Source organism: Dama dama, chromosome 23 (genome assembly GCF_033118175.1).
Source record: "Dama dama isolate Ldn47 chromosome 23, ASM3311817v1, whole genome shotgun sequence".
Classification (NCBI taxonomy): Eukaryota; Metazoa; Chordata; class Mammalia; order Artiodactyla; family Cervidae; genus Dama; species Dama dama.
Genome location: NC_083703.1, coordinates 49658673 through 49730761, shown reverse-complemented (window position 1 = coordinate 49730761; position 72089 = coordinate 49658673).

Here is a 72089-nt window from a genome sequence, read left to right as displayed (position 1 = left end):
TCTGTGTAATTACCCATGTGCATGGCAGTATACTCTCTTGGGAAGTTCTCAGAGTCTAAGTTCCCTTGGGCAGGATTCCTCTTCTCTACCATTTGCTGCAAAGATCATCTCAAAGAGAAACATCTTCACATAAAGAATTCTATAAAAGAAAATAATAAGTTTAACCACTGTCTTTGAGCCAAGCCCTGAGTCCATTCCTTTCCAATTTGCACATGAGCTTTCCCCATGCTCTTGGTTAATTTCAAGGTTAATCAAGACTGAGGTTAATTTCAGTCTTTCCACAGTGGTTTATGTGTTTGAAGGGGGGAAAAAAATTGAAAATCTCACTAGTGCAGGAGGAGGATCAGATAAGCAGAGGAGAGAGTTTCCACAGTTTATCTCTGTTATTGATAAAAACACAAGAAAGCTTGACTATCAACAGAAACTGATAGCAGTACCATGTTACACAGCTTCTTGTTGACAAATGAGAATGATGATAAGAAGGACAGACCTGCCAAAGATGCCAAAAGCTTATATTGGAAGAAAGAAATTCCCTGGGGTGTGCTTGCAGGTATGAAAAACACTACATTCTTCTTGACCCTGGGTTTCCATAAGACTTCCTGTTATGACAATTATCTCAGTAATACTGAGCTTTCCCTAGACATTGATGTGAATTATTTAATGTAATTGATTCCATAGGGTTTTAATCATCTATAAGTTACTCTATGAGTTTTGAAATTTTTACAATCACAATTTTATCCAATTGAACTTCTCACCTCTCCTATTTATATGTTCTTCATAAATCTTTTTCAAGGATTATATTGGAGATAAACAATGCCAATAAGTAAAACAAAATAAGATCTAGGTTTCAATTCTCTGAAAAAATGTCAATTCTCAGATCTAAAAGAAAAGTCATTTGAGAACCTGGCATCATCATAGCTTTTCTATTGTACTTCCTAGAATAGTAAACTTTAATAAAGTTTACTTTCAAAACAAGCCATAAAACCCTGGCATTCACTCTGCTATTGGAATTTTACATTGCTACCTAGAGAAATTTTACACCTAAATTCTTCACTAATAAATAATAGATTTTAGAATACATCTCTTTTTATGACATAATTGCGATGTTTTGAAATCAAGGATTTAGAACATTGAGATTGAGAAAGACTATATAAATAACCATTCCTTACACTTTGTTGTTGTTGTTGTTCAGTTGCTCAGTCATGTGTGACTATCAAGCGACCTCATGGACTGCAGTACTCGCGCTTCCCTGTCCTTCACCACTCCTGGAGCTTGTTTAAAGCCATGTCCATGGAGATGGTGATGCCATTCAACCACCACCTCATCTTGTGTTGTCCCCTTCTCCTCCTGCCTTCAATCTCTGCCAGAATCATGGTCTTTTCCAATGAGTTGGCTCTTCACATCAGATGGAAATAGTGTTGAACTTCAGATTCAGCAACATGCCTTCTAATGAATATTCAGGGTTGATTTTTTTTAGGATTGACTGGTTCAATCTCCTTGCTGTCCAAAGGACTTTCAAGAGTCTTCTCCAGCACAAAGGTCAAAGCATCAATTCTTCAGCAATCAGCATTCTTATGGTCCAAATCTCACATGCATTCATGACTACTGGAAAAACCATAGCTTTGACTATACAAACATTTGTTGGAAAAGTAATGCCTCTGCTTTTTAATATGCTGTCTAGGATTGTCATAGCTTTTCTTTCAAGGAGTAAACATATTTTAATTTCATGGCTGCAGTCACCATCTGCAGTAATTTTGGAGCCCAAAAAAATAAAGATTGTCACTGTTGCCATTGTTTCCTCATCTTTTTGCAATGAAGTGATAGGACCAGATGCCATGATCTTAGTTTTTTTAATGTTGAGTTTTAAGTCACCTTTTTCACTCTCCTCTTTCACCATCATCAAGAAGCTCTTTAGTTCCTCTTTGCATTCTGCCTAAACAGTGATGTCATCTGCATATCTGAGGTTTTTGATATTTCTCCCAGCAATCTTGATTCCAGCTTGTGCTTCATTCATCCCAGTATTTCTCATGATGTGCTCTCATATAAGTTAAATAAGTTGGGTGACAACATACAGCCTTGACATACTCCTTTTCAATTTTGAACCAGGCCATTGTTCTGTGTCCAGTTCTAACTGTTGGTTCTTGACCAGCATGCACATTTCTCAGGAGGTAGGTAAGGTGGTCTGGTATTCCCATCTCTTTAGGAATTTTCTACAGTTTATAAGAAAGCTTTCCTCAGAGATCAATGCAAAGAAATAGAGGAAATAATAGAATGGGAAAGGCTAGAGATCTCTTCAAGAAAATTAGAGATACCAAGGGAACATTTCATGCAAAGATGGGCTCAATAAAGGACAGAAATGGTAGGAACCTAACAGAAGCAGAAGATATTAAGAAGAGGTGGCAAGAATACACAGAAGAACTGTACTAAAAAGATCTTCACAACTCAGATAATCATGATGGTGTGATCACTCACCTAGAGCCATACATCCTGGAGTGAGAAGTCAAGTGGGCCTTGGGAATCATCACTACGAACAAAGCTAGTGGAGGTGATAGAATTCCAGTTGAGCTACTTCCAATCCTAAAAGCTGATGCTGTGAAAGTGCTGCACTGAATATGCCAGCAAATTTGGAAAACTCAGCAATGGCCACAGGACTGAAAAAGGTCAGTTTTCATTCCAATCCCTAAGAAAGGCAATGCCAAAGAATGTTCAAACTACTGCACAATTGCACTCATATCACATGCTAGTAAGGTAATGTACAAAATTCTCCAAGCCAGGCTTCAACAATACATGAACCGTGATCTTCCAGATGTTTAAGCTGGATTGAGAAAAGGCAGAGGAACCAGAGATCAAATTGCCAACATCCACTGGATCTTCAAAAAAGCAAAAGAGTTCCAGAAAAGCATCTATTTCTGCTTTATTGACTATGGCAAAGCCTTTGACAGTGTGGATTACAACAAACTGTGAAAAATTCTGAAGGAGATGGGAATACCAGACCACCTGACCTGCCTCTTGAGAAATCTGTATGCAGGCCAGGAAGCAACAGTTAGAACTGGACATGGAACAGCAGACTGGTTTGAAATCAGGAAAGGCACATGTCAAAGCTGTATATTGTCACCCTGCTTATTTTACTTATATGCAGAGTACATCATAAGAAATGCTTGGTTGGATGAAGCACAAGCTGTTATCAAGATTGCTGGGAGAAATATCAATAACCTCAGATATGCAGATAACACCACCCTTATGGCAGAAAGCAAAGAACTAAAGAGCCTCTTGATGAAAGTGAAAGAGGAGAGTAAAATAGTGGGCTTAAAGCTCACATTCAGAAAACTAAGGTCATGGCATCTGGTCCCATCACTTCATGGCAAACAGTTGGGGAAACAGTGGAAACAGTGACAGACTTTATTTTGGGAAACTCCAAAGTCACTGCAGATGGTGATTGCAGCCATGAAATTAAAAGACGCTTACTCCTTGGAAGGAAAGCTATGAACAACCTAGACAGCATATTAGAAAGCAGAGACATTACCTGGCCAACAAAGGTCCATCTAGTCAAGGCTATGGTTTTTCTAGTAGTCATTTGTGGATGTAAGACTTGAACTGTAAAGAAGGCTGAGTTCCAAAGAATTGATGCTTTTGAACTGTGGTGTTGGAGAAGACTGTGAGAGTCTTCCATCCTAAAGGAAATCAACCCTGAACATTCATTGGAAGGACTGATGCTGAAGCTGAAACTCCAATATTTTGGCCACCTGATGTGAAGAGCTGACTCATTTGAAAAGATCCTGTTGCTGGGAAAGATTGAAGGCAGGAGGAGAAGGGGACGACAGAGGATGAGATGGTTGGATGGTATCACTGACTCAATGGACATGAGTTTGAATAAACTCTGGGAGTTGGTGATTGATAGGGAGGCCTGGCGTGCTGCGGTCCATGGGGTCACAAAGAATCTGACATGACGAGTGACTGAACTGATCACAGTCAAAGGCTTTAGCATAGTCAATGAAGCATATCTTTCCCTTTCTCTCTTGCTTTTTTTTGATCCAACAGATGTTGACAATTTGAGCTCCAGTTCCTCTGCCTTTTCTACATCCAGGTTGTATATCTGGGATTTCTTGGATCACGTACTGTTGAAGCCTAGCTTGGAATATTTTGAGCATTACTCTGGTAGCATGTGAAATGACTGCTATTGTGTGGTAGTTTGAACGTTCTTTGGCTTGCTCTTCTTTGGGATTGTAATGAAAATTGACTTTTTCCAGTTCTGTAGCCACTGCTGAGTTTCCCAAATTTGCTGGCATATTGGGTGCAACACTTTTACAGCATCATGTTTTAGAATTTGAAATACCTCAGCTGGAGTTCCATCACCTCCATTGGCTTTGTTTGTAGTATTAGTGATGCTTCCCAAGGCCCACTTGACTTTGCACTCCAAGATGTCTAGCTATAGGTGAGTGATTACACCATTGTGTTTATCTGGGTCAATTGAGATTTTATATATATATATATATGTGTGTGTGTGTGTGTGTGTGTGGTCCTTTTGTGTATTCTTGACACCTCTTCTTAATATCTTCTGCTTCTGTTAGGTCCATACCATTTCTGTCCTTTATTGTGCCCATCTTTGCATGAAATGTTCCCTAGTTAACTCTAATTCTCTTGAAGAGATGTCTAGTCTTTCTATTCTCTTGTTTTCCTTTATTTCTTTGCATTGTTCACTTAGGAAGTCTTTCTTATCTCTCCTCGATATTCTTTGGAAGTCTGCATTCAGATGGGTATATCTTTCCTTTTCTCTCTCACCTTTCACTTCCTTCTTTTCTCAGCTATTTGTAAGGCGTTCTCAGACAACCATTTTACCTTTTTGTATTTCCTTAAACTTGCGTTCTTAATTTGAGGAGAGGGTTCGTTGATTCAAGCTTTCTCCTGCATGCCTTTCTAATATGTTTCGGTGCCCCATGTGGCACAGATACACTTTGTGTTCATTTGTTTTTATGGAACTGCTTTGCACCAAGGGCTTGTCTACTGACTGAGAATGCAGAACAAGACACGTGAGACACTTGCTCTCATAAAGTTTATATTTTCGTGGAGAGACATTAATAAGAAATAAATGTACAAGCAGCATAATTTCAGACAGATGCAATCAAAAAAAGTAAATATAGATAAAAAGTAATTTGTAGTCAAGGAAGAGGGGCAACTTTAAGAGTGGTAGTTAGAAAGGATCTGTATCAGTCAGAATAGCAGTCCCTAAAATGTCAATGGCTAAAATCAATAAACATTTAGGATTTCCCACTTAGAGTTTCTCATGGGTCTGGGAGAGTCTCCTGTTTCCTGACTGCAGAACAAAACATTTTTACAGTTTCACACTGGAAAGTAACTGATTCTGCCTGGAAGTAACATGTATTCCTTTCATTTCCACCATATTCACCAAAGAATGTCATCTAAGATTCTCTAACTTTTAGGAGGCAGCAAGTTATGATTAATCCCATGTAATCAGAGAAGGAAAACTGGAAAGGTTGACAAGAAGGTGCTGCATTTATTCTGAAACCAGAGGATGAGGAGGAGTCATTACTGAAGACTCTGAGGGAAAAGCATTTTAGCCAGAGGGAACAGTAAAGGTAAAAGCCACCAGTGGGGATGAGCATAGAGTGTTGAAGAGTGAAGACTAGAAGCCTGAAAGAGACCAGGAGCAGAGTCTGAGAAAGGCATGGCACGCAAGTACCTGGTAGCCCTATGAAAGGGTTTTTAACTTGTATTTGAGGTACATTGTTGTTGTTCAATTGCTTGGTCATAACTGACTCTTTGAGACCCCATGGACTGCAGCACACCAAGCTTGCCTGTCCTTCACCAACTCCTGGAGCTTACTTAAACTCATGTCCATTGAGTCAGTGATGCCATCCAACCATCTCATCCTCTGTCATCCCCTTCTCCTCCTAACCTCAATCTTTCCCAGGATCAGGGTCTTTTCTTCACATCAGGCGGAAAAAAGTGTTGGAGCTTCAGATTCAGCAACGTTCCTTCTAATGAATATTCAAGGTTGATTTTCTTTAGAATTGACTGGTTTAATCTCCTTGCTGTCCAAAGGACTCTTAAGAGCCTTCTCCATCACCACGGTTCAAAAGCATCTATTCTTTGGCACTCAGCCTTCTTTATGGTCTGACTCTCACATACATACATGATTACTGGAAAAACCATGGCTTTGATTATACAAATCTTTGTTGGCAAAGTAATGTCTCTGCTTTTTAATACAGTGTCGTTTTGTCATAGCTTTTCTTCCAAGGAGCAAGTGTCTTTTAATTTCATGGCTGCAGTCACCATCTGCAGTGATTTTGGAGCCCAAGAAAATAAAGTCTGTCACTATTTCCCTTGTTTCCCCATCTATTTGCCATGAAGTCAATAGGTACATTGGGAAGTACAGTATTTCAAGGAGCAGACAGACAGATCTGAATTACACGGTCTGATGATACACCCCTTCCTGTACAATGCCCTTCTAAAAGTCAAGTCAAGTCCAGCTTAGCAGGCTCCTTCTTTTAGAAACTTCCTCCTGCCCTTGGTTTCCCTGGTGGCTCAGATGGTAAAGAATCCACCTGCAATGCAGGAGACTTGGGTTTGATCCGTGTCTTGAGAAGATCCCCTGGAGAAGACAATGGCTACCTACTCCAGTATTCTTGCCTGGAGAAGTCCATGGACAGAGGAGCCTGACAGGCTACTCGCAGTCCATAGGTCACAGAGAGTGGACCATGACTGAGCGACTATCACTTGCCCTCTTAGCTATACATGTGCAATCCATTCTCTGTCTTCCTGGCGTAAGACTCCATTTAACCAATGATGAATTTGCTTCTCTTTTTCTTCATTCAGGCAGTTCAGTCTCTCAGTCATCTCTGACTCTTTGTGACCCCATGGACTGCAGCACACCAGGCCTCCCAGTCCATCACCAACTCCCAGAGTTTACTCAAACTCATGTTTGTTGAGTCAGTGACCCATCCAACCACCTCATCCTCTGTCATCCTCTTCTCCTCCTGCCTTCAATTTTTCCCAGCATCACAGTCTTTTCAAATGAGTCAGTTCTTCACATCGGGTGGCCAGAGTATTGGAGCTTCAGCTTCAACATCAGTCCTTACAATGAACACCCAGGACTGATCTCCTTTAGGATAGACTGGTTAGATCTCCTTGCAGTCCAAGGGACTCTCAAGAGTCTTCTCCAACACCACAGTTCAAAAGCATCAATTCTTCAGTGCTCAGCTTTCTTTATGGTTCAACTCTCATATCCATACATGACTACTGGAAAAACCATAGCCTTGACTAGACGGACCTTTGTTGGCAAAGTAATATCTCTGCTTTTTAAAATGCTGTCTAAGTTGGTCATAACTTCCCTTCCAAGGAGTAAGCATCTTTTAATTTCACAGCTGCAGTCACCATCTGCAGTGATTTTAGAGCCCCCCAAAATAAAATCTGTTTCCACTGTTTCTCCATCTATTTGCCGTGAAGTGATGGGACCAGATGCCATGATCTTAGTTTTCTGAATGTTGAGCTTTAAGCCAACTTTTTCACTCTCCTCCTTCACCTTCATCAAGAGGCTCTTTAGTTCTTCTTCACTTTCTGCCATAAGGGTGGTGTTATCTGCATATCTAAGGTTATTGATATTTCTCCCGGCAATCTTGATTCCAACTTGTGCTTCATCCAGCCCAGCATTTCTCATGATATACTCTGCATTTAAGTTAAATAAACAGGCTTCAATAATATGTGAACCGTGAACTTCCAGGTGTTCAAACTGGTTTTAGAAAAGGCAGAGGAACCAGAGATCAAATTGCCAATATCTGCTGGATCATCGAAAAAGCAAGAGAGTTCCAGAAAAATATCTATTTCTGCTTTATTGACTATGCCAAAGCCTTTGACTGTGTGGATCACAATATACTGTGGAAAATTCTGAAAGAGATGGAAATACCAGACTATCTGACCTGCCTCTTGAGAAACCTGTATGCAGGTCAGGAAGCAACAGTAAGAACTGGACATGGAACAACAGACTGGTTCCAAATAGGAAAAGAAGTAGTCAAGGCTGTGTTTTGTCACTCTGCTTATTTTCTTCATTAGACAGTAAAATCCTTGAAGGCAGATATTATATTTTTTTGTTTCTTCTATCTCCAGGGCCACTTGTGATACTCATAACACAGGACATTCTTCCAAGAGTGAAATCTGAACTTGACTCCAATGCTCAAGGTCTTGAAGGACCATGGAGCAAGAGGGGAGTTTCATGACCTGTTAGTAACTGGCTTCTAGATGGTTAAGGACAGCAGCTGCTGCTCAGAGTCATCCATAAAATCCCAAATGAGAAAGGATTCTAAGTGAAGGGGTTGCAGGGAGAGGAGTTCTCACTTGTCCTACTTGTCTGCCAAATCTGAGGGGCTTTTGGGATCTTCTGAGGTTTCTGAGGACCACCAGAGCTCTGAGACACAATTTTAAAGCTACCAATTTGACCTATCACCTATATTTCTTCAAATGGAAAAAAAAAAAAAAACCAAGAGAAAGCTAGGTCAAATGAGTTCCTGAAGTCACAAAAATAATAGCATAGTGCGGTTATGTCACTCTGGTTATGAAACTCAAAATAGTCAAGGGCTGAACCTCCTTGCTCTCTGTAAGCAGATCTGGGGAGTAAAGGAAGGCTTACCTTCTCAGAAGTAACATCTAGATGTGGGATACAGGATATTCTCTGGGCAAGGCCCAAACTCTGGAACTCCTTGTTTCATGTTCTGACAGGTCACCTGCTTGCTGCCACCTAGGGTCCCCTACTCTGTTCTCTCCAGATTTTGCTGGAGGGAGGTGCCTTACTCCATTTTCTGGGCCGTTTCCAACCCTGTGTGTTTGCTCAGATCTTCACCCAGCACTGAAGCCACCCTCCCACCCTAAAAATAGAAGAGGAGAAGAAGACTTACAAAAATATATCAAGATTTCCTCCCCCTTCAGAGCTCAGGAAAAGTGGGCACATGCCCCAGACTTAATTGTCTCCACACTCTCCATGTGTCTGGAATCATCCCTCCCATGCAATTATTTTTAAGTTGGGCTCACCTAGTTTGAAAAGTGCCTTATGAACAGAATAATATTCATGTATTACCTGTATTCTAGATGTTATCATGGACATCATCTATTTTATCACCTATAAACTGTTATATAGTAGAACAGAGACATGACAAATTCTGAGGCAGTTTTTCCTCTTCATTTTCTTGAGTGGAAGGAGACTTTATTACTGATTCCAGCTGTATGACAGTCAACTCTCAGTCCACTGTCACCTCAACTCAAAGAAAAGGCAAAAAAATCCTATTTTCCATCCAAAAATTTTAACTATAAAGCTTTGCATTCAGATATTCAAAGTGGAGTTTGATACTGAAAGTGTCTGCTTCCTCAGGAACTTTTTTCTGTTCAACCATGATCATTCAAGCAACCCAGATACCAACTGTTATCACTCACACTAAACCGAGGACATTGCCACTCTGGAATTTCTTTTTCAAGTGGTTAGAAAAGTCCCCAAGTCTAAACACTGTAAGGGTCAAAATTAATTTCAAGAGATTACCAGGTTCAGCCTCTGTTTTACACAAGTCAGTTAAGTCAGTTATAGAATCGCCAGGACAGAGAGCTCATCTGTTTCTGTATTTGTTTTTTATTTGGACTTTATAACTGTGTTCCCTTGGCCACAGGTTATATAAAGATCTTTTCATGCAGTATGACATTAACTTCCCACAATGAAGCTGTAGGTCAGGATAGCTGTCTCCCGCCTGGTACAAGGCAGACCACTGACCCTAAGGGAACTTCACAAGATCTTATGCTCTTCACCATCATACAGAGCTGCCGCCCTCAACTGTCTTCCTTAACCAAACTTCATTGTGCCAAATCCAACCTTCTGCTTCAAAGCAGGACTGGAGCAATGGTTCATTTATCAGGGCAGTAGTGTTTTCTAGAATTGCTGCCAACTCATCTTCATTGTTTAACCTAGATTTCCTAAATATAGTGAAATAAAGGCTCAAGTCTTAACCCAACATAGACCCAGGTAGATGTCCTTCTCTGGTCCTTGTCAGATTTAAGAATTTGGTCACATTATTTAATATTACTGAGCCTCATTTAGCAAAGTACCTGAAACTAGGAGACAAAAGATTGATGGTCATTATTATTATGAATTCAGATATTTTCTTTTAATTGTAGGCTCTGTGAGGTTCACAATATTTGCATGTTGTGTGAGGTAAAATTTCAAAATTCAACTAAGTTGTTACTGAATGTCTTCATTAGTTGATATCTGTATGTATTACATATGACCAAAATAATATCTTGATCAGAAGGTGGTGCCTGTATGATGTTCTGTTCATATCAGAAGTAATTTCAACATCATTCATATTAGAAAACAAATTAGAAGATTGAATCTTTCAGGAATACACAGCACTCAGTGCTAAAAAGTTCAATCACCATTTCTTACATTAACTTGTTTAAAATATATTACATTGCTTATTTATCACTATATTTATAGCCTTATAGTTTTAAAGTCACATTATTTGATAATAAGTAGCCCTTATTTCCTGGTAGCTCAGTTGGTAAAGAATCTGCCTGCAATGCAGGAGACCCCCATTCAATTCCTGGGTAAGGAAGATCCACTGGAGAAGGGATAGGCTACCCACTACAGTGTTCTTGGGCTTCCCTTGTGGCTCAGCTGGTAAAGAATCTGTCAGCAATGCAGGAGACCTGGGTTCAATCCCTGGGTTGGGAAGATTCCCTGGAGAAGAGAAAGGCTACCCACTCCAGTATTCTGGCCTGGAGAATTCCATGGACTCTATAGTCCATGGGGTTACAAAGGGCCAGACACGACTGAACAACTTTCACTGGCCTTTATTTCCTTTGGTTTAAATTCAGACAGTAGTAGATTAGATTATTGTTCACTAAATATTCACTCTCTTCTCTTCACCTCATGAAGGTGCCTTTCCCCACTTTGATGTTGGACTTGGTCAATTTACTTGTTTTAGCCAATGCAATGTTAGTGAATAAGACATAAGCATAGGCTCGGACTGTGCTTATGTGGTTGGGACTGCTATCTGACATTTCTGTCAGTCACCATGAAAATAGCAGTATGCCCTAAATAGCCACTTGTCAAAAGAATGTAAGAGATTCATGGAGTACACTTGCCTCAACCTAAAGCTTGGAACCAAGCTCAGTCAAACCCAACTTAGACTAACCCAATCCCAACTAACTCATAATAAAGAAAGAAATGACTATTGGATGCCTCTGAGTCTTTCAGTGTTTTGTTATGTAGCATTATTGTGGCAATAGCTGACTGATACACAGGCTCTACAAAAGACAATATACTATTCAGGACACTTTCTATTGCAAGTAACAGAAGCCTAACTCAAATTGTCCTGTGTAAAAATAAATCAGTTAATCACACCTGTCATTTTAGGCAAAGTTTGACTTAGATCCTCATCTAATGGGATTCAAATGGTATATCTGTCATTGTCTCTCAACTCTGCTTTCCTCTGTGTTGGCTTCATTCTCAGATAAGCTTCCTCCTTGTAGCAACAAAGATGGTCTCCAGAAGTGCTAGTTTGCCTTCTACCCATATATCTACACCAGAAGATGGCTAGCACCTCTGTTCTAAAATCTCTAACAAAAGACCTAGATCTAACTCTCCCAAATTCGATGACAGTTCATTATTGATATGATTAGTGGTCTAATGGGTCAGGTATGGGCTACATAACCATACCTGGAGCTGGTACAGGTGGAAAGAAAGTGAGTCAGCCCCACCTGAATCTCAGGGACCAAAAGGGAGGAAGGAATGGGTCCCCAGGGGAAAATTAACACAGTTCCCAAAGTGGTACAGAGAAGTAAAAGAAACAGAGCTATTTAGTACTTGAATTTTTCCCAACTTTATGTAAACCACCCGTACTTTAAAGTTTCATATGAGAAGTGTGCTAGGCCCCTGGAGACATGGGTCACACTGCCCCAGAATTGGTTTGAGCTCCATGCCTCAGCTTAGCTGCTCTAAACTGTACTCATTTCACTTGCCCCAGTATTTCCCTAGTGTCTTGGCCTGTTTGGGTTGTGGTTGTTTGGTCAGAACAGAAGGCTTTAGTTCTCTCCACGCTAACCAAAGGGAAATGATCAAACTTAAGACACTAGAAAAAGCTAGAATTTAACCTCTGCCAGTTTTGCATAAGTCAACCTAAATGTATAGCCAAATCTTGGATTGAAAAGCAGCAAATTATAAATCAGCGTCCCTGAGCTATTCTGGCCAAGCACAAGAAGTAAGACTCCCTCAAATACAGGCTTCCAACCCAAGCCTGGATATGCTCAGTCATGTCTGACTCTTTTGCAACCCCATGGACTGTAGCCCACCAGATTCCTCTGTCCATGGGATTCTCCCCAGCAAGAATACTGGAGTGGGTTGCCATTTCCTTCTCCACCAAGCCTGGATACTGGCCACTAATTTGGTAAACAGCTCTGCCTTCATGATTTCTTTAGAGTTACTCTACCAATAAGTTATCCTTCTGACCTATTTTAAAACAGTCACACCACTTTGAATCAAGACTCATAGCAAACTAGCCTAGTACTATTAATAATAACCATCATGAAATTAGTACTGGGTGAATCATCCTATGGGTCTGGATACCAGAAGCCAGGATGGCTGCAGGCCAGTGGAGGTCACAGCTTTGACAGCTTCAGCAGCTGGTTTCTTCCCACTGGTCAGAAGATGTACTGACGGTCTGTTAAACAACAGTTGATCATTTTCTTCCATAATTCTCTTTGTTTTCCTTGCAGTATCTTAGCCAGTATCTTAAAGTAATATGGTAAATCAAATCTCCCTATGATATTTCTCTCCCCACAATCAAACCACATGAATGGTTCAGTCCCAGAGTAGATTAGCTATGATTTTTGTTGATCAACTCTTTTTTAAAAAAATATTTATTTATTTTTGGCTCTGCTGGGTCTTTGTTGCTACATGTAGGTTTTCCCTCGTTGCTGTGAGCAGGGTCTGGTCTTTCTTGCAGTGTATGGGCTTCTCATCACAGTTTCCTCTCTTGCGGAACATGGGCTCTGTGCACACAGGTTTCAATAGCTGTAGCTCTAAAATGCACAAGCTTCAGTAACTGTGGCACACAGGCTTACTTATTCTGCAGCATGTGGGATCTTCCCAGACCAGGGATCGAACACATGTTCCCTGCTTTGGCAGGCAGAATCTCAACCACTAGATTCCTAGGAAAGCCTGGGCAGATGAACTCTTAATAAATAAGGGACAGATTAGTCTAGGCTCTATATAATAACATGGGCAAAGTATATTCATTGGTTTAAATAAGCACATAGGATTAGAGACAAGGCAGCCTTCATATTCAAGCTGTTCCATGTCCAGAGGTACCACTGTAGGAGGTGAGAGACCATTACGGGGATTTCTAAGCACTCACTGAGTTTTTTAAAAAGTCCTAAGACATAACTAAATTTAAGAAAGTTGATTTTTAATGAATGAGGTTTACATCATTGGTTATTGGAAGATGCAAAGAGTGCTTGCAGAAATACTCAAAATTTCTTCTGTTATACCCTTTACCAACCACTTTTTAACATCATACTCTAAGAATGGTTATTAAGAATACTGACCAAAGGCCAAGTCCGGGATAGTCTTATCTCACAGAAGAGCAAGATAAGATTCTAAATCATTCAGGATTGTCCCTGGTTCCTTGGTGATTAGACAAGAGGAGAATTTAGAGATCTCATACCCTTTGATGGAATTAAGTTCTTACCTAACAGAGGGCCAAAGGATTCCAGAAGGCAATTTCCCAATGCCCAAATTATTTTTATTTTGAACAGTACTAATAAAAATTATAAATTGCTGGCTTAAATAATACTTGCTGTTTACAAAGACTTTCACATAACATCTTATTTATCAGTTAAATGATTATCATATTTAAAAGGTTAACTAGGTAGTCTACATAGAAAAAAACAAAAAACCCAGGTACAGATAGGCATCTACATATACATTTACCTCAGTGCTCACATCCTCATTATGAGAGTAGGGGAGTCACTATCTTGACTTTGAAAAATAGCATGACTTCACAGGTATACTAGTTCATCCAGCTTGTGAAGTAGATATTAACTATCATTAAGATCCTGGTTTTTAACTTAGAAAAACTGAGACAAACCAGTAATTCAATAAGGCAACCAAGATTATTAAAAGGAGAGGAAGGAGGCCAGGATACTGGCAGCTCAGTGAAGAGAATGTCCCTTGGCAGTGGAACAGGACTGGCTGGTTGATTACAGATAAACACGGCAGATGGGTCAAGATAGCAGCTGCTCTTACGCGAGTCTCTTCCTGCTGACATACTCACCCTGTCTCAGCACCACCCCGGCAGGAGCCATCTACAATTAAGTTCTCATTACAGGATACCAGGCACAGTGCCAAACATCTCACACATCCTATGTCATCAAATTCTCACAATAATTCTATAAGCTGGGGCTATAATTGTATCTATTTTATAGATGGACAACTGAGCTCAGAAAATGAAGCGACCTGATCAAGATCACACAGCCAGGCAAGCTGAAGAGCAGGGATTTGAATCTCGTTCTGTGACTGCAAAGTTTATTCTTGTCTCTCAGCCCGCATAAACTTCCCTGCCCACTTTTGCTGCCATATTCATCCTTCCTTCGTCTCTCCCTTCTACCAATTTTCAGAATCAGAAGGTAATGTAGAAGCAAAAAAAAAAAAAAAAATAGCTTTTCCTGAGAAGGCCTCCTCTTCTTAATTTTATTGAGATGAAAATATTTTAACAAAAACCCTGGGGAAACTTTGTCTCATTAAACTCATGTTATGTCAGTCAGTAACTCCCTGAGTTAATTTAACACATACAATGGCTATCACTTGCCTCCCTTGCCTCTGCTGTTGTAGGTCTCACAAATAAACCTTCCTCATACCTGCAGGTAATACTAACCCTAGTAGCAAGCTGGCCTTTTGTCATTGTTGTGATATTAGTAAAAAGTCAGGCCAGACAATTTGCTAGTGAGGGAGAGTTATATGAAAGCTGTTATGCCTACAAATAAATGCTTCTGCAAAGTAACATTGAAGTGGATGGTATCTTCTGGAATGCATTGAAAACTGCTTAAAAATGGGGAGTGTGGGGATTAGCACCAGGAAAAATGTGTGCAAAAAAGGGAAGAAATGATTTTAAAAAAAAGTCCTTTGAGCTATAAGACTTTCAGTGGATTTTTTCACTAGTTTTTTTCTTTTTTATTATAGTTGATTTATAGAGTTGCATTAGTTTCAGGTGTACAACAAAGTGATTCAGTTATGTATGCTCTATATATCATATCATCATATCATATTATATATGTATATACACACACACATACATATATTCTTTTTTAGATTTTTTCTAGTATAGTTTATTACAAGATATCAAATATAGTTCTCTGTGCTATACAGTACATACTTACTATTTATCTATTTTGTATATGGTAATGTGTATCTGTTAATCCCTCAATGGGGTTTTTAATTGTGTGTTACTTTTTTTGTTATTTTCCCTACATCCGCTGCCAAGCATGCACTGTTTTCTTTTTCTCTACATTTTGGGAGGGTTGTTGGAGCCCTGAACACAGGCCCAACAGAGGCAAGCAGCTTCTCTGCAAGGCCCAAGACAAACTCCAAGCTCCCCTTTCCCCTACTTTCTATACCCCTCTCCAATTCCCAAATCTAGAACCACAAACCATTAAATGAGAAGACTCATTTAATCTCCAAACCAAGATTCTTAACCTCTATTGTGGCAGGGAGTCATTGGACAATTCACTGTTTGCTTCTCAGAACAATAATTTGAATGGAATAAATAAAGTACATAACGTTATTAAGGGAAATGATTATATTGAAATAGTTATAATACTATGTATAATTGTGTTAAAGTAATTATTCTTTTATTAAAATGTTAAATAAAAAGATCTAATATTTAGATCTAATATTTAATGGGTCTAATATTTAGATCTAACATTTAATGGGTCTAATATTTAGATCTAATATTTAATGGGTCTAATATTTATCACAATTTCATGTGAGCATAAAGAACTGTTTGAGATGTCTCCAACAACTAGCTGTAATGTGATGTGTGACAGATGGCTGATACTACCATGGGCTTTTGTCCATATTTATAATTGATGAAAAAGTTACATTTCAATTAAAGTGCAGGAAACACAAAGAAGTAATTTTTTTCCTATGTTCTCAGACACCCTAACTTCTACCTACGGATTCACTGATGGATCCCAAGGTAAGAATCCTTTTGTAAACAATTACACAACGGTTCTAAATCTCCCTTAAATGTTTTCACTGTATGCGTTCTACACCACCCCCCCCCCCCCCACCGCCCTGCACTTTGACCTACAAAGCAGCCCTTTCTAAGTGAAGAGCTTCTGCTGCACATATGGATTTCTAGCACCCGTCAGTAAGATAGTATTGAAAGGCACCTTGACTAGGACTGAATCTCTAGGAAACCTGAAATGATAGATTTTTGCTATTCTTCTCCAGTTATTAAACTTAGCATTTTGGAAATAGAAGTAAGCCTCCAAATGGCTTGGTGATGAAAAAAGTCCATCTATAGGTAGCTGGATTGAACAAAACCAAGGCTTTGCCTACAAGAAAGTTGTTGCAATTTAAACTTTGAAAATAAAGCAGATGAAGAGAAAATACTATTTTTTTTTCCAAAAGGGAAAAGAAACAGTTCTAGATAATAGCCAAGAAAAAAGAGAAAGGTATAAATAAAAGGAAAGAAAGGGAAAACAAGATTTTAATAAGACTCTCGAAAGTATGACAGCACATTAGAAATCGTCCTGTCACCACTGTCTTTGTTTCTTTAGCTTCAGTCAGCAAACAGTTCTGAGTGTCAGCTTTTAGCTTTCCAGCAAGACAGTTTGAGATCAGTCTCCCTAGCACCAAGAAGATGGTGCAGAAAATCAACCGTCACTCAAGTGAAAATTACACTCCTTATCGCCGAGGAGTCCATGAAATCCGGGCAACTTCAAGTAGAGGGCCAGCTCTCAAACACAGTGTTTTTGAAAAAGACTATCTTAAACATATATATATATAGCTATGCAAATTCCATGTTTCCTTTCATGCTATTTTCGGATTGTTTTTCAAATTAAACATTAGGCTCTGCAGCACACAGAGGATGTTAGATTAGAGACCTGGTGAGTTCCACAAGGTTTGGGTTTTCCGCATTTGCCTAGAAATAGCTTTTCTCTGGGTGGGCCAGGTGAAATGCAACAAAGTTATTGTTACCTCACTTCCCTTGGCTGTTTTGGGTGGAGAAGCCAGAAGAAAGAGGAAAAGAGAAGAAAAGTGAAGGAGCAGCCAGGCAGAGAGAAAAAGGGAGGAAGATGCCGTTTTGGACTCAATGAGGTCAGAGAGATCTACCACCAGATTTCTGTAGTTGTTGTTTAAATAACAAATAGAAACCGGGTTTTGAAAAAACTGGGCTTACAACAATTATGAGAGCAGAAATGTTCACCTCCTGCACTGAACTTCAGCACTGGTTTGCCCAAGATGTAAATAGACCCCACGCATTCAGGTCCCCACTGATTCCATCCTATCAACCAGCTGGGGCTTTTGGCTACACTGAATTCATTTACACAGCAGTGATGAGCGTTAGCTGGGCGTTAAAAGAGAAGCATTCTGCTCAAGTACTTAATCCTATACCAAAAATGAATGCACCATCACACTTTTTCAAGGGTTCCTTCTACAGTTCCACCATTAAATTATATAACCTGGCATAACTAGTCGGTTGTCTTTCATTTAGAATGAAAGTACCAGCAGATTTCTTTCCAGCCGGAGGAGAATGCTTCTAATTATGTGACCGGTTCAGTCACTGAAATACACCATACTATTAGTCAGGTGATTGAAGAGTGGTTTTGACAAGCTCAGAGCCTGTTGAGGACAGGAACCTAAGGCCTTAGGCCAACATCCGACTCTTTCCTGCCTACTTAGAGTTACTATCTGAATAATTCATGGTTTCCATATGGGGGAGGGATGATGTTTACATATTTCGCAGACATTATTTTTAGCAAATTTAACAATAGCTGGAAAAGAAGCAAGGGCTTTGCACTTCGTCAGAAAAGCAGGGCTTCCAAAAAGCCCTTGCCTCCGTTATAATTTATGTTATGACAAAGCTATAAATCAGTCATCGTCCCAGTTAATTTTTTTTCAACAGCTATTACATCTGCTGCCTTTGCTTCAAGACGTGAAGGAACAAACATAATTGTTATCAAGGAAAGAATTGTGTGGATAAGGGCTTTGCCATGCTACTTTCTCCAGAAAGATGATGGTGGCAGGGATTCGCCAGGGCTCACACCACCTCCTCCAGCAGCACCTGAGAAGGTTCCCATTGGCTCATAACCCTTGTAAGAGCCAGATGTCCTCCCCAAGCTCAGTTGCTAAGTCCTGTCAGACTCTTATGACCCCATGGACTGTGGCCTGCCAGGCTCAGAGGGACTTTTCAGGCAAGAATACTGGGGTGAATTGCCATGACCTCTTGCAGGTGTTCTTTCCGACCCAGGGATGGAACATGCATTTCCTGGGTCTCCTGCATTGGCAGGCACATTCTTTACCACTGAGCTTCCTAGGAAGCCCCATGAGCCAGATCTAGATGCTCAAAATCACATCTTCCCTAGACCCCTGAAAAAGGACATTTTCCTCAACCTCTGGCCATCCCTCACTTTCCTGGGTTGTTGCCGCTTTTGTAATATTTCACAAAGCTTCAAAGGCTGGAAACCCACTCCCAGGGCCAAAACTCACTTCTTTCACTGGGGGGGATCCCTTCTGTCTTCAAAGCACCTTCTTTCTGAATTAAATAGATGCCTTGTTTAGCCCTTTCTCTCTGTCTTAAGCACATTTTTTAATTCCTTTTACTCCATTAGCCATTTGGGTCTGCACAGCCTAGGGCCAGAGTGGCAACTGGCTCTATATATGGTCATCAGAGTGCTGAACCTTTTTATGTCCAAATGAAAAGAGTTGTTCTCTTAGCAAAGCTGAACAACTGATGACATCCCTTGGGCTGGAAGGAGAAGTCAAGCTACACAGGCATAGTTTGACCCCTGGGAGTGACTATAAGTTCCCAGTTCTCTTCACCTCCACTCCCACCGCCAAAAGGCCTTCATAGTAAACAGAGCCCTGGGTCTCCAGTGTGCCTGTTCCATCTAAGAACATGGCTCAGTCAGGGGCACTGGGCTCCCTTCTAGGAAATACCATCAGCTCCAACTCCTCCAGTCCCCTCCTGAGCAGCACTTTAGAGGGGATTTCATTTCTGGAAGTTCTTGTTTCTTCATCTGCCAGTCAGAAGGATGAGCTCCTGGGTCCACAAGGCCCCGTCCATTACTAACCCTAGTAACACACAATGAGATCTATAGGACAGACTGAACACACACTTTTTCTTTTTCTCTATATATTTTTGACCATATTTGAAATGATTTTTAGAAACCCACTTTCTTTATTTCTTACGTTGAAGGAGTCAAACAAATTTCTAAGGTGTCTACTTTAAAAAAAGGGGAAAATGTTAGCTGCAACAAGGTGAGATATAGATATAGGTATAAATCCACTTATTTAATGAGTTCTCAGGGCTAGGATCACTGGGCTAGGATTTAGGAGGCCTGAATTCAGAGTAAAGTCTTTCTTTCTCTCTCCACCCCTCCTTTACCCTTTCTCTCACTGGGACCTGCATGCATGCGTGTTCAGTCATGTCCGACTCTTTGCAACCCCATGGACTATAGCCCACCAGGCTCCTCTCTCCATGGGATTCTCCAGGCTAGAATACTGGAGTGGGTTGCTATTCCCTCCTCCAGGGGTTCTTCGTGACCCAGGGATCGAACTAGTATCTCCTGCATCTTCTGCACCACTGGCAGATTCTTTAAAACTGAGCCACCAGGAAGTGCCCTAGGGGTCACATAAAAACTGTATATTCATTGAAGATTTACCCATATTAGCTTAAAATTGAAAACAACCCAGATGTCTTTCAGTTGAATCTTTTTAGATGAACCATGATGTATTCATCACGAGGGAGTACTACTCATCAGTGACAAGGAGCAAAGTACTGACACGCAGCTTAATGAATGAATCTCCAGGGTATCATACTGAATGGAAAAAGACAATACCAAGAGTTTATATGCTGTACGATTTCACCTTTCTAATATTCTTGAAATGACAAAATGATAGAAATAGAGAACAGATTAGTGGTCATCAGAGGTCAAGGATGGAGGAGGGATGAAGTATGACAAGAATGTGGTGATGGAATCGTTCTGTATTTTGATTGTGTCAGTGTCAATATTCTTGCTATTGTACTTTAGTTTTTTGATATGTTACCATTGGGGGAAACTGAGTGAAAGTTACAAGTTAAGCAGTATACAGTATTTCCCTCTATCATTTCTGATGACTGCATCTGAAATTGCAATAATCTCAAATAAAAAGTTTAATTAAAAAATTATTACTATATTTTTTTATTGTGTTGTGCTTTCTGGTTCCATCTCAAACCCTAATGAAAATTTGGGGAAAGCCTAGGGAAAAATAGGCAATGGGTTGATAAAATGACAGCAAGTTTCTTGCCTGGCCTTTGAGTTCCCTTTGTGATGATAAATGTCTGCCTTCAGCAGCTTGAGGAAGCTCAGGATTAAGCAGAGATACTATCTCAACTTGTAAGAGGCAGGTGTCCTCTCCAGGGAGAAAGTGTCTCTTGGAGATAATGCAAAATGACCCCAAGCTGAATAGAAGTTTTAGTGTCCTGACCACTTGAAAGCTATTGGCAGGGCTGTGCTAATGAAGGTAAAGGGTTTTGCTTCTGTTGGTGGAAGCAGAAAATCTGGTTCTAACAGATTTTCTTCTGAGAAATCCAGTTGCTGACCACACAGGATCTTCATAGCAGCAAATGCAGATTTACTGAAGCTAATACTCTGCCCCTTTCTGGTGACAAAATTGCAGTAAGAGATATAAAGCCTACAAGGTCTGAGCAATAAAACTCACGTGAAGTCCATGGAGGGAATACTGGAGGTTCAATAGTTACCATTTATCCAATATTTATGGGGCACTTTCATACAGTATCTCATTTAATTCACACAAGAACCTGAGGAATGGGTATAATTATCCTTATGGTTTACAGATGTGAACGCTAAACTAGAGAGAGATTAAGTGACCTGCCCAAGGTCATAAGGGACAGGCTGAGATTTCATCAGAAGCAGAGCTGAATCCTCCATCCCCGTGTAGGATAGTGGGCGTGGAGTGCTCTGGAGTGGCTGCACTGTGGACGCCCTGAACACTCCCGCCTTCATCCTGGAATATTCCTGCGATTATGACCTTGCTGCCCATTTGAGTTAGCCTGTGGGAAGTTCTTTATTTAGCATTTATATGTAAAACTTTATACCTTTGTTTTAGATGTAATTTAGTCTTATTACATGTTTTCTTCTGCCTGCAGAAGGTATGTGTGACTGTTTATTATTGTTATAATTGCCATCTATAAATACTTGCTCCTCAGTTAAAAAAAAATCATTTTATTGAATTTCTCAATCATTACTTACCAGTGATAGCTAAGGTCCTATCCTTGACAAAGTGAAAGTTGCTCAGTCGTGTCCGACTCTTTGTGACCCCATGGACTACACATTCGTGGAATTCTCCAGGCCAGAATACTGGAATGGGTAGCCTTTCCTTTCTTCAGGGGATCTTCCCAACCCAGGGATCAAACCCAGGTATCCTGCATTGCAAAAGGATTCTGTACCAGCTGAGCCACAAGTGAAGCCCAAGAATACTATAGTGAGTAGCCTATCCCTTCTCCAATGGATCTTCCCAACCCAGGAATCGAACTGGGGTCTCCTGCATTGCAGGCAGATTCTTTACCAACCTAACTATCAGGGAAGCACCCTTGACAAAAGTACAGTGAATTACAATTTGCTTTAAGAAATGAGAAAAATAAGATGTGTTTCTAAAAATGAGTTAAATACTATTTAGTTTAATTAGTTAATTAAAGAGAACCATAGACTTCCATGGTCTTAGAAAATGACTGTTCAAAATACTTATTTATTACAGAGTGGTGTAAATATTTTATGATCTTGTCACAATTTTAATTATTAAATTAAATTAAATTAATATACTTCAATAATGTCTTGGATGCTTACTCCATGGTTAACTTTTCAGATTTTCTTGTGACTTGTTTCAAATATTCTGAAGAAAGCAGACATTTAAGTTTTTAAAATCTATTGACTGATTCTTTAAAAGCCTATGTTTCCTTTAAGTAATATATGTTTTAAATTGACCTTGTTCAAAAACTTACTGTAAACTTGTAAAATCACAAATTTTGCAGTATATACATAGCAATCTCTTTCTTCCAAAAAACAGATGTAACTCACTAGCCAGGCAATCTGATGTGAACTATCTCAAATTTAGATTAGTATAATCTAGTAGTCCTTCTTATCCAAAATTAACATGTCTTACTCATTAGGAAAAGTTATCAAATTAAGCCACGGTGGCCAAGCAATCTACGTCAACCGCTACCAAAAAGCATCCAGTTTACCCAGGGGAAAAAATGTTGGAACATTTTAAAACATCTGCAAGCAAGAAATAAGAAAGTATCAGATCAAAGAAAGGAAGCTAGTTACAAGGTCAGTTGAGCAATTAATCGACAAAGACCAAAAGTTTCATATAAGTCCAGAAAACCTTCATTTTCCCTTTGTGCATGAAAATTGTCAAATTCATGTTTGGAAACTATAACATAGAAAATAGAAAAGGTACCACTTTTGAATAATAGAGTTATAAGATTGGTGTCATGCTAGATAAAGACAACTGATTGCAACAATTTTTCTTGAAGGATGGATGACTCGTTGGAAATCAGTAACCATGGTCAGTTAATGGCTTTGTTGAGAGTCTCTGACAAGAACTTTTGAAAGAACGTTGTTCTACAGAATAGTAACAATTAGAGTCATGTTAGCAAGTTAACTGAAAATTTTAAAAAGCAAAAATGTACTCAAGAACTAAAAGTAGTAAATGAATAATTCAAAACACATTTAAAATATTACAGAACAGCTGGGAAGTTTGCAGCTGCAATAACACAAGTGTAAAGTTTACATCAAGAGTTTGTTTTGAAACTCCAAGATTCCAGTTTCTTATTGTTTTATTCACAGAGAAACTCACTGTTTTGAGAATTCAGATCACATACAAACGACAGGTTACCAAACTCATTTCCCCATCAATTTCCTGATCCAGATACTGAGTCATGTTTCAACTTATTAACCCCAGGCAACAAGAGTGTATATTTAACTTCCAGTTGTGTGACTAAGGAACTAAGCATATATTGACTGAGCATATATTTTGTGTATCTACTGCGTCAAATGGGCTTCCCCGTTGGCTCAGTGGTAAAGAATCTGCCTGCCAAGCAGGAGACTCAGGTTTGATCCCTAGGTTGGGAATATACCCTGAAGAAGGAAATGGTAAACCACTCCAGTATTCTTGCCTGGGAAATCCCATGGACAGAAGAGCCTGATGGGTTTACAGTCCATGGGGTTGCAAAAGAGTGGGCCAAGACTTAGCAACTAAACAATAGCAACTAAGTCAAGCACAAAGAATAGAATGATGAATAAGACCAACAGGTTCCTCTGCTTATAGAAATTACTTTTTTTTCCTTATTTTTTTTAATAGCAGTGATAACATTAAAGCCAATTAATTATAATTATGATAAATGCTCTAAAGAGGAGGTGCCTGGTGATACAAAAGTGTATAATGCAGTACAGATATGGCCAAGGGTATCAGAGAAAGTATCCTTAAAGAGTGACATTTGAACTAAGGCCTGAATAAAATCTCAGGGAGATAAATCAGGTATTGAGAAGGACAGTGTGACCAGGGGTGAAGTTGGGGAGCATTCCAGGCAGCATTAATTCTAGAGACATGTACTGACTCCATGACTAAAAGGAGCATGATGCATTTACAAAACGCAACAAATAAAAAGAATCAATGTAACGATGGATGTGTAGAAACCACTAGCAGAAGATCCAGAACTTGGATCATGATGGCAACAGTGGTGATAAAGGGAGGTGGATGAACTTGAAAGCTATTTCCCAAGTTAAAAGAATTAGACTTGGAGATGGCTGAGAGGCAAGAATTAATGCAAGGAGATGAAGGTGTCAAGGCTAGTTTGGGGATTTCTGGGTTGCCTAGCTAAATTGGTGTCTTTCAGTGATGAAGTCATATGTTCAGTTTTGAACATGCTCTATTTGAGAAAGCCCCAAAGAGAAGTGTGTACTGGAAATAAAACTTTAGGAGTCACTGGTGTACTGAAGCTATCAGCATGGTAAGATAACCTAGAAACAGAATATGGAGCTAAAAAAAGGAGAGTCTGACTCACTCCTGAGGACTTCCAATATTAAAATCTTAGCAATATTTATCTAAAGTGAGATAATAGAAGTGAAAGGAAAAGCAAGAGCTTAGCAGCATCACCAAAGTCAAAGGAAAACTTTGAATTAAGCCCAATTCCCAACACATCTCACAATTTCAGTAAATGTCTCTTTGTGGTTATCTAGACACATGGTTTAAACAGCACCTGTGACTATAAATAAATAGCATTTTTGTTCACTTTTGGTTTTTTGTTTTCCCCAGGAACTATAATTTGGATGAAATATTTGAAGGAAAAGATACTCTAAGTACAGTCCAATATGATAGTCACTAGCTCCCTATGGTTATTCCAATTAATTAACTTAGGTGAAGAATTCAACTTTTCAGTTTCAATAATCGCATTTCAATAACCACTCAGCAGCACATGTGCCTAGTGGGCATTTTGGACACTTGTAGACATAGAACATTTCCATCTTTGTAGAATAGCTCTCTCAGACAGCATTAGTTCTAAGAGACTCCAATGCCCATGAGAGAATGTGATTAAGTAAATCAAAATTGAAACAATGTCCCAGGTATTAAAATACTGCCACCATTCCAGGAAGTAAGGAGTGGGGTGAAAGCCTGACTACGGTCAGAGAAAAAACAGGATGCAGCATTTGTCTCCGTTATCTAGGAGAGGACTGGGGAAGGTGATAATGTATTTCAGCATGTGTTCAAAGAGGAAAGGGCAGAAAGTTAGACTGAGGGACTTTCAACTAGGAACCAATGAATGCAAGGTCTTAAGTTCAAGCTCTGACATGAAGGGGAGAATATTCCTTCAAGAAAGGCAACAACCCCTACTATAGGTGTCTTTTTGACACACTTGCCTAATTTCTAGGTAAGTTAGAAATTCGGCCAATGCTGTCTACTGAAGGACACATTTTTAACTGTAACCCTTATGCTATGAAAGCCAGAAAAGAGTACAAGTAATGGTGGTTAAAGGAGTTTTCTTCATTCTCAAAAACTCATGGAAGATCTGTTTGAATGAAGTTTTTCATTTAAACTCCAGGCGTTTTTCCCCACCCATCTTCCTATAGCCAATGTACTGTGTGCTGTGCTTAGTCACTCAGTTGTATCTGACTCTTTGTGACCCTGTAGACTGTAACCCACCAGGCTCCTCTGTTCATGCTGGATTCTCCAGGCAAGAATACTGGTGTGGGTTGCCATGCCCTCCTCCAGGGGATCTTCCCAACCCAGGAATCAAACTGGAGTCTCCTGCATTGCAAGCAGATTCTGTACTCTCTGGGCCACCAGGGAAGTCCACGAATACTGGAGTGGGTAGCCTATCCTTTCTCCAGGGGATCTTCCCAACCCAGGAATTGAACCCAGTCTCCTGCATTGCAGGTGGGTTCATTACCAGTAGAGCTACCAGGGAAGCCCCACAGCCAAGGTGATCTCATATTAAAGGGATGAGGTAAGTGAATACTTAGAAACATAGCTTCACATATTAAATTAGAATATTCAGGAAAAATAGTTTTAAAATCTGATATCATTGCTCACTGAATGCCATTTATGAGTGCACTAGATATGAAGAATCCATTTTGTTGAATATAGGTTGGCATGTTTTTAAGTAATTAAAAAACAGCCCCTATATTATGCCTAAATAATAGTAAGTGTAAAGGCCTCATCCCTGTTTTAGAAATAAAATCAGGAACAACAATGATTACTATGTGTCAGGCTCTTTGTGTTTTTAGCTCATTTACCCATCACAATAATCATATGAGTTGGGCATTGCAATTATCTTCATTTTACAGAAAGAAATACCAAAGTCAAGACATTTTAATAGACTCAATCTAATAGAAAAGCAGAGATCAAATTTCCATGCCTAAACTGATCAATAGAACATTCATTCAGGTATTTAACTGTGCAGTAAAACCAGAAATGGCTGTGGGAGAAAACTTCCCTGTGGACCAGATTGATTGTGAAATAGAATTTTTAAGAGTATTTTTCAAAAGATAAATTTGCTCATTATTGAGAAATCATTTATTGACTGTCTGGTGTGTACTGGGCAGATTCTGTCTTATTCAGTTTTTTATGTCCAGCATACCTGTGTGCAAAAGAAAAAGGTAGAGAAAGTTTAAAGAGTTTTCCAGATAATTATGTCACTAAGGATTCTCAAAATAGATGTACAACTTATCCTTATCCTCTCTCTCCTTTCCTCTCTCTCCCTCCTTTTCCTCTTCTTCTCTCTGTCCCTCTCTGTCCTTGCTTGTTTCTCTATCTCTCATTTCTACTTTTAGATACTTCTAGAAAGATACGTGGTCTTAATGAGATAATCAGTGCAACCATATGTCCTCATTTGTCCAAGACCATCTCAATTTATATCTACTACTCAGGTATAATTATAAACAGTGCTTCCCTTTACTCTCAGAAGTGTCTTGATTTGGATAATCAAGATTATGATCACCCTACAAACAATATTTGCTTTTGTCAAAACTGAAATAGGAACAGGAAAAAAAATCTTGAATTTGACTTTCTATTACTGGAAGGAAGTTTAGGCAGGAAACTGCTTTCCACTAAGTCAGAGCAGCCAGTGATAAGATATAGGTGGCAGAATCAGAATTATGAGAGGGAGAAGGCCAGCCTGAAAGACAGCCACTTCCACAAAAGTGCTGTTCAAAACATGGTAGTTCAGGTTTCCTCAACTTTCCCTGCAAAATCCCCTCCAAATTCTTGATGACTCCAAGTAAGCCATCACCACCAATCCAATCCTTTCTGTAAACTCTTCTTCTGCATTTCCAACCACCTATTAGGCATCTATGTCCATTGCCCATCATCATGTCCACACTGGGTTAATGATGCCCTTCCCCTCAATTTGTTCTTCCTCCTGCCAAACTCATTCTCAGAGAATTGTAGACCGTTCTACTAGTTACACAAGGCAGAAAGAAAAATTAACATCATCCTTGTACCTCCTGCTCTTTCATTTCAGATTTGATTATGATCAGGTTCTGTAATACCACATCTTTCATAGTTTTTTTCTCTCCATACCTACTGTTAGTTTGGGGTTCCCTTAAAGCTGCCTTGAGATGAGGTTTGTGGACAAGTGGTTTATTTGAGAGGTGACCGCAGGAAGAGCAGTGAGGATGCAGGGAAAGAAGTAGGTTACCACTATGGGCAGCTGGAGCTCATGTCCATTGGTGTCCTCTGACCTCAGAAAAGCCTGCCTGGAGGTGACAGATCTGGAGTATCTTCCACCAACTCCCATCCCTCATCGAGGGTTGCTCCTGGGACATTATCTCTCTCAGCACCTTCACAGTCTGCATACTGGCCAAGTATCCTCTTTCTACTAGAGAATGTCTTTAGAAGAGTGCAGGCTTTGGTGTGATCTACTTTATTCGGTGACTTCTGACTGAGGCCATCATGCTGGTTTCTACACACTTATCTCAGGCTCTCATGATGTCAAGTCTAGATTCTGGCCAAGGGGACCTTATCTCCCATCTTTGCAATTCCCGCTTTGAATTGCAATTTCCTCCACACAGCAGCTGGGAATGACTCTGAACACAACTTGTGGATGTGATCCTGTCCTTTTCAGCACAGTATTTAACAGCTCTCCCAGGACTCAGAAGAAATGCTTCAAACTCTTTTGCCTGGCTTCTGCCTAGCTCTCGGTACCTTCTGCCTGCTCTCTCTCCCACGTGGTGCTCTTTTACTCCTCAGCACCTTGGCTTTTCTGATAAGAATCCTGCCTTTCTTTGCTCTTCCCTCACAGGGCCTCTCCTGCTCTTACCCCAACCCTTTGCCTACTTGGTGGGCATGTTCTTTCCTCTGAAACTAGTTTAAATATCACTCCCATCAGATCTTTCTCCACTCTCAGGTAGGCCGACCTTGCCATGTGTTATGCCCCAATGTGCGATGTACATAATTCTGTGTTCCCCACATCGCAGAGAGCCCTTGAAGACAGAACCTTGCACAGTAGTTCTTAACTTCTGAATCCCCTTGGCAGTTTGGTGAAGCCTTGAACCTCATCTCTAAATAATGTTTTAAATGCATAAAATAAAATGCATGGCATTACAAAGGAAACAAATTATATAGAAGTATAAAGATTAAAATATTTTCTGAAAATGTCATATAACAATATATATATTTTTTCTTGACTAATACATTAACCAAACTACTGTGTTTTAATGAATATATACAATCATATTAATAAATAATTGTAGTGTGATATAAGAATACATCCTTGTATTACTCCTACAGTGTTTTATTGCCTACATTTATAACTGAAGAAAATAATGTCCAGGTAGAAGTTAGTAAAAATAAATGCTCAATGTTTCCTTCTCAGTCCATGAAAGAATAAGTTGTATCCATAGACCCCTCGTGGTTCAGTGGACCCTAAGCATGTACTTGGCTTAGAAAAGGCTCTCAAACATATTTGTTCAGTGAGCTGCATCTCTTGGTGTATGTTGAATGAATGAGCTTCCGGCCTGGGTTTCAGATTCCCGTTTCTCTAAATTTCCATGATTTTACGTTTAAACTGTTTCCCAGATTTCATAGCCTGTGGGTGCAAAAGCATTGCATTAATTGTAGTATCTCCTTTTACTGACTGATTTTCATGCCAAGTACAACCCAGTATATTGCAGACCCCATCTCAAGCTTTCCTCAGTCATTTCTAGGAGTCTCTACATTTGTTTTATCTAAACTTGGAAATATCCCGAGCCTGTCCTCCTTCCCAGCCCACCTTGTTGATAAACAGGGTTGGAGAAGCCCATGAGGGCCATGACTTCTGGCTTCCGCTGGAGCTGCAGCTCACACAGAGAATGAGGCTCCCCGACATGCCGGCCCTCAGGGGCTGTGGCAAGCCTGCGGGCCTCTTTCATCACGGTCTTAGCGAAGTGGAGAGGATGCAGCCTCCCCATCGTTGGGTCATGTTTTGGCAACTTACCATCAAGTGTTCTTTGGTGCCCTCAGTGTCTTTAGAACTCAATGTCTCATATCAATGCTGTGCCAGAACCTTCTACCTGCTCCACCAGACACCTTGCCCACAGCCCATCCTGCTGTGTGTCCCAAAACGCCAGGTCTGTGGAATGCATAAACTAGTTTCCATGCCCTCTGGCTGGTACTCCTTGGACAGTGGGCTATGGAAGGGCAGGAGAGAGGAGAAAGGGGAGTATTCTTTACCCAGCTCGCTTTCCTCAGTCTGTTGGTTAAACGTTCCTCCACTAAGGGTTCCTGTCAAGAAGCTCCCTTCTACCACCTGGACCCCTCTTCCTGCCTCTTCAGTTGTGTGAGTGGCAGAGCTCTCTGCTCTGCTCTAGTTAGTTCTAAGAACTTGCTGTCCCTCGTCAGTCTCTTGTTGTTTAGTCACTCAGTCACATCTGACTCTTTGCAACCCCCTTGGACTGTAGCCAGGCTTCTCTATCCAAGGGATTTTCCAGGCAAGATTACAGAGTGGGTTGCCATTTCCTTCTCCAGAGGATCTTCCCAACCCACATCTCTTGTATCTCTTGCACTGGCAGGTAGATTCTTTACCACCTGCGATTCTTTACCACTGTGCCACCAGTCTCTTAATCTGACCACACTTCTGTAAATAGCCCCTTCCCTAAACTCTCTTCAAATAGTCCCCTTGTGAGTGTGCCATTGCTTCCTCCTCCCACACTCACCTTGAGGGATGCAAGTGTCTATCCATTCATCAGACACATCTGTGTACATCTGAGTCCACAGAAGAGCCCCACTACTCACCCCTGGTCCTCCTCCAGAGAGATTCCTACAGAGAGATTTTGACCACTCTCCTTTCTGTCTGCTTTGACATTGCATTTATCTGGACATTCATTCAATAAAAGGTCTACATTTTTGTGTACGTTAAGCTTCTGTGCTCTTAGCTGTCAGGCAGCATACAGATTATTAAATTTGGAGAAAGGTAGACTTTTTTGTCAATTACCAAGAGAGGAATCTTGGGCAAGTTAATGTCCAATCTCAGTTTCCTCAGTGGCTAAGGTTATGGAAATTAAAAGAGCCATGATGTGAGATGTGCCTAGAGCCACATGACACTGGGTAGATCTCATAGGTCATAGGTCAAACCTCTGAGGAAATCCACTCTCAGATAGGTATCTGTGTGAAGAGTCATTGTAGTGTGTTCTCAGTATTAACACATGTAGGGGAGGGGGCAGCAGACTAAGCAGGAAGATAAGATGCAACAGAAGGCTTAGCAACCCCGAGGCAGCTCTGAAGCTGAGTCAGTCCTGAGTTGTCCCACTTGGAGGCATTTTATACTGATATCCATGAGCCATGGATGTGGGCCACTCCCAGGAAGGTGTGAGGCTGCTCTCCATCTGAAGGCAAGAAGACCAGAGAGGTACACAGCTGAGGGATATTAGCTGCCAACAGGACCAGCAGCTGGAGGATGAGAGCCAGGGTTGTGGAGGGTTATCTAGGCAGGATGCCACACCATCTGCTACTGTGAGCAACAAAATACTGCTGGCTGCCCCCGTTGGCTCCTTTCATTTGTGTGTGAAAATTAGAGATACTAAAGGAAGCACCGGCACAATAAAGGACAGAAACAATATGGACCTAACAGAAACAGAAGACATTAAGAAAAGGTGGCAAGAATATACAGAAGAACTATACAGAAAAGATCTTAATGACCCAGATAACCACTATGGTGTAACCACTCAACTAGAGCCAGACATCCTGGAGTCCAAAGTCAAGTGGACCTTAGGAAGCATCACTATACAAATAAAGCTAGTGGAGGTGATGGAATACCAGTTGAGCTATTTCAAACACTAAAAGATGCTGCTGCTAGGTGCTGCACTCAATATGCCAGCAAATTTGGAAAACTCAGCAGTGGTCACAGGACTAGAAAAGGTGGATTTTCATTCCAATCCCAAAGAAAGGCAAGGCCAAACAATGTTCAAACTACCACACAACTGCATTCATCTCACATGCTAGCAAAGTAATGCTCAAAATTCTCCAAGCCAGGCTTCAACAGTACCTTAGCCGAAAACTTCCAGAAGTTCAAGCTGGATTTTGAAAAGGAAACAGAGATCAAATTGTCAACATCCACTGGATCATCGAAAAAGCAAGAGAGTTCCAGAAAAACAACTACTTCTATTTCATTGAGTATGCTAAAGCCTTCGACTGTATGAATAACAATAAACTGTGGAAAATTCTTCAAGAGATGGGAATACAAGACCACCTTACCTGCTTCCTGAGAAATGTGTATGCAGGTCAAGAAGCAAGTTAGAACTGGACATGGAACAGACTGGTTCCAAATTGGGAAAGGAGTATATCAAGGCTGTATATTGTCACCATGCTTATTTAACTTATATGCAGAGTACATCATGCAAAGTGCCAGGATCGATGAAACAAGCTGGAATCAAGATTGCAGAGAGAAATATCAATAACCTCAGATATGCAGATGAAACCACCCTTATGGCATTAAGTGAAGAGGAACTGAAGAGCTTTTTGATGAAAGTGAAAGAGGACAGTGAAGATCATGGCATCTGGTCCCATCTCTTCATGGCAAATAAATGGGGAAACAATAGATAGTGAAGTCGCTCAGTCATGTCCGGTGGAAATAGTAAAAAACTACTTTTTTGGGCTCCAAAATCACTGTAGATGGTGACTGCAGCCATGAAATTAAAAGACGCTTGCTCCTTGGAAGAAAAGCTATGACCAACCTAGACAGCAGATTAAAAAGCAGAAACATTACTTTGCTACCAAAGGTATATCTAGTCAAAGCTATGTTTTTTTTCCAGTAGTTATGTATGGATGTGAGAGTTGGACTATAAAGAAAGCTGAGCACTGAAGAATTGATGCTTTTGAACTGTGGTGATGGAGAAGACTCTTGAGAGTCCCTTGGATTGCAAGGAGATCCAACCAGTCCATCCTAAAGGAAATCAGTCCTGAACATACATTAGTAGAACCGATGCTAAAGCTGAAGCTCCAATATTTGGCCACCTGATGCGAAGAACTGACTCATTGGAAAAGACCCTGATGCCAGGAAAGATTGAAGGCAGGAGGAGAAGGGGGCGACAGAGGATGAGATGGTTGGATGGCATCACCAACTCAATGGATATGAGTTTGAGCAAGCTCCAGGAGTTGGTGGTGGACAGGGAAGCCTGGCATGCTGCAGTCCATGGGGTCATAGAGTTGGGCACGACTGAGTGACTGTACTGAACTGAAGAGTGTGAGGGCAGGGTAACTTTGGGGAGCATCAACTGGGATAATGAGATAAAATGGTTTTGTGTGAAGTGATTTCCCAAAACTGATTTGTAAGGCTAGAAGTAAAAGCCATCAGCCATTGAAGAGAGCTTTTCAATCAGTCCTTTTTATGGTAGTATGGGGTGAGTTCAGAGGAACAATGTGAGGACAGTGTCATAACCAAAGAGCTCCAAGCTCCAGCTCCTTGTTTGACTATATTCTATGTATGATTTTTCTAAAGATTTGTCTTCCAAAGAACACTCTCTGTGTACATATGTCACTCAAGGGTGGAGAGGAAAGGCTTTCATCTTTCTTCAGGCTGTGGCTGCTGAGGAGGATGCCAACATGCCTGGACAACTTGGCTGTGTTAGCAGCAGGCTTTCTGCCCCTGATAGTTCCTCAGGACCCCATAGTGCAATCAGGGCAGCAGACTGGTGGGGCTGGAGGACTAGGGGAAGGCATATGCAAGAACTTTGAATTGAAGAGCTTACAGTATTAATTGCTCACAGAGTCTTGTGTTTCAAATCCTCACTGCCAGGAACAGAACTCACACAGCTCTCCCACAAAACCCTGTACATAAGCAATAGCCGTTCTCAAAGGCTCCAACACAGGACTGAGCCCACAGGGAATATTTCACAGTCTGGCATCCTGGATTCCTGTGGATGAGCCTTCCACTCAAGATGAGATCAGACTCTTGGGAAGCAGCACCTGCCCAGGGAAAGGAAATGCTGGAGGAAGTTCCAAGCAGAGTACACAACTGGTTTATTATATGTGCATGGTATATTCTTTTTTCCAAACAGTGGTATTGGGACTGAAAAGTCATCTCAAGGATTTTAAATGAAAAATGAGGGAAAGAAAGGGTGGGTAATTTACCTAAAAGTCTAAACATAGTCAAAATTGTAAAACCACATTATTTTGCCCTTTGGCTATTTGTTTTTGCTCTGCCACACCCAACAAGATCCCCTCCCCCTTTTCCTTGCAAAACTTTCTGTCTTCTAAGATCCAGCTAAGCACTTAGCCACCAACTCTTTCTCAGCTTTCCACATCTATACCTGCTTCTCTCATCTAAAATCCTTCATTGTATTTGAGTCAGAGAGATGAGTCATTATTACAAACATAGCTGACATTTATTGCATTAAATATATACTTGCACTGTGCTAAATACTTTACATGGATTATTTTATTTAGTCCTCAAAACTAGTCTATGAGGAAGTCATTTTATTAACTCCATATTCTGTTCAGTTCAGTCACTCAGTTGTGTCCAACTCTTTGTGACTCCAAGGACCGCAGCATGACAGGCCTCCCTGTCCATCATCAACTACCAGAGTTTACCCAAACTCATGTCCATTGAGTTGGTGATGCCATCCCACCATCTCACCCTCTGTCGTCCCCTTCTCCTCCTGCCTTCAATCTTTCCCAGCATTACGGTATTTTCAAATGAGTCAGCTCTTCACATCAGGTGGCCAAAGTATTGGAGTTTCAGCTTCAACATCAGTCCTTCCAATGAACATCCAGGACTGATCTCCTTTAGGATGGACTGGTTGGGTCTCCTTGCAGTCCAAGGGACTCTCAAGAGTCTTCTCCAACACCATAGTTCAAAAGCATCAATTCTTCGGTGCTCAGCTTTCTTTAAAGTCCAACTCTCATATCCATACATGACTAATAGAAAAACCATAGCCTTGACTAGATGGACCTTTGCTGGCAAAGTAATGTTTCTGCTTTTTAATATGCTGTCTAGGTTGGTCATAACTTTCCTTCCAAGGAGTAAGCATCTTTTAATGTCATGACTGCAGTCACCATCTGCAGTGACTTTGGAGCCCAAAAAACTAAAGTCTGTCACTGTTTCCACTGTTTCCCCACCTATTTGCCATGAAGTGACAGGACCAGATGCCATGATCTTAGTTTTCTGAATGTTGAGCTTAAAGCCAACTTTAAGCTCACTCTCCTCTTTCAATTTCATCAAGAAGCTCTTTAGTTCTCCTTCACTTTCTGCCATAAGGGTGGTGTCATCTGCATATCTGACGTTATTGATATTTCTCCCAGCAATCTTGATTCCAGCTTGCACTTCATCCAGTCCAGCGTTTCTCATGATGTACTCTGCATATAAGTTAAATAAGCATGGTGACAATATACAGCCTTAACGTACTCCTTTTCCTATTTGGAACCAATCTGTTGTTCCATGTCCAATTCTAACTGTTGCTTCCCGGCCTGCATACAGATTTCTCAAGAGGCAAGTCAGGTGATCTGGTATTCCTATCTCTTTCAGAATTTTCCACAGTTTATTGTGATCCACACAGTCAAAGATTTTGGCATAGTCAATAAAACAGAAATATATGTTTTTTTGGAACTGTCTTGCTTGTTTGATGATCCAGCGGTTGTTGGCAATTTGATCCCTGGTTCCTCTGCCTTTTATGAATCCAGCTTGAACATCCGAAGTTCACAGTTCACGTATTGTTGAAGCCTGGCTTGGAGAATTTTGAGCATTACTTTACTAGCATGTGAGATGAGTGAAATTGTGTGGTAGTTTGAGCATTCTTTTGCATTGTCTTTCTTTGGGATTGAAATGATAACTGACCTTTTCCAGTCCTGTGGCCATTGCTGTTTTCCATGGTAACTCCATATTACCATGTAAGAAAATTGAATTATTGGGCCCAGAATTTTTCCTTATCTCTCCATACCCTTTTTGTTATGAGTTTCCTCTGTAGAGATGGTGTGTGTTTTCCTTGACCTTTGTCTTCAAGCTTGGTCATGTGATTTGCTTTAGTCAATGGAATGTTCACAGGCATAGTGAACAAAGCCTTAAAATGGATTTTCACAGGGAGGTTTTTCTTCATGCTGCCAGCATTGTCATAAAAATATTATGATCCAGTCAGACTACTAATTCAAGAGGAGTAACATGGAAAGCAGATCTGAGCCCAACTGTCAGCATGTAACCCAGGCTAGTTAGATCTTCAACTTGAACACAGGTGTTCAGCCTAGATCAGCTGAGTCCTCTGTAGTCACATGAGCAAAAAATAAGTGATAGTTACTTTAAGGCACTGAGGTTTGGGTTGGTTTGTTACTCAGCAATAACTAACTGATAAAGGCACTAAGGTTTAGTTACTTGCCCAAGTTCTCATGGTAGTCGTGGGAAAATGATTCCAGCATGCTGCTGCTGCTGCTGCTAAGTCGCTTCAGTCGTGTCCGACTCTGTGCGACCCCATAGACAGAAGCCCACCAGGCTCCTCTGTCCCTGGGATTCTCCAGGCAAGAACACTGGAGTGGGTTGCCACTTCCTTCTCCAGTGCATGAAAGTGAAGTGAAAGGGAAGTCACTCAGTCGTGTTCGACTCTTAGTGACCTCATGGCTGCAGCCTACAAGGCTCCTCCGTCCATGGGATTTTCCAGGCAAGAGTACGGAAGTGGGGTGCCATTGCCTTCTCCGTAGCATAGACTGGTTTAAATTCAGCTCTCCTCTTCTTTAGCAACTATGGCTTCCATATTCACCACCACCACTTTCCCCTCCTCTTCCTCCTTCATCCACATCAAATTATGCTTATTGAATGTTTACTGTGCGCCAGACACCCCAAGAAGTACCATCTGTGTATTTTTTCCCTGATTTGAGATAATGTTTATTATAGAGTTCTATTGTTTATTTTCTAGAGGTTTTAAGTAGATATTATTTAAGAGTATAGAAGTTCTCTTTTTATTTTATTTTTATCCGCTGCTGCTGCTAAGTCGCTTCAGTCGTGTCCAACTCTCTGTGACCCCATAGACGGCAGCCCACCAGGCTCCTCCATCCCTGGGATTCTCCAGGCAATAATACTGGAGTGGGTTGCCATTTCCTTCTCCAGCTCATGCATGCATGCTAAGTTGCTTCAGTTGTGTCCGACTCTAGTTTCTATCATGTTAATTTTTTCCTTTTTTTTTTTCTTTGTGTATTATCTTGTTGAACTCATCAACAACCCTCTGATGTAAGCACTATTACTGACTACATTTTATAGTCAGTTCAGAGAGAGAGAGATGAACAGAAGTAGCTATACAGAGTAGACATGGAAATGTGGTGTCCAGCTTGTCCTTAAACACACATTTAGACGAAATTCCTATTTTAGCCTTACTTTCACCCTCACATCTAGAAGTATCTGAAGGTAGGGCCAATTTCATGGGTGTAAAATCTGTATAGAGACACAGGGTCCCACATTTAGATGGTTCCCCATGTGTGATTTAATGCTTACTGTCACCATCTTAAATCTTTAATAATATTTTTAACAGAGTGTCTGCTCTCACATTTTTCATGGAACCGTGCAAACTCCAAAGCCTGGCTTGTGCGTATATCTAGTGCCTGTAATAGTCTACAGCTCCAAGAAGCAGAATATTAAGAGATCTAAAGCATACTCATGAGTCAAACAGATCTAGTGTATCTCCATGCACATCCTGCCTACTAATTCTGGGTTGAGGTTGAAGCTAAAGGTAGAAGAATTGGTGAAAAATATAAGAAGCAATGAGCCTCCCTGAAGAAGTTATTCTCCCCTCTCTTGGACTATGACCTGCCCTTGAAGAATAGAAAGGATGAACCATAAAACAATTGCCACTGTACTGTACACTTTAAAACAATTTTATGCTAAGGGAATTTTTTCTCAATAAAAAACGAGAGTAAAAAAATGAAAAAAACAAACAAAAAAAAAAAACAATTGCAGTTGTGTTTCAGCCAGTTGCTTCTTATTTTGGCTATTCCTTCTCTCCTGCTTGTGTCATGCTTTTCACTAATCTTTCTTGCCAGGAGGTCATTCCAGATTCTCACCATTCTGGAAGCATCTTATCTACATAAGTAGTCATCTTGAATGAAGAACACTAATATGATCCCTTAAACATCTTATCTACATAAGAAATCATTTTTGAATGAATAACACAGAATAATCATGCAGTTATTTTAATATGAAACAAATTATGAATTAGCTCCTCTCTCCACTTTGTCTCCACTTTTATAAACATTAGAGTTAATATAGGGCCTTATAATAAAGATATCAGGATATAGTAAGATTCATATAAAATGTCAATCTTAATATCACAAGAGTATGAACAAGCTAATTTTCCCCCTGACTTACCCATGTTCTTATATGTGAAACTGTAAGAAATGGAGAGGTTAAATCAACAGAAATACAAAGGTTGGTCATGGAAAAAAAAATGATTTTACCTCATGAGATAGGACAAATTAAAACCTCTATAAAAGTGAACTAATAAGAAGCTACAAATGAATTGTTTTGCCACATAAAGTCATCTGAAAAAGTTTTATTAAAAATACCTCCAAAGTATATTACCTTTTATATTATACCAGGTGGAGCTAAGATGAGGAAGGAAATTTATAGAGGAACCGTTGAACACAATTTTAATAGAAAGGAGTGTTCCCTTGATTATAATAAGCAGAGAAATAGGACTTATTGGTTTGGTTATTTGAAACACACATATGCACTTTCTCACACAACTCCAGCTTTGAGCAGGGTGAAAGTTCCTTTCTTCAGCTGAGAGTGGGCTTGAAAATGTTTTATTACTATTATAGGAAGTCTTATTTAAGTATCATCTTTTACAAAATATTCTCCTTGTTAAGAAGCATTCTTGGTTCCATTTTCTGCTATTATGATGGTAAACACTGAGTAAACCAAATCAAAGGTAGATAAGACACTTTAGAATGTCAAGGTATTTTGCCAAATACAACATGGGAAGAGGGAGAAGGAAAAAGGCATGTTCTTTTATGTTTCCTTCCTTAAGGGGGACATCTAAAACATGTATCGATTTAACATGGCTCAGAAATTAAAATTATATCAATAGCATATACCTAACCATATGTTAGAATGAAGAAAGATTATGTCTTGGAATACAGGAGTCTTCCTTGTGCAAATCCCATTAGAACCAATAGGTAGTTATTCATATATCCAGACCCCTCTCGTCCTTCCCCTCCCTCCACCCCCAGACACAGACACCCTTGTTCTGAATGATCCGTGTATTTATCTATTTCACATAAATCAAGAATTTAATAAAAAAAATCTACTAACATGGCCATTTGAGACATGAATCATGAGTGCTATGCATATAAATCATATAAACCTTAAAAGCATTTATGATATAGCCCCTTTCATGCAAACCGTCCAAATGTTTTAGAGACCTAAATCATAGAGAAAAAAGGAAAATATGGTAAATAAAATGGAAAACCAATGGTTAACCAGGCTAATGAACAAAATGTCTAAATGTCTCTCGTCTCTGAATGGACTCCTTAGAAAGTTTAACTAGAACAGGCTTTTCAAGTGCTCATTACATTCAGTAAGGCAATTGAATATATTCACAGTCAAAGATTTCTTTGAGAAATGCTTCTGGAAAAATAATTTTAAACTTCTAATATGAAAATAAAGGACAATGGATTCAGAAAAATATATCAAAAATAAAAATAGTGAAAAGGACAAAAACAGTCACTTGACATTATCACTGTGGTACTCAGAAAACACGTTATTTACAATCCAATTCCAAATCTTCCTTTAAAAAATTGCTCTTTTCTGTGGGTAATTATTTTTCATTCACTGTCTTTGTCCAGAAGAAGGTCAATAGCACTACGAAGCTAAGTTTTCAATTATTTCCCATAAGTTTCAAGCAAGTCTCAATTTTGTAACCTCCTAAATTGCTGGTGAAATGCATATCTTGTTAAATTATCAGAGAGAAGGCCTTTTATCTCAGTGGATAGATGTGAAAGTGTTTCCATCTTTATCTCTCCAACAACATATGTGCGTGTGATTATTTTTTTGGTATTTTCTCTCTATTTGATTCTCTTATTCCCTGAAGCACTTAGTTATTTATAAGCTGATTTTGTTTCTGTGTTCATCTATTAATGTTGTGTCTCTCTCACTAGACTGAGAGCTTCCTGAGCACAGGGACTTTGTCTATCTTTTGCCATTATAGCATCTAACTCCATTTCTAACATCATAGGTGCCATAGGTACAATAAACTGATAGAGGATGGATACTAATAGAATAACTGAGTAGAAGGAATCAGTAGTTGGGCAGCAGATACAACTAGTCAAAGACCATCTTTTCAGATGCATCTAGTTTAGCAAGCAGAAAAGGAGGTTCTCAATGTATACTGTGCACAGCCTTTAGACATCAGCCTCTTCAGGGGCTGACTTAGCTGCAGTCCTTTCCAGGGTAGCCACACCCAATCACTGATCAACGTGAAAGTACAAAGGCCTCGTCATCATAACCAACTTGGGATAATTCCCAAGGGCCATTTTAATTCCAGAGCCCCCTGTAAGCTTGACCAATGCTCCTGATAGGCCTGCATCACAACTGGACTCTTACCCTGCAAAAACATCCTGCACCCTAAACCAGAGTCCAATCTGCAAATAAATAAGCTGAAAAGTGGAAACTCGGGTACAAAAATGACTCAGGTCATTTTGGCTTTTGGCCATGAAGTCAAGCACCCTCATCTTCTGACACTCATGACCACCAGTCGGTTTCAGGGATTAAGTAAGCATTAGAAGTGATATGACACAGCTGTAGATTTCAGAAGAGAGATAGTGGCTCTGGGCTATGAGTAGACAGGATGTGCTCTAAGGCCCAAGGCTGCCAGGTCTAAGGTCAGATAATGTGGTCCCTGGAGTCAATAACCAGCCTGCCTCATCCTGTCTGGTTTACAGAACTTGCTGGAAGACCTCTGCTTGTAAACAAGCACCTACATCTGGCCTCATCAGAGAAACAGGGGCCTCTTATGAGGGTCTCTTCAAATACTGCACCTGCCCTAGTATGTCCTCAGGCTCTCCTTCTAGTTCCTGAGGCCTCAGTTTACCCACATGTACATATTTCCTACATTACTTCAAAGAGGTGCTGGGAGATTTAATTAATGTTTGTCAAGCATGTCTTATATAAAAGGAATCATGTGCAGTGAGTTCAAAGTCATCTTGGCCCTGCTGTTTCTTTCATGTGTGCTTAGGAGATTTTTCAGCCTTGATAAGGACTTGGGGAAAAAAAAGAAAGCAGCATGGCACTTGCTCAATTCATGTTATGATGCTGTCCACAATTTCTTTGGATACCACAGGAAAATGAATAAAAATCAGTCAAACAATTGCTTCCATGAATGGCATCCCCATTCTCTACGCGGTCAAGGTTTAAGTGTCTGAGAATCACTCTGTGGTCCCTCTGTTTTGTCACTGCTATTCCTACCATGTGAAAACACACCCATGCATCATCAAGGTTTACAAATGATTTCTATTATTTCATTATTTTCCTCTGTCTCTCTTCTTTATATCCCCTGAAGCCAGTCTGGCAAACTTAAGGTCAGACAAAACCTGTACACTGATAAGAGCACTTCTTCAAATGTATATATCTGTATGTGTCCATCTCATGCTCAAATCCCTTATGGAAATCCTGGCGTTTCAGTCTAAAACCCAAAATTTTAGGAAGACTTTCAAGGTATATCATAACATGGTTTCTATGCTTCTAATGTCATCTCCCATCACTCCTCCAGCACACATGGTTCTGAGTTTAGTTCTCCAAGGTTTTAATGTCATCACCTCTATGGCTATAGATACACTGCTTCTTCACCATCTAAATCTTGATTTTCCCTTTCTTTTCAGTACTTATCATGCTCTTGGCCTAAAATATTCCCCAACTTTCCTAATCTATACATACTTTTATAATGCCTAGAATAACCATTTTCTTATTCAACTTACCCACTAGACTATACATTTCATTTAAAAGGGATATCTTTCATTTCTGTATCCCCAGCATTCCTAGCAGTTTAGAGATTTCAATACCTATTTATTGAATACTAAAAATGATTATTCATTGGAAGGACTGATACTGAAGCCGAAGCTCCAATAATTTAGCCATTTGATGTGAAGAACTGACTCATTAGAAAAGACCCTCATGCTGGGAAAGATTGAAGGCAGGAGAAGAAGGGGACGACAGAGGATGAGATGGTTGGATGGCATCGATGGACATAAGTTTGAGCAAGCTCCAGGAGTTGGTGATGGACAGGGAAGCTTGGCATTCTGCAGTCCATGGGGTTTCAAAGAGTTGGACATGACTGAGTGACTGAACTGAACTGAAAACTGATTAAGCAGGGAGAGGAAGATGAGTTTAGGCATTTCTAAAATCAAGGATTTCAGAAATATACTTGTTTCTAACAAAAAAAGAACAAGGAAACCAAGCAAAGGGGTTCTTGGTTTGTTTGTGGATGGGCAGTTCCAGAACATTTAAAATACAACAGGATGGAAAATCTCATTATTTTAATTGAAAACTTTCTAAAAAAAAATTCTGCAAAATATTGTCATTTCACTGGCAACATACAAGCATGGCAGACAGGGGAATCAGCTAGTCTGATCAAGAAGAGACTAATAATTGCTTGAATAATCTGTAGCTAAATTCCATGTGGGGCTGATCAGTGTGGCCCCTTCAGAGTGGGGCCCTCACTTATGTTAAGAATGGGGAAGAAGAGACTCTGGATTATAGCTGTGCTCTAGGCCTCATTTTCCCATACCTGGCTGATCATTGCAATCTTGGGAAGCAACTGAGAACTACAAATACCCAGATCCATTTGTGACCTGTGAAAGTGAAAGTGTTAGTCGCATCATGTCTGACTGTTTGAGACCCCATAGATTGTAGCCTGCCAAGCTCCTCCGTCTATGGAATTCTCCAGGCAAGAATTCTGGAGTGAGTAGCTATTCCCTTCTCCAGGGGATCTTCCTGTCTCAGGGACTGAACCCAGGTCTCCTGCAATGTAGGCAGATTCTTTACCATCTAAGCCACTAGGAAGCCCCATTTGTGACCTAATGTATCAAAGTCACCAGGGGAACAGCCCAGGGATTTGTCTTATAAAAAGGGCTTTCAGTTGATTCTGAAGATGAGTCAGATTTAAGAAACATTGACCTATGATTCATTCATTCATTTATTCATTCAAAAATTGACTTATTCACTGTTCTTTACCCATGTATGCATGTATCCAATGAAGACCGATAATATAGAGAAGGAAAGAGAATAGAAAGAGAGAACAGCCCCTCATCCTCTTTCCTGATGTGCTATTTTGCCTAGGTCTGTTCTTCAGGCTGCTCCAGGTTTTCATCATTTTTTTCCCCTTTTAAAACTTTTTCTACTTCTTAAAATAGAGATACTTCAAAACCACAAAATCTCATTTTTTTTTTCAGGCTTATGTTCCCTAAACAGTGGTCTGAAGATCAGTATATGTTTTCCGAGTGCCAGAATCTTCCACAGAAAAAATATTAACAAATCTATGAACAATTACAAATCTATGAAAGCTACCTTTTCCTTTCTTTCCTTCCCTTGCCCCAGGCTGGCTTCAAGGTTCTGTAGCCAGAGTGGTCTGAGGAAGGACGGAGTTATTATTCCTGGCTGGCAGAGGAAGCCTTAAATTACAGTGAATAAATGAACACTTTGCAGGCTAGTCTTGAAGGGGTGCCAACACTTGCTTTAATCATTTAGATAGAAAATGAAATGGATGAGTCATAAAATTCATGAGAGGTTCAACCTAAAGGGAGGGAAGCTAGAGTAAGGAGGAAAAGAACTTTTCGAAAAATTGTGTGTGCTTAGTTGCTGAGTGATGTCCGACTCTTTGCAGCTCCATGGACTGTAGCCCACCAGGATCCTCTGTCCATGAGGATTCTCCAGGCAAGGATACTGGAGTGGGTTGCCATGCCCTCCTCCAGGGGATCTTCCCAACCCAGGAATAGAACCCAGGTCTCCCGCATTGCAGGAGAATTCTTTACAATCTGAGCCACCAGGGAAGCCCTTCAAATAATTAAGAGAACCTAATAGGACAATATCTGTTAACAAGACTTGTACCAGGTAAGGTTGCCACTTTTTACCCTTTATGAAAATTTCCTACTTCCCACCAAGAAGCTGGAACCCCACCTCTATGGAATTCCAACCCATGCTGATTATATAGTTGAGCACCTAAACTCTCATTCTCTAGTTTAAAACCTGTCAAAAACAGTGGAGGGTAGCACCAGAAGCAGGAGTTGTGAGATCATGGACTTGTACAATGGGAGACACACCTAGTGAACACCCACCCAACTGTTGAGTTCCTGGTTTCCTTTTAAATGACAGATGTACAGCATAGTAATTATTTTTAAATTTTTATTTTATATTAAGAATAGTTGATTAACAATATTGTGTTAGTTTCAGGAGTACAGCATAGTATTTTAAATAGTAATAATCTTTCTACTTGAATGATAATAATTTAACCTAACCTTAGAATTTTCTAAGGGAGAAAGCTTAGTGCTTAATGAATAGAATCCACTTCGTTTCCAGAGAGATAAGAGGTCCATGGAGGGTAGAAACCTTCCCAAATTCACATGGTCAGTTGGAAGTGGTACCCATACAAAACTTGAATATCAAAATGCCTAATTCAGCCAAAGCTGGTGCCTATCAACTACTATCCAAGCCATCCATGTGAGAAAACTTTAGCAGCTAAAAATCCTTTCTAATTGGGTTTGGAGACTTTACTTGAACTTAAATCTCTTGGTGTCAGAAGTTAGCTTGACAACATGGCAGCTTCTGGGTACTCTGTTGTCTAAATCATTGAGTGGAGCTATAAAACTCGTGTAAAAGGGCTGTCAAAATTCTATGGGCATTAAGGAAACCAGACAAAGAGACCACAAATAAGAACATTAGAGGCCAATATCCCTGATGAACATAGATGCAAAAATACTAAAAATATTACCAAACCAAATTTAGCAATACATTGAAAGGATCATATACCCTTACCAAGTGGGATTTATTCCAGATATGCAAAGATGGTTCAGCATCAGCAAGTAAATCAGGGTGATACAGCACATTAACAAAATGAAGAATAAAAATCATATGATCATTCCAACAGATATAGAAAAGTATTTGACAAAATTCAATATCCATTTATGATAAAAGTTTTCAACAAAATGGGTATAGGTGGAATATATGACAAGTCTACAACTAACATCATACTCAATGGCAAAAAGCTGAAAGCCTTTCCTTTAAGATTAGGAACAAGACAAGCATGCACACTCTTGTCACCCTTATTCAACATAGTATTGGAAGTCCTAGACAAAACAATTAAGCAGTAAAAACAAATAAAAAGATAGCCAAATTGGAAAAGAAGAAGCAAAATTGTCACTATTTGCAGATGATATGATTTTTTACATAGAAAATCCTAAAGATTCCACCAAAAAAATCTGTTAGAACTAATAAACAAATTCAGTGAAGTTGTAGAGTACAAAACCAATATACAAAAACCTTTTATGTTTGTTATACTAATAATGAAGAGTTTGAAAGACAAATTAAGAAGTGTGAAGTGAAATGTTATTTGCTCAGTCATGTTCAACTTTTCGTGACCCCTTGGACTGCAGCCCAACACACTCCTCTGTCCATGGAATTCTTAGGCAAGAATATTGGAGTGGGTAACCATTTTCTTCTCCAGGGAATCTTCCTAACCTAGGGATTGAACCTGGGTTTTCTGCATTGCAGGCAGATTTCTAATCATCTGAGCCATGAGGGAAGCCCTCAAATTAATAAAATAATCTTATTTATAATTGTGTCAAAAATAATAAAATACCTTGGAACAAATTTAACCAAGGAGTTGAAAGACCAGTACATTAAAAACTGTAAGACGTTGATGAAAAAAATTGAAGAAGACAGAAATAAGTAGAAAAATAGAAAAAAATTTCATTCTCATGGAATTGAGTGTTCCATAAGAATATTCAGTTGGAAGAATTATCACTGCTATTATGTCCATATTACTGGAAATAATACAGATTTAATGCAATCCTTATCAAAATTTCAAATGGCATTGTCCACAGAAATAAGTAATCTGAAACTTGTATGGAACTACAAAACACTCCAAACAGAAAAAGCAATCTTGAGAAAAAAGATGTTGGAGGCATCATGCTCCTTGATTTCAAGCTATATCACAAAGCCACAGTAATCAACAGAGTATTGTATTGTCACAAAATCAAATCCATAGATCAATGCAACATAATAGAGATTTCAGAAATAAAGTTATGCACACATGGTCATTAATTCATAACAAAAGAGTCAAAATATAAAATGGGGAAAGGACAGTCTTTCCAATAAATGGTTTTAGGAAAACTTAGCCACATTGACATTCAAAATAATGAAACTGGACCACTATCTTACACCATACACAAAAATAATCTCAAAATGGGTCAAAGGCTTGAATATAAAATCAGAAGTCATGAAACTCTTAGAAGAAAACATAGATCCTTAACATCACTCTTGTTGCTATATTTATGGATGTGATTCCAAAGGCAAAAACAAAAATAAATGGGGCTATATCAGTTTAAAAACCTCTTCACAGTGAGGAAAATCATCAATGAAATAAAGACAACCTGCTGAATGGGAAAAGATATTTATAAGTTATATAGCCAATAAGGGGTTAATATAAACCATATAAAGGACTTATACAACTTAGTAACATAAATAAACAATTGACTAAAAATGGGCAGAGAATCTGGACAATTTTTTTCAAAGAATACCCAGGTCTCTCACATTGCAGGCAAGTTCTTTACCATCTGAGCCACCAGGGAAACCCAAAGAAGACATATAGATGGCCAACAAGCATATAGAAATAACCTCAACATTACTAGCCAAAGAAATGAAGAATCAAGAAAATGAAGATCAAAATCACAATGAGATATCACCTCACACCTGTCAGAATGGCTATTATCAAAAGGACAGAAAAGCAAGTGTTGGCAAGAATATGGAGAAAAGAAAACCCTTGTGTACTGTTAGTGGGAATGTAAATTGTCGCAGCACTATGGAAAAGAGTACAGAGTTTCCTAAAAAAATTAAACTAGAACTACCATACAATCCAGGAATTCCCCTTCTGGGAATTTAACTGGTGAAAAACAAACAAAATAATTTTTTTTAAATGTACTCCTAAGTTAATTGTAAAATTATGATATGGAAGCAACCTATGTGTTCATCAAATGATGAATGGATAAAGATGTGATGTTTTACATGTATATATATGTAATATAGATATGTATGTATATATAATATATATATAATGAACTACTATATATGTGTGTGTGTATGTGTATATATATATATAAAAGGGAATACTACATGTGTATAATAGACTATTATAAAACTATACATATTCAGATGGATATATACCCATCTGAATGCAGAGTTGCAAAGAATAGCAAGGAGAGATAAGAAAGACTTCTTAAGTGAAGCATGCAAAGAAATACAGGAAAACAACAGAATAGGAAAGACTAGAGATCTCTTCAAGAAAATTAGAGATACCAGGAAATATTTCACGGAAAGATGGGCACAGTAAATGACAGAAACAGTAAGGACCTACCAGAAGCAAAAAAGATTAGGAAGAGGTGGAAAGAATACACTGAAGAACTGCTTTAAAAGGTCTTAGTGACCCAGATAATTATGATGGTGTGGTCACTCACCTAGAGCCAGATATCCTGGAGTGTGAAGCAGGCCTTAGGAAGCATCACTACAAACAAAGCTAGTGGAGGTGATGGAATTCCAGCTGAGCTATTTCAAATCCTAAAAGAAGATGCTGTTAAAGTGCTGCACTCAGTATGTCAGCAAATTTGGAAAACTCAGCAGGGGCCACAGGACTGGAAAAGGTAAGTTTTCATTTCAATCCCAAAGAAAGGCAGGCCAAAGAATGTTCAAACAACTTCCCAATTGTACTCATTTCACAAGCTAGCAAGGTAATGCTCAAAATTCTACAAGCTAGCCTTCAACAATACATGAACCAAGAATTTGCAGATGTAGAAGTTGGATTTAGAAAAAGCAGAGGAACCAGAGATCAAATTGCCACCATCTGTTGGATCATAAAAAAAGTAAGGAAATTCCAGAAAAACATCTACTTCTGCTTCATTGACTACACTAAAGCCTTTGACTGTGTGGATGATAACAAACTGTGGAAAATTCTCAAAGAGATGGTAATATCAGACCACCTTACCTGCCTCCTGAGAAACCTGTATGCAGGTCAAGAAGCAACAGCTAGACCCAGACATGGAGCAACAGAGTGGTTCAAAATTGGGAAAGGAGTATATCAAGGCTATATATTGCCACCCTGCTTATTTTAACTTATGTTCAGAGTACATCATGTGAAATACTGGACTGGATGAAGCTCAAGCAGGAATCAAGGTTGCCTGGAGAAATATCAGTAACTTCAGATATGCCGATGACACCACTCTAATGGCAGAAAGTGAACAGGAACTAAAGAGCCTCTTGATGAAGGTAAAAGTAGAGAATGAAAAACCTGGCTTAAAAAACTCAGCATTCAAAAAACCAGATCATGGCATCTGGTCCCATCATTTTATGGCAAATAGATGGGGAAAAATGAAAACGCTGCCAGATTTTATTTTCCAGGGCTCCATGACTACAGCCGTGAAATTAATAAACACTTGGTCCTTGGAAGAAAAGCTATGATGAACCTTGAGATCATGTAAAAAAGCAGAGACATCACTTTGCTGATAAAGGTCTGGAGAGTCAAAGCTATGGTTTTTCCAGTAGCCAGGTATGGACAGATGTGAGAGTTGGACTATAAAGAAGGCTGAGCACTGAAGAATTGATGCTTTGGAACTGTGATGCTGGAGAAGACTCTTGAGAGTCCCTTGGACAGCAAGGAGATCAAACCAGTCAACCCTAAAGGAAATCCATCCTGAATATTCATTGGAAAGTCAGATGCTGAAGCTGAAGCTCCAATTCTTTGGCCATCTGAATGCAAAGAGTTGACTCATTGAATAAAACCCTGAGGCTGGAAAGATTAAGGGCAGAGGATGAGATGGTTGAATGACATCACCAACTCAAAGAACATGAGTTCGAGCAAACTCCAGGAGACAGTGAAGGTGTACAGGGAAGCCTGTTGTGCTGCAGTCCATGGGGCTGCAAAGAGTTAGACATGACTGAGCAACTGAATGACAACCATATATATTTTATAATATATGTATGTAATTCTATATAAATATATATATAATGTATTGCTATATAAATGAATATAACACAATACTATACACACACACACACACACACACACATATATATATATGCTATATATACCTATATATGCTATAATATATAGCTCAGCTGGTAAAGAATATGCCTGCAATGCAGGAGACCTGGGCTCGATCCCTGGGTCAGAAAGATCCCCTGGAGAAGGAAAAGGCAATCCATCCCAGTATTCTTGCCTGGAGAATCCCATGGACAAAGGAGCCTGGCAGGCTACAGTCCATGGGGTCGCAAGAGTCGGACATGACTTAGTGACTAAACCACCACCATAATGGAATACTACTCAGTCATTAAAAAGAATAAAATCTTGCCATTTTCAACAATATGGATGGTTCTCGAGGGTATTACTCTAAGTGAATAAGTCAGAGAAAGACAAACACCTATGGTTTCAGTAAATGTGAAATTTAAAAAACAAAACAAATTAACAAGCAAAATGAAATGAAACTCATAGATACTATGAATAGATTGGTGGTTGCCACAGTGGACATGGGTTTGGGAGCTGGGAAAAATGGGTAAAGGGGCTAAATAAATACAAACTTTTAGTTACAAATTAATGATGGGAATGTAATATACAGGATGGTTGCCCTAGTCAATAATATTGTATTGGAAATTTGAAAGTGGCAAAGAAAATCAATTTTAAAATTTCTTGTCACCAGAAAAAAATTTTGTTACTTTATATGTTAATAGTTGGTAACTAAACTTATTTTTGTGATCATTTTACAAAGCACACACATGTCAAATCAAATTATAATACCTGAAATTAAATAAATGTTATACGTTAATTTTATTGAGCTTCCGAGGTTGTGCTAGTGGTAAAGAACCCTCCTGCCAATGCAGGAGATGTAAGAGATGTGGGTTCGATCTGTGGGTCAGGAAGATCCCCTGGATGAGAGCACGGCAACCCACTCCAGTATTCTTTCCTGTTGAGTCCCATGGACAGAGGAGCCTGGAGGGCTATAGTCCACAGTGCCACAAAGAATCGGACATGACTGAAGCAGCTTAGCGTGCACACACATATATCAATTATACTTCAATAATTTTTTTAAAAAAAGATACTATGGGCCTCAAATAACTCACACAAAACAACATTCTGCAAGGAAAGGTGTTAGGACTATGGGGACTCAGGTTTCTAAGTATAGTGATATGTCCCTGTTCTCTGTCAACCCTATCCTGGGAGGAGAGATCACTGAAAGAGAAAAAAAAAATTGAAAGACTTTCTGAGACTGTAGGTTCAGATTTCCTTTGAGCCCTAGACGTTTATAAGAAAAAAAACAGGAGTATTAGATGATATGAAGAAAACATGTTCATGGTGACTTCACTTTAGACCAAAACACACATTTCCAAGTTTAGCCATATAATTCCCAAGTACCTCTTTGTGATCATTAACCCGAGTAGCCTAAGGTGAATGGAGTCAGTGACCAAGTGACTAAAATACACCAATGTTCTGACCACCCAGCTGTTCAGTCTTCAACTCTGTAACTTACTAGGTGTAGGTATCAACCTTAGAAATGAATGAATCTAGGAAAGAACTAGATCCTTTAGTGCCCGTGATATGAGAGCTCTGCAATAGAAGCGTTTCCAAGAAATAAGATCAAATTTTGTAACCATCCCTTGAAGTAGTCTGGCTCAAGTAATCTGGTCATGCTATGGGCTTTGGAATTGTTCTGTCCTGATTTGTTCTGAGTTCCTCCACCCATGGCTCAGTGACCTGATTTAACCTCCTGTGCCTCAGTTTCCTAATTTTTAAAGAGTAAATAATAATAAAACCTACTTCTTGGGTTGTAATGAGGATTAAATGTGTTAGTACAAGTGAAAATGCTGAGGATAATTGTCTGGCACAAAGTAAAGACTTAATACTTATAAGTAAGACCTTAATAGTCCTTTTATAGTTAAGGAAATTGAAGCTCAGATTTGATAACTTGCTTAAGGCTTTAGTAAGTGGCAAATCCCTTTGTAGTGCTGGGGAATGTTGGCGGGGCATCTTCTCTTTTTTAATTCACATATTCATTTCCATTAGATCTGTAAGAAATGACATAGCTAATCATATTATATTGTTTAGTTACTAAGCAGTGTCCAACTCTTTCTGCAATCCCATGGACTGTATCACACCAGGCTCTTCTGTCCCTGGGATTTCCCAGGCAAGAATACTGGAGTGGGTCGCCATTTCTTTCTCTAGGGACTGAACCTATGACTCCTGCTTGGCAGGAGGATTCTTGACCACTGAGCTACCAGGGAAGTCCCAATCATATTTTAGAAAATATGAAAATACATGAAGTGTTATCCTACTGTAACTTTAGCTAAAATTTGCATTGTTTTCTTTTCCCACTTTCCTCATATATTGTTTTGGAAAGCTATAAACTCAATATGCAAACAATCTTGTGTTTGATATTTTATTTAGCATTATAATAATTTTTGCATTATATCCATAACCATCATTTCTCAATATCACAGAAATTCTTCTCTCTGGTGACAACATCATAATGGACATAATCATTTTGTATGTTAGTATACTCGTGCCCCAGCATGCTCAATTTACAGACAAGTTCATTGACAAAACTGAGAGTTGCCTTGAATGACACTTGAACTGGGCTTCCCAAGTGGCTCAGACAGTAAAGCATTTGCCTGCAATGCAGGAGACCTGGGTTCAATCCCTGGGTTGGGAAGATCCCCTGGAGAAGGAAATGGCAACCCACTCCAGTATTCTTGCCTGAAGAAACCCATGGACAGAGGAGCCTGGTGGGCTACAGTCCATGGGTCACAAAGAGTCAAATAGGACTGAGCAACTACCACACATACTTGAACTATTGCCAGAAGCAGAATTGAAACCTTGATTCCTGACTCCTCTTCTAGTCCTTTTAGCTCTGAGACAGGCTGGGATCTGGGATCCTTGGCTGCAGTGCTTATACCTGGACAAATGCTTCCTCAACCAACAAAAAACAAAGAAAGTATAAGGGACTAAAAATAACTTCATGCATGTGCAGTAGGAGCAAATTATGGACAACAAGATACAGAAAGACCAAAAAAATTCCACTTTTGAAGAGTCTGCAGCAAAAGCGAGGTACTGTGCATGCCCCCTGCACACAACACCACCTAAGGGGTGGGCAAACCACCTAAGCCACCCCTCTGCCCTAACTCCTGAACAAACCCCTACCCTCATCTCAAAGAAGGAACCAACTCATCCCACCTCAGAGAGTGGAGCAAAGGAACTTATTTGTTCTCACTCCCTCTGCTGCAGCAAGAGTCCCAACAAAGCCTTGCTTGAGGTTCTTGTCCCACCTCTAATCAATTTCTATTGACTAAGGAGGCCAAGAACCCTGGTTCATAAGTAACAGCTTTTAAAAAGTGCGGTAGGAACCCCCTGCCCACTTCTCCAGGTCAATCTAAATGGCACCTGAGATAACACATGCACTAAAACTGGAAAATTGTCATTAGTACCCATTTAATTTTTCCGCGGTTTTTTTATGCTGGTGATCTTAAGAGGCAAATAAAAATGTAAACTGTGGCTAGTACTGATGCATTATGTAGCAGACAATGAGGCTAGCACCATTATTCAGAGTTTAGAACATCCCCTCATCACCTACTTAGAACATTAACTGAAGTTCTGGGAAACTATGGGAGCCATTAAAAAAAAAAAAAGTCCCAGTAGCTCTTCCACTTGGGGGATGTCAGTTCAAATGCCGGCAGCTGTCTTGGGCCCGCAGATGAACAACTTTTTGGTAGAGCTTTGAACTAGCCTTCCAAAGCCATCAGGGAGGGAAGGGGAAGATGCCCAAGTCAAGGCAGCTGGATTTTACTAACAAATGGTTCTATATCTCTGTCAACCCATAGCTCCACCCCTACACCATGTCCCCTGTTTTTTCCCACAAAACTTACTCTTCTGATTGGCGCTGTAGCTACGTTGTGCTTTGCTAGGCCGGCCCTGGCTGCGGACTTCCCTAAGAGGATTCACGGAGAGATTTTACCCTCCTCTGCCCTGTCATGAAGGAGCACCCTGATCCACACTCAACCCAGTCTGGCACAAGCACCCACTTCCAGTCTAGACGGCCGCCTAAGAGGGGCTAATGCTAGGTTTCACCAGACTGAGCCTCGCATTTGTCATGGCTCTGCCCACAAGGAGTCCTTTGATCTTGATCCTAGCAAACCACAGTCATAGACAAAGGTGGAATGGATTCTTGCTTCTGAAACGCTTTGATGGAAATTCCCTTGACTACCTATTCCCTCTCTAGCCCCTTTCTGCTCCTTCAGATTTACCTCCAACATTCAGCCCTAAATCCAGCTGTAAATCCAGTATTAGAGAGGCTATCAAGACAGGGTGAATCACTTGCTGCCCTATTGTGGATCCCTGGGGCCACAGCTGACCCATTTGGGAAAGGACGTGATCATCTTTACTTAGCCAGGCACCCTAATCATAGATTCCGTGCCTAGCATTCTTCATTTAATTTTCTCTGAGAACTAGTTAGGCTGTGATCTGATCCTCAGAGAGGGGCAATCATTTCTAAAGGGCAGATTGCTAGAAAAGTTTGCAATTAAAAACAACAACAAATCTATGCAGGCTCTTTGCGGTTCTGGTGAAGGAATGTGCCCTGCGTACACAACGCTGCCATCTCCAGGCTCATTTCTAAAAACAAGCCTAGTCACTGGGCACTTTGCAACACTGTGTGCTTTTTTGTTTCCTGTGTGAAGAAAGAAATGAACTTGAAATAGATCTACTTGGGTCCTAGGCTTCAGGCTAGGGCTTCTGGCTTCACAAAGTAAGTAGGGCAAAATTCAGGAAAAATAGCATTTTGGAGGTGATGTCTAACCCTCTCATTTTACGAATGGGGGCACTGAAACCCAGTAAAGGAAAAAGCATGCTGGAGGCCCAAGTGAGTTAGCTACAGAGTCAATCTTGAACTTAATTCTTTTGATTCCCAAGCCAATGCCTATGTCTTCAGCCAAAGGGCCAACCCAGTGGGCAGTAGTCAGAGGCAGGGAGGCCAGACTCCTTATCAGCCTTTTCATCCAGGTCATGTTGAATGCCCATTTCAACTCATGCCCAGACCTTGGGGGTCCATTTTCCAGGGTCTTCTCACTGCAGTCAGCCGGGACCCAGCATGCCCAGAAATGAAAGAACTGACATAGCAACATTTTAACTCAGGGCTGAGAAGAGAAGAGGGTCAGCACATCTGCATGCAGATTTCAAGTTTCTTAAGACTCAGATGACAGATAAATACACACGTTCAAATCCTGTTCCTCGTCACACCTCATACGCTCAGTCAACACCACAGGCCTTCCCTCCTTCCCAAAGCAAAAGAATGGGCATGCAGTGTTTAACAACCTCACTCAAGATGAAAATAAAGACACTGTCTCTTTTCCTTTAGGGAATTCTTTTTCTTCCAAATACAGAGAGAGAGAGAAATAAACTTGTTTAAGGATCGAAATATTTGCTGGAGGAGGAATTTAAGAGGATGCTGGAAGCTGGCTCTATGGAGGAGAAGGTGTTGGGGTGAACCCCCATTCTGGTAGCAGGAGTCCTGGAAAGGAGGTGGCAGGAAAGCAGGCACCCCAGCATTTATCAGGTGCCTGGCTCCCACTTTCTTCACCAAGGCAATTGTTAGCTCTGCTCTGCTTGGCTCCCTTGAACAATAGTTTGTGGAGCCAGCTGCTTTTTGCACTTGGCTCTGAAATCCTCAATTCTCTGCTGTACTCAGGTGAGGTTAAAGCCTACGTGTCTTAGAGTAAGAGCTTATTGAGGAAGCAATTACACACTGCAAGGAGGAAGGCCATTTGGTCAGAAAAGAAGATGATACCATCTTTTCATGCTCCAAAAAAATGATCTGCATGCCTGGCAAAAATAAGGATCTTAATATTAGTGGTGCTCTGCACAACATTCCCTTCTTTCTTTCTCCCATCATTCAGTTACAAAATCAACATGGGAAGCGCTGTCCAACAGATTCCAGTGTCAACATTGTCCCCTGCCAGCCTACCAATTTTGCCTTGATCGCTATCCATGCTTCTCTATCATGACATTATGCTTGTTAGTAGTTTCTGTTTTCTTGCTTATTCTTCCTTCGCAATGTTTATACTCTTGAGTTACTGATTATGGTCGCCATTCCCCAACTCCTCCACCGCAATCAGATTCCCCTGGAGGTCACTGTAACTGCAGGACAGGCGGGAAGAGCAGTGGATCCTGTTCTTTGACTTTTCCCCTCACAGACCCTTGCATCCCTTAGAGAAGGGATGGTCAAGAGACTATGACTCAAAGTGAAGTGTCAGTCCCTGGAAGGAGGCTGGTCCCTCTTCCTTCTGAGAGCCCAATTCAGAGGTATCAAAGATACCTGCCAACAAGAATGTCCGTATTACAAATTTCAAATGTATCTCATACAGGATGGCCACTTCAGAATTTCACCCACTTGAGGCCCTAGAATTTTATCTTTTAAAGAGTCATAGTAAATGGACTCATAAAAGTGCCACTAATATTCTTGATATCTTTCAAGCTCAGCAATTAGCAAGTTTCTTTTTAGTCTCAGAAAACTTTCTGTAAACAAAACCCTATGCTTAAGAGAGAAACTGGGGACCATCCCTATTAAGGAAGTTCATACATTTTGGCTTATGATCCACAAAGCACAATTTGAAAAACAAATGTGTCCTAGTGCAAATTTGTCCTAGTGCAAATGTGTCCTCTTTGGGGCACTTCTTCCTCTCATGCACCCCACTTTAGATTGTTTCTTTTTTTGTTTTGCAAAACTTGAATTTATCATGGCTTACAAAAACTACATCTAACAATTTTACTCCCTCACCAAGTTTTTTGGTTTTTTTTTTTTTTTTTTTTTTTTTAATAACTACCTGCCTGTAACCCAGTGCAAAATGAACACTCCTTATCAGTTTCCATCCAAGTTTTCTCTTTATCAGTCTTTCTTCGGTGGCACGCTTTCTCTTCCTTATTTGACACTCTTGCCATCTAGCTGTGTCCCACTTCTAAACCATCCCTTTTTATCCCTCTCATCCCATAGAAATAGTGTAGTACTTCATGGCTGAAGACATCCACAGATGGTCACAGAAGAGAAATGACTTGCCCAAGGTGACACCACTCGTTAGCGGCAGAGTAAAGCCAGAACTCAAGCCTGAGGAAATCGGCTTGGCTCACTCTGTCTCCTCTACTGACTGTTTACACTTCACTCTGTTCCACCTCTGTGTCAGTTCAGCCACATGTCTCTTCTGGATATCCTGAATTCCTCTATAAAATAAGTGGATTGCCCTAGGAATATTAAGGTCACTTTCTAGGTCCCTCCTTCTGGAAGGGATGCAAGCAGTTATGATCATTGACCCTAGCCAAACTCTTCAGGTTCAGTTCCATTAGAGGTAAACCTCTTTTGACAATTCTCAAGTATCCAGGTAACTTTCTATTAAACTGTTTCCTTTTGCACATATTTCTGTCTCTGGTCCTGGCCAAAACCCAGGCATGCAGAAGTGGCAAACTTCTTGGAGGAAGGCCTTCCCAAGATCTTGGAAGTTTAAAGAAAGACTTTTGTGGTATTTCTGGCATAGCCAGAATCAGGAAGCACCGGATCACTCCCGAGGAAATTGTTCTCACACAATTTCCAATAAACCCCTCGCCTTTCCCTAGCCTCTTGCTCCACATAGTACTCCCCTCTTCCTCAAACATGGATTTTTGCAGAGTCAAAACTTTCAATAGTTCAGATAAGGTTCAAATGAGCTGCTGAACTCTCAAGGGCTGGAAGCGAACCTAGCCGTTTATTCTTCACTCATCCTTAGTAATGAGTATAGCAGGCTGTCGCTGTCAAGGTGGTTTGGGTCACACAGTGAAAATGGATATACTTGAAAGCATTTATCAACAAACAATTACATATAACGGTACAGAATGACTACTTCTGAGACCCTACATGATTCTGACCAAGTCTGTCTGTGATAAGAACAGGAGGCAAGCAACTGTATCACAGTTTTTTGAGAAATAAATAGTGTCTTTTTTTTTTCTTTCAAGTACTTTCAAAGGTGGGGACAAGAATAATAAGATTAACATTTAGGAAGCCAATGAACTTCAAATTATCTCCCAACTGAAAAGTGCATGCTAGTCATTTTTCTAGGTGGGGCAAATAGCAGTTTTAATATATTTCATCTGAGTGATACTTCTTCAGGTTTTTCTTTAAAATGTGTCTGTTAGAAACAGACTTCATTATCCTTTTGTTGCTTCCAATCATCACAACTTTGGGATTGATTTCAAAATACCTATTGTTTCTCATGAACTTGGGGAAAAAGGGGAAGCAATTAGATCTTGTGATTTTTAAAGCTGTACTGAGAATAAGGTAAGAAAATATCATAAATTTTATTTCATGCTTTCTTGCCAATTGACAGAAATGTGCAGTCCATATGAATTCATATAACAAGGGTGGAATGTTGGAAAAACCAATAAAGATTTTGTGGTCTGACCTATAATAAATGTAGTTTGATTTAGAGTCTGTTTTTCACAACATGGCAAAATGAATCATAAAATAATGGGCCCTGAAACTCCTGCATTTTTTAACAATAGCCTGGGGACAGTTTACGGTGTAATGAATTGTAATTAACCCACCTTCAAAATCTTTTATGAGTATTTTGCCAATTAGCTCCGCATGCTTGCTAATGACTCATGGCGAGTGCATGTCTTTACAGAACTGGATTTTACAGCACACATCTCTGTGTTAACTGAGCACGAGTGTGCAGCATGGTCAGGATGACACAGGTAGATTGGAACACCCTCAACAACAACCCCACTTTGCCAAACCCATGGACTCAGCCATCATTCCTCCAAGCCCAAAGTAAACCATAATGGCTTGTGGTGTCAGAGGGCTTTGGTTTCTGATGGATTGCAAGGAATGCTTCACTCCCTGTAGACACATCTGTTGTTACTTAGCACTAACATATATAATGCTACTAATTGTGGAGCCATCTTTGTTTTCTTTACTTAGCACTCTGGTTAGCATTATTTTATCTTCATGGTTCATGGCTTTCTGCCATTGACAACATAAGTCCACTCTAGAGAAAATAAAACAACTACCAAGCTGTCTCCTTCCATTGCTTTGCTTTGAAATTAGAGAGACTGTGTGTAGCCAAACTTGATTCCTAGGATCCTACCTCTGACCTTGTTATGTCAAGCGTTGGTTTTCCCTTGCAAATCCTGGTGCTTCTACTGGGCTATGAGTTGGCTAAGGGGACTGCAGTGAGAGGCTGGCTTTAAACTTCATATCTCAAGAAAGTTCATTGTAGGCAAGGTCAAGCTTTCCTAACTCCTTCATTCTTCAGAGGCTAAGCCAACAAATTCTAAAGTCAACTAAGGAAAGCTAACTGAAAGTAACAAAGGAGTGATTCCAATATTTCCTCAACTATAGAAAAAGCATATTGAGGCTCTATAATGTAACCAGCATTTTTCTGCCAGTCAAGCCATGTGCCAAAATGAAGACATAGGGGCTGGTTTTCAGAAACATAACACAACAAGGTTGTACTTGGGGGAAGCTAAACTATGTAGAAATGATTTCCTCATGATGCCAGTGAAAGTGAACAGTAGCTTTTAAGCTCATGTTTTTCAGGCAGTGATGGATCTAGAATAACGGAGAACTCCAAGCAACTGGAAAAGGCTTCTGTGAAGGACAGACACAAAGGAAGAAGTGTGAATCCTCCTGATGGGCTCCCATGAAGTATATTGCCTTAGCACAAAGGTAAGTAGAGCCTCTCCCCTACTCCAGAAAGAGGCAGGGGATCGAGTAAGAAGGGAAGAGATCTCATGGTAATACTTAAGTCCTTTAGAATCCCCAGATATGAACCCAAAAAGAAATCTCTTCTCTCTCTCAGGGGCTTAAGAGCTATTCTTCTCATTTCCAACTCACTTTCTAGGGGCATTTCTTTCACCCAAATGTAAAGAACCAATAAGGGGAAAATGAGTTTTCTCTTGCCAAGACAAACTAAATAAAAGGGACTGTAGTTCCAGGCAATGTGACATTTAATGAGCTCCCATCATACATAAAGACATGAACTGGGGACATAGGTAGCTCCTACCTTGGTTTTGGTCCTTATACAGTTGATGAGGGCAAACTCCAAGCTGCAGAGAACCAAAGCATTAGGAGCTGACCAAGGGTCTGAGGGGAGGAGGATGGCTGTACATCCACAGGGTATCTATCCTCAGCCAAGTCCATGGCTGCTCTAATCTAGTTTATGTGTCTCTTACCTTCTCTTATATATGAATCATTGGACATCTTTAGAAGTCATTATGTTTCCAGCAATTTGTGAGTAATAGGCTGAATCAACTGGGGTTATGGTGCCTGAGAATTTTAATTAAGAAACACATAGACTGTTGTGGGCTAATGCTGGACCATGTGGAAATTTGAAAGCAGAAAAAACTAACTGAAGGAAGTAAGAAAGAAGAAAGAACTAGAGAAAAATACTTGATATGATGAAAGAACTTTTAGCCCCAGATAGCTTTCCAGCTCACTATTTTAGTTATCATTTAACCCAGTGGACCTTCTGCCCTTGTGAAAGTTACTTTGCATTCCACTCTTTGGAAATAAAGTAGCTTTTACTGGAACACCACTATGTAAGGAAAAGGCTCAGGAGTGAATCCCATCTCTGCCATGCACTAGTTCTGTAGATGTCCACAATATGAAACTCCTCCTTCACCAAAGGAGGCATCTACTGTTCCTCAGCCACAGGGGTATAAGGATAAATCCACATAAAGCACAGTATTTAAAGCAAGTAAATGCTGGATAAATGTTGTTTATTGTTAACAGACTTCCTTTCTTCCCTGAAAACTGCTTATTTTTCTCCTACTACAATTCATTAAATTGAGAAGACAACCTCCCCAATTGACAAGTGGCATTATTTAGACAATGGTACATATTCTGTGTTTTCCACAAACATTGTCCCACTACCAGCCCAGAGAATCAGCTGACTGATAAAGAAGTTACTTAAACTGTTAAAAATGAATGAACCCTATTGATCCATATCACAGGATTAAATTTCAAGAAAAAGCCAATAGTGGTAGATTTGTGAACTTCATTGTTTCATATTAACATTTGCAAAGATCAAGTTTGGGGAGTGATTTTTGTGGTTTGAGAATAAAGTGAAATTAACTGCCATATTGTAAGTGGACTGTGCCCCGGACAGTGTCTAATTAACATAATTTCAGAGAGTATAAAGAATGAACTTGAGCTCAGCATTTTCGCATTTTAGTGGTGGAAGAACAGATCTGCCATAAATAGCCTTTCTGTGATCACTTACTTCATCCCTTGAGGCTAAGCATCAACTTTTTGTGTTCAAAATGGTAATGTGTGCTTGCAATTTGATAGCTTGTCAGTTTCATTTGAGAATGTGAGCTATCTCTACTGTGTTCTCTAAATAATCAGTCCAGATTTGTTTTCAACGCAGTTTTTATATAAATTAGTTGCTTTTTAAAAACCCATACCTGAACCCAAAGAACCTGAAGGAAAAGATATATCATCAATTAATTCCCATGAACCTTTAGAGGTAGTACAAGGATTGAGAATTATCCCAACTTCTATTTAAATAGTCTCCTCTCGTCTGGGTTAACATTTAATTGTTAGTGCTTCAGGATTTAAAAGACTTCAATTCTCTTAAGATCAGAATGCTAGTATTTCCTTTGGGCAGCTTAAACCATTGAAGTTTCTCATTCATTTCAATATTCTGACAAATATAAGAAGTTTTTACATGGGTATACTTTAACTCCTTTATGTAATTTTAATTACATTTTGTTTCCTTTATGTAATTTTAATTACATTTTTCCCTGAGGGGAAATGGATGAGAAGACAGTCAGCACACTTCATATTATAGTCCATCTTACTAAAATATAACAGAATAATTTAGGAGAGGACTGTTGGACAAAGGGAGAAAAACTGATGACTGTTGCAATCAAGTATTGCTAAGGGAGTAAAAGCTAAAAGATTAAATCAATCTACAAAACTGCTATTTATTATTCTGAAGTATTTAGAAACTTTAATAAAAACACATAGATCTTTCCAATTTGAAATTGGAAACCAGTTTCAAGAATGAGATTTGGGAGTCAGCTTTTTCTAAGCAACAAAAATATTCATGTCTGAATTAAATTTTTGTTTTTATTCAATAATGGTCTGGATGTATACATATACAGTTTATAAAAAGGAAGAATTTTTTTTTCATTTCAAAATATTGAAGTGCATTTAAATGTTCCTATTTTAGTAGTACTCTCTGTATTTCTGCTCTTTTACATAAGGTTCAAATTAATGCAGGTTTTTTTAGGTGCATTCCTTGATATTATGTACTTCCACTTTATGTGACTTTCTTCAGAGCCACACTATATAATCACAGCATATAAATAATAAGTAACCATATAATCATAAACCAATTTTTATGAACCAAATTGGACTTAAAATCTTGCTAAAGTAGATCATAACTCAAAGGGTATAGACTTTGATACAGCCCTCCAAGAGCTTAGAAAGAAAAAAAAATCTCAATGCATTAGATTTGCAAACAGGAGAGAAACTTAAAACCAGTTCAGCAAAGGTCAGGGAGGTATTCCCATCATTTACAGGTCAAGAGGGGGTGTAATTAGAGGGGAGAGATAAGACTGAGTATGTAATTTGGATGGAGATGAGAGAGTAGATAGGAGACTCTTACATAGGTAGTGATTGTGTTGGAGCAAATTTTTCCATTCCAGTGGAATATTTTTACCTCTTTTATTTAATAGGGTTTTATTTAGTATATGCTCTGTGCACAAAATAAGAAGTAGTGAGGGACAACAACAAGAATCTATCAGATTTACTCTTTATCTATCACATACTTTTAACAAGAAGGATGAGGATAACATACCTAGTAGTCACAGAAAGCTTTTGAAACATTGTGTGAGATCACCTCTTGTTCTAATAGTAAGTAAGTAATAGTAAGTAAATATCTTAAAAGTAAAAGTAAGAAATATAGAAAGTAAAAGCAATAACATTTAGTTTATTATGTGATTTGGTGAGACCAAGAGAGAGTCCTCCAAGTGGTGAGACTTCCCAGATAAGGAAGAATTGAACACCTGAAGTCAAAGAAGGGAGAGTTTTCCAAGTCAAAGAACAATATATTCTCATCACAATAACATTTTAGTAAGAGTTTTAAAGTGCCAACCACCTACTGGATATTTGTTTTAGAAGGAGGAGATATGGCTTTGGCCATTGTGGTGTGTTTCCTACTTTTAGAGAATGTGGCTAAAACTTTAACCATGAACTTGTCTTCCTAGGGGTCAGTGCCCTCCCTCTGCCTTGCGTAGTTAGCAGCCAAGAAGTTTGAGAACGATTGACTATGATTATTAATCCTAGAGTAAACCTGGGCGATCCATCCCAGAAACAAAGAGTAATTCAGGAGTTTCAGAAGTAGAACACAGCTTAGGACATTTTTTCAAGGATTTGACAGAACAAACCTTTCTTTCTGCATGACTTAATGTTCAGAAGTTAATGCACAAATTTTCCAATATTTACAGAAGCAAGTCTGAGAACAAGAAATAAACATAGGTGAGGGAAGAGCCAACAGAATCACAAAGAAATGAAACCATGGTGAAACTTCTCCTGACACCTATCTTAACTCTTGACCTTTCAATAACATAACCCTATAAACCCTTTTATTATTCATGAATTTTATTTTCTACTACTTGCAATAGAAAAATATCATAGTATTTCTATGTGTTAAGAGTTCCCAGGATACCAATTTCTAAACAAAACAATTACAAATATTACAGAATATTTTTTAAATTTCTCATCAAAAAATATTTTTTAAAAGTTGAAAATATTACTACTCTCAAAAACATCGATAATGAAATTGATGGGCAGAATGTAGAATATAACAAGGAATTGTCACTAACTGGAATGCTGATGAAGTTTGTTAGATGAAAGAAATAAGTGATCACCTTACCTGAAAAAAAGATAAGAATAAATTTTACCCTATTTTACCATCTGCACCTAGTTTAGAGACACTCAAGCTTTCTTTACTAACAAGAAATTTGGGCCACTCAATAGATAAAGTGATCATCCACATAAAGTATTCACCACAGTATCTAACATGTAGCATGAATTTTAGTGAACTAGAAAGTAGGAAAAAATTGCAGAATTTATTTTTTTTAAATCTAAGAACTCTTAACAAATGTTAAACATTGAAGAAATGAAAACACATATAACTGAGACAGAGTATTTTCAAATTTCAAAGAGGATTTACGGGGCCATAAGTAAAATTTGAAAATATTTATATGACAAAGTGGGGGGAGGTGAAAATGTTGGCGCATGAAAAACCAAAAATAAGAGTAAAATTGAGGCGTTTTAAAGATACTTCTAAAATGATGTTCTGATTAGTTATTTTACTGTGGAGTTCCACTAAATGATTACAGGGAAAGATAATTTCTACACTATATCCCCTAATGCAAAAATATGCAAAGCTAGGCAATTAACAGCATATTGTTAGCATAATATGTGCTTGTGTGTATGTGTGTGTGTGTGTATTAGTGGCTCAGTCCTGTCCAACTCTTTGTGACCCTATGAACTGTAGCCCACCAGGTTCCTCTGGCCATGAAATTCTCCAGGCAAGAATACTGAAGTGAGTTGGCATGCCCTCCTCCAGGAGAACCTTCCCAACCCAGGGATCAAATCGGGGTCTCCTGAATTGCAGGCAAATTCTTTACCATCTGAACCATACAGAGAAGCCCTGTTGTCTAATACTGATATCCAAATCAGACAAATGTGGCCCCAAATAGGCCAACTTCAGTTAAGAATAATGCAAATTCAGAAACCTAAAAAAGTATTGACTGATTGAAACCTACAGACAGGCAAACTGTGAGGTGTATGCCCAACCTTGAGTCACCCCTTTCTCAGAAATGGAATCCATAGAGGTAAAGTGCCAAGCTGCCACATTTGTATGACTCCAGGTGAAAGGATTAGGGTGAAGGCTTGAAACAAATGAGGTTTTCTCTCTTGAAAATCAGATTGACTGATGAAAATCAGCGATTTAGAATTTGGGGCTGACATTTATTCACAGGCGAGTCCTCCAAAGAAGTTCCCTCTTACTAAGTCCCTTGCACTTTGGTTGTTCAACTAGTCCTTGGTATACTAGTCCTGGGCTTGTCTTCAGAACCATTCTTTGCACTTATTTGGCTCTTTCTCTGTTCTGCATCATGGTGAGGTTGACTGCATTGGAGTCTGTATCCTAGCCTTCCATATTAGCACTTTTACTTCTGGGTTCAGCCAACAACAGATACTGGTGGAAAAAAGGAGGAGTGTATAATGGAGAAACCAGGACATCTCTCCCTTCCCTGCCTACACCTACTGCCCCAGGTGACACCTCTGGCAATGGCTATATTTCCACTGTGACCCCAGCCCCATAAGGCAATTGCAATATGGTTTTATCTTCAACTGGGTGAACCTTGTCCCTGAGTTCTGGTAACACTCTGCTCTTTCAGTCTTTGGGATGATTATGACTTCCTGTTGTTACTGTTTGGATTATTTAACTTGGCTCTTCCACGACCTGTGTAACTACTTCCTTCACTAGTATGTTCATTTGGATAATAAGCAATTTGGTGGCTCAGTGGTAAAGAATCTGCCTGCCAATGCAGGAGACACAGGTTCGATCCCTGGGTTGGGAGGATCCCCTGGAGGAGGAAATGGCAACCCACACCAGTATACTTACGTGGAAAACCCCAAGGAGAGAGAATCCTGGTGGGCTACAGTCCATGGGGTCGCAAAAGAAACAGATACAAACAGATACAACTTAGCAAGTAAACAACAAACAACAGCAACAAATGGTGGGTGGAGGATTTTTTAAATTTCTATAATAATATCTTCCAAATGCCATAGGTTTTATGATATATGAACTCCTAAAAGTACCAAATTATACACAATTTATCATCTTGCTTTTCTCCTACTTAAAACACAAGTGGTTATGATTTGACATTTTCTGTCAATGTACCTGTCCTACTTGTCCATTAGCACTTACTGCAGGTAAGCATTCAGAACCACCAGGTAACACCCACTTTAACAAAGTCAATAAAATGTGTGCAGTGGAAAGGCATTGCTTTGAGTGAAATATTTATAAAATCCAATAGCTAGAGTGGATGTAGTAGGAGGCAGACAGGAGAAAAGTGATTAGGAAAGAAAGTTTCCTAATTTTCTGAACCACTTATATAAAATATTTGAGCTTGCTGTAATCAAACATTTTTAGTATTTCTTGACTTTATATTACAATTTACTTATCAGTTTATAAATTTTCTGTTGTAAGTTTTATGTATTAAGTAAGTCATTATGTTGAAAGTAAGATTCCAACATGAGGAAATATATTTGACACATCTCAGACATGCTCATTGTATCAAAGTGACTCAGTAACATCCAGTTAGGAAAACAGAAACAACTTTAGTTATTTACAATAGGCAAAATTTAACTATAATGCCACTCATCTTATTTTGGCTGATACATTTTCATAATTTCTTTGCATTCATTCTAACTAAATCCAAATATTAGTTGCTTTCAGTCGCTGTCCTTTACCCTCCCTTTGTTTGGGAAGATTTAATTATTGCTGCCACAATTAGGAGAGCACTTTAATACTACTTCTGCACTAGAATGACTGCTTCTACTTCAACAATTGCTACCACTAATACTACTAAAAATTTCTAATTGAGAGCTAATTCTGATGAAGCAATTTGCTCAGTTCTTTTCCTTTAATCCTCAACCCCTCTACGTTAAGCATAATATTCTCAAATTACAAATCAGGAAATTTTTTCACAAGATCTAAGTCTATCTAACTTATTTCTGTCATCTTTTCTCTGGACCCTTCTGCTCACACACATTCAGATATCTATCCCATCATTTTATGCATTCATGTATTCCTGCATTCATTTTGCATTTATCACTGTCTGCTTCTCCTTCCTCATTTGCTGTTACTCTCTCCTTGTTTTCTTCTAGCCATATGGAATAAGCCATAAGCTTATCTTCGATATTTCAAGCATGATTCTGTTTCAGAGGCTTTGCACATGCTCCTCCTAGCTTCTGGAATTTTCTCCTCCCAGATATCTGCACAGCTCACTCTTAAACTTCACTGGGGTCAAATGTTCTTCCTCAGAAATATTCTTTGAGACTCTCCAATATGCTCACTTCCATGTATTCACAGTCACCTTTGCCTGCTTTACTTTTCATCACAGTGCCTTTAGGCTCCTGATTCTGCAGGAGACAGTCCCTCCTCTAGGAAATACTGAGCACCTTCTATGTACTAGGCACTTTTCTTGATACTAGGCACAGAACTGGGAAGGAAACATAAATTCCCTTCCCTCACTGAACTTACATTCTTCATGGAAGACAGTGTGAAAAGTGTTTAGAGTGAGGCCACAGGGAGGCTCAAATATTTCATAAATATTGAGAAGTGTCTATAAAGGATTCAAGTGCGAGTAGTTTACATGGGAGTTGGTTCTAGGAAATATTAATATAGACAATCAGAAAAGGAAGAGAAGAAAGTCAAAAAAGTATTATTAAGGGAGCTTCGGTGAGGATTTGTTAAGGGAAACTTCCAGAAAGAAGTGGAGAGACAGTTAACATTTCCTTCCAGGCAGCTCCAGTGGGGACCTAAGTGGATTCTGGCAGTTTAAAAAAAAAAAAGCCCTCAGGAGAAGAGTTGCAGGTGTTTAGAATTGAAAGTCCCAGATTTGACTATGCATGAAAGTTTTGAGTGCCAAAGTATATGGGTGGGGTATCAACAATGTCTGCTACAGAGTCTGACAATTAAAGACACACATTGATTGGAGAGAATGTAAATTGGTACAAAAGTTTTACAAAACATCTAACTGAAAATATGCATGTACATGACCCCACAATTCTACTCCTTTTGATGTAACCAAAATAAGATAGCTTGTGTAAACCTGAATAAACATAATAGCCATAATAGTCCCAAACTAGAAGAAATTCAAAGATCCACTGATAGTAAAATGGAAAAATATATTATGATACATTCATAGAACATGTATGGTGAGGGAGAGGGAGGCCTGGCATGCTGCAGTCCATGGGGTCACAAAGAGTTGGACACAATTGAGCCAACAGAACTGAACAGAAAGGAAGACAATATAAAAGAAAACAAAAACTGGGCAATTGAACAGCCTTTATAGAACAACATTCTTTGAACAGGATGAAAATAAATAAATTAGACCTAGATGGAATAGATTGACCTGCGATAACTGAATAATGATCACTTTATCAAACACAAAGCAAGAAAGGGAGAAAATCTAAAAGGTTGTGAACTTGTAACCTAATTATTTCTCTAAGAGCAATATATCCATTAGGCAAGAATCAGTAATTATGAAAGATATCACTCAGAAGACAGTAGAGAGCTATTCGAAATCAGAAAAAGTCACTGGAAATAGTGAAGAGTAGGTTGGATATCACAGATAATCAATTGACTAAGTTAGAAGGTAAACCTGAGATATTTTCCCATAACATAAAAGGAAGGCTAAAGAAATGGAAATCATGACAGAAAAATAGAAGGGAAAAAGTAAGCCTTTGTGAATGACATGGGTAATGAGCAATGATTATTTCTAAGTTATTTAGATGGTTTCTTTTCTGAAATCAAGTATTCACATCAGATAGGTTATTTCTCTGTTGAAAAAACTTTCTATAAAATATTACACATCCAAAGCAAAAATAAAAAAATGAATCAAAAATATTAATATGAATATATTTCAACAATGTGAGTGAATAGTATTTAAAATTTAAATTCTTTGCCTTTGTTAGGTCCACTCAGATGTTCACAAATCTACTTAATCCCAACTGTAACTCAGATTATGTTTAGACAAAGGACTTTCCTGAGTGGGACATAAAATGGTATTCATTCTGTGCTTTTTTTTTTTTTTTTTACCACAAATTTCCAAGAAAAATCATGGTACATAGATTTAAATTGGTTTATAATTAATCCAGGATCCATTCAGTCATCAGTCAAAGTCTGATGGCAGAACATTTCATTTCCTAAAATCAAGAGAAATATTTTAAATGTCTATGAGAAACATTTCTTTCCAGTAACAAGATTTCACTTTGCACAATATGTTCATAACAAATCCTTTAGTAGTTTATGTGATTTGCACTCAAAAACAGATATTGTATTTTCATTCCTTGCCCTGGATTATGCTGAAATTCCACTATAAAGGGATATTAGATAAAATTGGAGTAGGATAATATACCAACTTGATGGACATGAGTTTGAGTAAACTCCCGGAGTTGGTGATGGACAGGGAGGCCTGGCGTGCTGTGATTCATGGGGTCGCAAAGAGTCGGACAGGACTGAGTGACTGAACTGAACTGAACTGAATATATCAGTTAACTTAATGAACTTTATTCCACATATTCCTAAAAGGATCTAGATTTTTTTTAAATTTATCGAAATATTATTGATGCTAGGAAAGACTGAAGGCAGGAGGAGAAGAGGGCAACAGAGGATGAGATGGTTAGATGGATTCATCGACTCAATGGACATGAGTTTGAGCCAGTTCCAGGAGTTAGTGAAGGACAGGGAATGGCATGCTGCAGTCCAAGGGGTTGCAGAGAGTCAGATCTGACTGAGCGACTAAACAACAGTTGATTACAATAAACTACATATATACAGGCATACTTCTGAGATATTGTGAGTTCCATTCCAGACCTCTAAAATAAAGTGTATATTGCAATAAAGCAAGTCACACAATTTTTTTGTTTCCCAATGCATGTGTACATGTGTGCTAAGTTGTTTCAGTCATGTCAGACTCTTTGCAACCCTACAGACTGTAGCCTGCCAGGCTCTTCTGTCCATGGGCTTCTTCACTTCCCAATGCATATAAAAGTTTATACTGCAGTCTGGAAAAAAAAAAAAAGTTTATACTGTTGTCTGTTAATGTGCAGTAGGCCATTAGGTCTAAACAAGTATACACACCTTAACTTAAAAATACTCTAATGCTCAGTGAAAGTCTTTCAGTCATGTCCAATTCTTTGAGACCCCATGGATTGTATCCATGGGATTCTCCAGGCCAGAATACTGGAGTGGGTAGCCTTTCCCTTCTCCAGGGGATCTCCTCAACCCAGGGATCTAACTCAGGTCTCCTGCATTGCAGGCAGAGTCTTTATCAACTGAGTTATCAGGGAAGCCCAACTCTATTGCTAAAAAAGATGCTAACCATCGTCTGAGCCTTCAGTGAGTTGTAATTTTTTTGATGGTGGAGGATCATGCTTTGTCATGGATAACTGCTGACTGATTAGGAGTGGTGGTTGCTGAAGGCTGGGGTAGCTGAAGCAATTCCTTAAAATAAGACAACGCTGACTCTTAATGCTGACTCAATAAGACATGAATTGACTCTTCCTTTCACCAGTGATTTTTCTGTAGCAAGCAACACTCTTTGACAGCCCTTTGTACACAGTAGAACTTCTTCAAAATTGGTCAATACTCCCAAACCCTGTTGCTGCTTTATTAGCTACATGTATGTAATATTCTAAATCCTTTGTCGTCACTTCAACAATCTTCACAGCATCTTCACCAGGAGCAGATTCCATCTTATGAAACCACTTTCTTTGCTCATCCTCAAGAAGCTACTCCTCATTCATTCAAGCTTCATCATGAGATTGCAGCAGTTCAGTCATGTCTTCAGGTTCCACTTATAATTCTAGTTCTTTTGCCATTTCTACACATCTGCAGTGACTTCCTTCACAGAAGTCCTGAAGCCCACAGTCATCCATGTCATCCATGGGGCATGGAATCAACTTCTTCCAAATTTCATAGCCTACAAAAAACACTTAATACAACTTGAAAGTTGAAATGACTCCTTGATCCACTTACTGTGGAATGGATGCTGTGTTAACAGATATGAAAAAACATGAATCTCATTGTATAGCTCATCAGAGTTCTTAGGTGACCAAGTGCCTTGTCAGTGAGCGGCAATATTTTTAAAGGAAACTTTTTTTTTTTTCCTGAGGAATAGGTCTCAACAGTGGGCTTGAAGTATTCAACAAAACATGTTGTAAACAGATGTGCTGTCATCAGACTTTGTTTTTCCATTCATAGAAAACAGGCAGAATCAATTTAGCATAATTCTTAAAAGACTTGGACTTGCAAAATGTTAAATGAGCACTGGCTTCAACTTAGAGTCACTATTGCATTAGCCCCTTACAAAAGAGTCAGCTTGTCTTTTGAACCTTTGAGGTCAGGCTCGACTTCTCTTTACCGGTGGAAGTTCTACCTGCCATCTCCTTCCAACAGAAGGTTATTTTATTTAAATTAAAAATCTGTTGTTTAGTGTAACTACCTTCATTACTTATCATAGCTGCATCCTCTGGATAACTTGCTGTGGCTTCTACATCAGCCCTTGCTGCTTTACCTTGCACTTTTATCTTATAGAAAAAGCTTCTTCCCTTAAATTTCACAAACCAACCCCTGCTAGTTTTGAATTTTTCTTCTGCAGCTTCCTCACCTTCCTCAATCTTCAAAGAATTGAAGAGCTTTGCTCTGGATTAGGTTTTCGCTTAAGGGAATGCTGTCAGTCAGTTCAGTCGCTCAGTCGTGTCCGACTCTTTGCGACTCCATGGACTGCAGCACACCAGGCCTCCCTGTCCATCACCATTTCCCAGAGTTTACTCAAACTCATGACCATTGAGTCGGTGACGCCATCCAACTATCTCATCTTCTGTGGTCCCCTTTGCCTCCCACCTTCAATCTTTCCCAGCATCAGGGTCTTTTCAAACGAGTCAGTTCTTCTCATCAGGTGGCCAAAGTATTGGAGTTTCAGCTTCAGAATCAGTCCTTACAATGAATATTCAGGAAATCAGTCCTGAATATTTCCTTTAGGATGGACTAGTTGGATCTCCTTGCAGTCCAAGGGACTCTCAAGAGTCTTCTCCAACACCACAGTTCAAAAGCATCAATTCTTCGGCACTCAGTTTTCTTTATAGTTCAACTCTCACATCAATACATGACTATTGGAAAAAACATAGCTTTGACTAGATGGACCTTTGTTGGCAAAGCAATGTTTCTGCTTTTTAATATGCTGTCTCAATTGGTCATAATTTTTCTTCCAAGCAGCAAGCATCTTTTAATTTCTTGGCTACAGTTACCATCTGCAGAGGTTCTTTAGTTCTTCTTCACTTTCTGCCATAAACATGGTGTCATCTGCATATCTAGGTTATTAATATTTTTCCCATCAATCTTGATTCCAGCTTGTGCTTCATCCAGCCCAGCATTTCTCATGATGTACTCTGCATATAAGTTAACTAAGCAGGGTGACAATACACAGCCTTGATGTATTCCTTTCCCGATTTGGAACCAGTCTGTAGTTCCATGTCCAATTCTAACTGTTGCTTCCTGACCTGCATACCGATTCCTCAGGAGGCAGGTCAGGTGATCTGGTATTCCCATCTCTTTCAGAATTTTCCAATTTTTTGTGATCCACACAGTCAAAGGCTTTGGCATACTCAGTAAAGCAGACATAGATGTTTTTTCTGGAGCTCTCTGGCTTTCTTGATGATCCAACAGATGTTGGCAATTTGATCTCTGGTTCCTCTGCCTTTTCTAAAACCAGCTTGAACATCTGGAAGTTCACAGTTCACGTACTTTTGAAACCTGACTTGGAGAACTTTGAGCATTACTTTACTAGTGTGTGAGATGAGTGCAATGGTGTGGTAGTTTGAGCATTCTTTGGCATTGCCTTTCTTTGGGATTGGAATGAAAACTGACATTTTCCAGTCCCGTGGCCACTGCTATGTTTTCCAAATTTGCTGGCGTATTGAGTGCAGCACTTTCACAGCATCATCTTTTAGGATTTGACATAGCTCAACTGGAATCTCATCACCTCCACTAGCTTTGTTCTTAGTGATGCTTCCTAAGGCCCACTTGACTTAGCATCCCAGGATGTCTGGCTCTAGGTGAGTGATCACACCATCATGATTATCTGGGTGGTGAAGATCTATTTTGTATTTTTCTTCTGTGTATTCTAGCCACCTTGATTTTATATTGAGACCTCTAAAATGTTCTGCCATATCAGCAGTAAGGCTGTTTTGCTTTCTTATCATTTATGTGTTCATTGGATTAGCACTGTTTATTTCCTATAAGAATGTTTCCTTTGTTTTCACAACTTGGCTAACTGGTACAAGAGGCCTAGTTTTCAGCCTGTCTTTGATGTCAACTTGTCTTCCTCACTAATCTTAATTATCTGTAGTTTTTGATTTAAAGTGAGAGATTTACAACTCTTCCTTTCCCTTGAACACTTAAAAGCCACTGTAGTGTTATTAATTGGTCTAATTTCAATATTGTTGTGTCTCAGGCGATAAGGAGGCCTGAGGAGAGGAAGAGAGATAGGAAACAGCCAGTTTGTGGAACAGTCTGAACAAATACAACATCTTTCAACTAAGTTTACTGTCTTGAATGGATGTGACTCCTGGTGCCCAAAAATAATTACAGTAGGAACACCAAATATCATTGATCATAGATCACCATAGCAAATAAAATAATCATAAAAAAGTTTGAAATCTTGCAAGAATTATCAAACTGAATGGAAGAATTCATTCAAAAGTGAATTAAGAATTACCACAATGTGACAAGAAG